The sequence below is a fragment of the Oncorhynchus mykiss genome, chromosome 15 (genome assembly GCF_057628025.1).
Source record: "Oncorhynchus mykiss isolate SJ-2025 chromosome 15, ASM5762802v1, whole genome shotgun sequence".
NCBI lineage: Eukaryota > Metazoa > Chordata > Actinopteri > Salmoniformes > Salmonidae > Oncorhynchus > Oncorhynchus mykiss.
In genome coordinates this window covers 32,474,109-32,546,197 of record NC_143036.1, presented here as the reverse complement: position 1 = coordinate 32,546,197, position 72,089 = coordinate 32,474,109, and the positions used below count along the sequence as shown (strand labels likewise).

The 72,089-nt window shown below is 42.3% G+C and overlaps 3 protein-coding genes across 3 annotated transcripts in view; 2 read left to right on the top strand and 1 right to left on the bottom strand.

The window, feature by feature from the left end:
- eci2 (enoyl-CoA delta isomerase 2) overlaps window positions 1–5,936 on the bottom strand; it is a 15,670-nt gene extending 9,734 nt beyond the window's left edge. Inside the window, exons 1-2 of the mRNA XM_021563083.3 lie at window positions 5,645–5,936; window positions 4,423–4,585 (exon numbers count right to left, since the gene is read on the bottom strand). Coding sequence (XP_021418758.1) covers window positions 4,423–4,585; window positions 5,645–5,688 — 207 coding nt within the window. The 5' untranslated portion in view covers window positions 5,689–5,936. The remainder of the gene's footprint in view (window positions 1–4,422; window positions 4,586–5,644) is intronic.
- Window positions 5,937–14,850: 8,914 nt separating this feature from the next.
- cidea (cell death inducing DFFA like effector a) lies at window positions 14,851–29,052 on the top strand. Its single transcript, XM_021563082.3, has 5 exons — window positions 14,851–15,128; window positions 21,379–21,517; window positions 23,269–23,415; window positions 26,558–26,730; window positions 28,028–29,052. The coding sequence occupies exons 1-5, from the start codon at window positions 15,061–15,063 to the stop codon at window positions 28,128–28,130; spliced, it is 630 nt and encodes a 209-aa protein (XP_021418757.2). The 5' UTR covers window positions 14,851–15,060; the 3' UTR covers window positions 28,131–29,052.
- A 2,846-nt stretch (window positions 29,053–31,898) lies between these two features.
- Window positions 31,899–44,378, top strand: tubb6 (tubulin, beta 6 class V). Its single transcript, XM_021563081.3, has 5 exons — window positions 31,899–32,066; window positions 32,682–32,790; window positions 36,728–36,838; window positions 38,884–39,943; window positions 43,928–44,378. The coding sequence occupies exons 1-5, from the start codon at window positions 32,010–32,012 to the stop codon at window positions 43,950–43,952; spliced, it is 1,362 nt and encodes a 453-aa protein (XP_021418756.1). The 5' UTR covers window positions 31,899–32,009; the 3' UTR covers window positions 43,953–44,378.
- The last annotated feature ends 27,711 nt before the right edge of the window (window positions 44,379–72,089 follow it).

The window sequence follows — 72,089 nt, the reverse complement described above, 5'->3', positions numbered from 1 at the left end:
CAGATGGAAGCAAACAGATTGAAACAGGGGGTGATACCTTGGATAGCTTTCTAATCATTAAAACATACACAGCAAATTATCCAGTGTTAAATCAAAATTGAAAGTGTGGGGCCATATACACACTATAATCCGTGTTAAATTAACACACTGCTTAGTGTCAGACCTTATTCAATAATTTCCCAGAGTGCCTTGCCTTTCAAATTAATTCTAGTTACCACCAATGACTATTTGTTAGTGAGTGACAGAAGCATGGTTATTGCGTTCACAAAATTTTCAGTCCTATGAACTTCAAGTCAAATCAAATGTTATTTGTCACATGCGCCGAATACAACAGGTGGTAGCTTATTTACAAGCCCTTAACCAACAATGCAGTTAAGAAAAAATATGGGTTAAGAAAATATTTACTAAATTTTAACAATAACGAGGCTATGTACATTATACAGGGGGTACCGGTACCGAGTCAATGTGCGTGGGTCCAGGTTAGTCAAGCTAATTGAAGTAACATGTACAGTATCAGTCAATAGTTTAGACACCTACTCATTCCAGGGTTTTGATTTATTTTTACTATTTTCTACATTGTAGAATAATACTGAAGACATCAAAACTATTAAATAACACATGGAATCATGTATTAACCAACAACAACAAAAAAGTTCAAATTATATTTTATATTCTTCAAAATAGCCACCCTTTGCCTTAAATGACAGCTTTGTACACTCTTGGCATTCTCTCAACAAGCTCCTTGAGGTGGAATCACTTGGAAGTCACCTGGAATGCATTTGAATGAACAGGTGTGCCTTGTTAAGTTAATTTGTGGAATTTATTTCCTTCTTAATGAGTTTGAACCAATCACTTGTGACAAGGTAGGGGCGGTAAAAGACCAATTCCATATTATGGCAAGAACAGCTCAAATATGCAAAGAGAAACAGCAGTCCATCATGACTTTAACCTCTACGGGATCAGTGCCGTGCCCGTGCCGTGCCCCCCCCCCCCCCCCGCCCACACGGGACTGTTGACCTAACGTGCGCTAATGTGGTTAGCATGACGTAAGTAACAAGAACATTTCCCAGGAGATAAACATGTCTTATATGGGCAGAAAACTTAAATTCTTGTTAATCTAACTGCACTGTCCAATTTACATTAGCTATTAAAGTGAAACAAATACAATGGAATTGTTTGAGGAGAGTGTACAACAAAACTTCACGCAACTGGTTTGATACATTCACCTCTGAAGGTAAATACTGTACTTCCATTCAGTAATCTTGCTCTGATTTGTCATCCTGAGGGTCTCAGATAAAATGTAGCATAGATTTGTTTGATAAAATCTATTTTTATATTCAAAATGTAGGAACTGGATTATACAGTTTGAACCACTGCTGATGCGTGTCGCCACCTGGGTGTCAGAAGGCTGGAAGGAGATAAGTAGTTAAGTGTCATCCGCATAGCAATGATAGGAGAGACCATGTGATGATATGAAAGAGCTGAGAATCTTGCCGTATAGAAAGAAGAGAGGGCCTAAAACTGAGCCCTGGGGGACACCAGTAGTGAGAGTACGTGGTGAAGACACAGATCCTCTCCACATCACCTGTTAGGAGCGGCCTGCCAGGTAGGATGAAATCCAAGAGTGTGCATAGCATGAGACACCCAGCTCTGAGGGTGGAGAGGAGGATCTGATGGTTCACAGTGTCAAAGGCACCGGAAAGATCTAGGAGGATGAGAACAGAGGAGAGCGAGTCAGCTTTGGCAGTGCTGAGAGCCTCCGTGATAGAGAAGAGCAGTCGCGTTTAAGTGACCGGTCTTGAAGCCTGCCTGGTTAAGGTCAAGATGTTCATTCTGAGAGAGATAACAAGAAAGTTTATCAGAGACAGTATGCTCAAGTGTTTTGGAAAGAAAGAAAAAAGGGATACAGGTCTATAGTTTTTGACGTCAGATGAGTCCAGTGTTGGGTTCTTGAGGGGGGGAGCAACTAGGGCCACTTTGAAGTCAGAGGGAACACAGCCAGTGGTCAGGGATGAAGGAAGTGAGGAATGAGAGAAGGTCTCAAGAGATGGTCTGGAGAAGGGAGGAGAGGATAGGGTCGAGCGGGCAGGTTGTCAGGTGGTCAGACCTCACTAGTTGCAGGATGTCATCTGGAGATAGAGGGAAGAAAGAGGTCAAGGTTTAGGGTAGTTCTGTGTATGTGAGACCAGTGGACTCAATAGGCTGAGTGAATGAGTAGCGAATGTCGTCAACCTTTTTGTCACCAAAGTGATTGACAAAGTCGTCTGCAGAAGGTGGAAGAGTTTAGGGTTAGAGGCAGAAGCTTGAAATTTAGAGTGATAAATAACTAAGTAAGATACTCAAGTGAGAAAGTGGTGTGATGAACCTCCTCTCTTTCCTTCCTCAAATAACTCAGCAGAAAAGTCCTCATTTCAGCAACAGCCTTAGTTTTGCGACAAAACCACCACTGACACAACCGCGGCTGAGATACCAGGGGAGACAGAATAACTAATTGCTAATTGCCTAGCCGAGGTAGAGAGCACATATCCTGTACCAATTGCTGATTGCCTCGGAGAGGTGAAACCACTCCCCCTCCAATACAGCCATTGATTACCAAAACAAGTCACAAATTGCCCTGCCCATTTATCCTGGTTGATGTGTAAACAACAATCTGCATATTATGAACAGTCAGCAGTTCACACACTAAGTAAGCAACTGGGAAGACAGGTAGCACTTAAAGTAGATGGCCCTAGCTAGCAAAAAGAAAGTACTAAACCACAACAGATAAAGACAAAAAATGATACTTATCACTCCTGGAGATATCAGGAGTGCTCTAGCTATAGAATGTAAAACTCTACAATTCACTCGAAAGGCATGGCACGCTAGGAAATATTCAAATAAGGTTTAACACTAAGCAGTGTGTTAATTTAACACTGTATCTATATGGTCCCCCTCTTTCAGTGTTGATTTAACACTGGAGAATTTTCTGTGTACAGTACAATGAAAACTTGTATTTTTGCTGAAACAGCATCAAACATGCAAGCACCCGACCCCACACACACAGACAGCCTAAGAGCCGCACAGAGTCCGTTGAAGTAAGTTGAGTCACCCGAGATGATGCCAGCAACCCTCAAGATTTTTTTTGTTAGCCCCCCTGCTACTCAATACAACTGTGACACAGCAAAATAAAAAAGGAGCACCCCTTCTATCTATCATACTCTTGATCAATGTTCCCTCTAAGCTACGCAGAAGAAATATCAGCCAGTGCAGAGAAGCACAAAATTGAACTTCAAGAGTTTTCCCCTTTGGTTAACATTGTCAACATTTTGCTCTACTGTGGAAACGGTGCTCGAATCAATGCAATATTAACCACTTTCAATGTAACATACAAAAACAAAATGAACTATGCAAGACTTAATATGCAAAACTACCTGTGCAAGAGATTTGCTTGTAGGCATAGCGCATCAGAGTAAGATTCTATTGCATTGACAGGCATGACTCACGCCAGTCGTCGACACAGACCGGTGCGCCATAAGCAATCAGAGCTGCAGTAGGCCTATATGCAAATAGACATTGCCATATATGGATCTGTGCCATTCACTTTGAACTGGACTGTGTTTACAGCATGAGTGGTCACAAGTAGATGTGCTTGTTTTCAGATCAAAGCAAGAGCTACATGTAGCCAGCCACCTGTGCACATTTGTTCATATTCTTTGCTAGTTAGTGAGTAATCCCAGTATCCCAGTTATAGCTAACTTCTAGTTAACAAAGAGGGAGTGGTTGTTTCATATAAGAGCACAAAATGTGTGCATTTCTAGCCATCTGAAGAGCTAGTCAGTTAAAGAGCTTTTTTAAATTTCTTAAAAAGGGCCCGTGTTGTATTTTAAGACGGTCTTGAATAAGTTAAGTAGCCTATAGGCAGAGGGTAGCATTATTTGTTTGATTCTCTGTAATAAGGGTATTGGAATAATAATGCATTTTATTTTGTAAAGTGGTTTCTTGCATCAAATGACAACATTTTCAGTCACCTTGTCTGAAGGACATGTGGATAAACAGGTTAATGTCACTCCCTGCATGTTATTTTCTCATGGAATGTAGGCCTACATTGAACATCACACATTTGCTGCTGCTGAATGATAGAATAGCTTTTTCCATGTTAAAATATTATGGGATGCATTTTATCCACTGTTTTTGATGGTAGGCCTACGTTATCAAATAGCCACAGTAGCCAACTTGACCATTTAAAACTGTAACTTATAGCGGATACAGCCTCAGGGTTCACAGTAAAAGCACACTAGAAGTTGCACCGAATTTTCACAACTAAAGTTTGTGCTCAGCAGACCTGAAATTTGCTCATTACTGAAAAAGATTAGAGGGAACATTGCTCGATGTTCAGAAACATGACAGCCAAGTAGCTAAGACTAAAGCACAATGACCTCTAACCTGTTTGAAGAGAGCATAGATTTTCAGCTTGGCCTCATTGCCAGGATCTTCCTTCAGCGTTCCCATCTGACTCTTGGCATGATTGAATTGCTCCACCGTCGCCCCCATCATAGAACCAGTCATGTGCAGCTTCAGAGTGGGAATGTGCGTGACTTGGACTGCCCTGAAGAGATGATTTCAGGTCAAATTAGTGACATAAGTGGTACGGTTTCAAAAACAATTACTGACTGCCACAAAGACTAAATAATATTATAAGCCAAATTGTTTCAATTAAATAGCCAAGCACAAATGAACTGAACTTGGCTGACGGCATTAAACTAGATCCAAACACCTACAGTGGCCTTTCTAAATAATTTGTGGTATTATATATGAGCAGGATCAGGAACAGGACGAAAGATAATTTACTGGGAGTTACAGTACAGTTTGTGATACAATGTAGTGACAGCATTGGATGGGCCATCAAGAATGAGTTGTAACCTTTCCTCTGGTTTTTATTCATGGTAGCTAGTTAGACCTTAGAGTGGGTCTTTGGATAGACACGGAACCTAGCTCCGTCTGGTTGTGGGGCCAAGGGCAGCTAGCTGTTGAACGGCTAACTGAGTAACTAGCCTTTCAACAACCAGCTATGCCCTTTGCCCCACATCCTAGCAACAGGTCATCGTGTAAGTGTTTTTCGTGGTAGCTGATACGTTGGAATGTTAGGTCATGAACATCCTGTTTTTATATTGTCATTTGCTGCTGTAACTGAAGTCGACTGTGGTATTTTGGACGTAAAAACGGCAGAATTGCAGAATAACTGCAGTTATTCTGCACTCTGACTGCAATCTTATTTTCGTCAGGGATACGGAAGCACCCTAGAACAGCTGAGCGATAGCTAACTTGAGCTAACCTAGCAAGCTAAACTTAATTTCAAGCAAGACAGACAGCCCTAGCTCGTTCAGAACATGACACCCTTTAAATACAGGCAGAGTTTTAACAGACTCTCGTGCCAACCAGCCAAAACTGCATGGTGAAGATACAATAATAACTATTCGCAATGACGATTAGGCTACTGTTATAACGGTAGCTAAACTAACTAGCTCCCGTCATACAGGACAGCTAAACTAAAAATCTTCTTAAATTAGCCGGGCTAATTTACTGTTACTATGTCTATGGTTTGACCTCAAATCCGTGCAACATAGGCTACATTGCAAGTGATGGGATTCTTTATAGCTAATCTTACCTGACAAATCGCCACGGAGAAATTTTGCGTAAAGCCACAGCCATGACAGATTGGTAATTTCAGTCCAAAATACAATAACTTGGATGTTCAAGACAATCCAGCGAAATGAATTAGCTGTTTACAATATTGAACCCTCCCCTTGACCTTCGTTGTCCTTCACCATTGGCTAAGGCATTTGCACCACCCTTTCCATGAAGGGTGCGTTCCAGGCTGTTGTCGTGTTGCTCAGGTGATGACCGTGGGGACTGGGGAGCCTTGCGCAAATCGTTCCCCACGGAGTTATATACAGTACCACTCAAAAGTTTGGACACAACTACTCATTCAAGGGTTTTTCTTTATTTGTACTATTTTATAAATTTTAGAATAATAGTGATGTCATCAAAACAATGAAATAACACATATGGAATCAGTAGTACCCAAAAAACCATTAAACAAATTCTTCAAAGTAGCCACCCTTCGCCTTGATAACAGCGTTGCGCATTCTTGGCATTCTCTCAACCAGCTTCACCTGGAATGCTTTTCCAACAGTCTTGAAGGAGTTCCCACATATACTGAGATCTTGTTGGCTGCTTGTCCTTCCCTCTGCGGTCCAACTCACCCAAACCATCTCAATTGGGTTGAGGTTGTGTGATTGTGGAGGCCAGGTCACCTGATGCAGCACTCCATCACTCTCCTTCTTGGTCAAATAGCCCTTACACAGCCTGGAGGTGTGTGGTTCATTGTCTTGTTGAAAAACAAATGATAGTCCCACTAAGCGCAAACCATATGGGATGTCGTATCGCTGCAGAATGCTGTGGTAAACATTCTGGTTAAGAGTTCCTTGAATTCTAAATAAATCCCTGACAGTGTTAACAGCAATGCAACCCCACATCATCACACATCCTACTCCATGCTTCATGTTGGGAACCACACATGCAGACTTATCAGACCAAAGGACAAATTTCCACCAGCCTAATGTCCATTGCTCATATTTCTTGGCCCAACCAAGTCTCTTCTTATTATTGGTGTCCTTTAGCAGTGGTTTCTTTGCAGCAGTTCGACCATGAAGGCTTGATTCACACAGTCTACCCTGAACAGTTGTTACTTGAACTCTGTGAAGCATTTATTTGGGCAGCAATTTCTATACGGCTAATATAGCCTTTTGCCCATGTCCCACCATACTTCGCATTGGCTCCCCCTCCGGTCCAGCTCAGGCGTTCGGCATCGACGGCCTTCTGGCTGCTGCCGAACCTACTGCTGGCAAACGCCCTTGACTCATCAACTCTGGACGTGTCTCGTCATCATTACACACACCTGGTTCCAATCCCCACTCTATCACTGTGTACATACTCCCTCTGCCATTTGTCTTTGTCGGTAATTGTAAATGTTATTTGTTTTCCTGAGAGGAATATCACCTACTATTGACTGAGTACTTTATATTTGTCACTTTGGGTTCGCCCTGTGCCCTTTTTTTATGAAGATATAAACTCATCAATAATAGAAACGTCCTCTCACTGTCAACTGCGTACATTTTCAGAAAACTTAACATGTTTAAATATTGGCATGAACATACAAGATTTAACAACTGAGACATAAACTGGACAAGTTCCACAGACATGTGACTAACAGAAATGGAAAAATGTGTCCCTGAACAAAGGGGGTGGTCAAAATCAAAAGTAACAGTCAGTATCTGGTATGGCCACTAGCTGCATTAAGTACTGCAGTGCATCTCCTCCTCATGGACTGCACCAGATTTGCCAGTTCTTGCTGTCAAATGTTACCCCACTCTTCCACCAAGGTACCTGCAAGTTCCCAGACATTTCTGGGGGGAATGGCCCTAGCCCTCACCCTCCGATCCAACAGGTCCCAGACGTGCTCAATGGGATTGCGATCCAGGCTCTTCGCTGGCAAATGGCAGAACACTGACATTCCTGTCTAGCAGGAAATCACGCACAGAATGAGCAGTATGGCTGGTGGCATTGTCATGCTGGAGGGTCATGTAGGATGAGCCTACAGGAAGGGTACCACATGAGGGAGGAGGATGTCTTCCCTGTAATGCACAGCATTGAGATTGCCTGCATTGACAACAAGCTCAGTCCCATGATGCTGTGACACACCGCCCCAGACCATGACGAACTCTCCACCTCCAAATCAATCCCGCTCCGGAGTACAGGCCTCAGTGTAACGCTCATTCCTTTGACGATAAACACGAATCCGACCATCACCCCTGGTGAAACAAAACCGTGACTCGTCAGTGAAAAGCACTTTTTGCCAATGCTGTCTGGTCCAGCGACGATGGGTGTGTGCTCATAGGCGACGTTGTTGCTGGTGATGTCTGGTGAGGACCTGCCTTACAACAGGTCTACAAGCCCTCAGTCCAGACTCTCTCAGCCTAATGCGGACAGTCTGAGCACTGATGGAGGGATTGTGGGTTCCTGGTGTAACTTGGGCAGTTGTTGTTGCCATCCTGTACCTGTCCCGCAGGTGTGATGTTCAGATGTACCGATTCTGTGCATGTGTTGTTACACGTGGTCTGCAACTGAGAGGACGATCAGCTGTCCATCCTGTCTCCCTGTAGCGCTGTCTTAGGCGTCTCACAGTACGGACATTGCAATTCATTGCCCTGGCCACATCTGCAGTCCTAATGCCTCATTGCAGCATACCTAAGGCACGTTCACGCAGATGAGCAGGGACCCTGGGCATCTTTCTTTTGGTGTTTTTCGAGTCAGTGGAAAGGCCTCTAAGTTTTCATAACTGTGACCTTAATTGCCTACCGTCTGTAAGCTGTTAGTGTCTTAACGACCATTCCATGTTCATTAATTGCTATGGTTTATTGAATACGTGTTTAAACCCTTTACAATGAAAATCTGTGAAGTTATTTGGATTTTTAGGAATTATATTTGAAAGATAGGGTCCTGAAAAAGGGACAATTCTTTTTTTGCTGGGTTAATTTTGAGCCAACAGCATTTGGGTTTCATCTCACTTTGTTCTATGGTGCTTAAATAAGTTCAGTAGTTCTAAACCTGCGACTGCCTCCTGCCTACTCCTCTCTAAACCAGTGACAGAATGACCGACCCAAGAAAACAGGATGCAGCAGGACATCCCGCCATCTCCGGTGAAGGATCAAAGGTCCACCACCACGACTCGTGCATGGAGTGCCTCGGGACTGCCATGGATAAGGTGCTCCGGGCCTTACACTTACTGCAGGCTACACCACCACCTTCCCAGTTCCCCACAGTCGTTCCAGCCACCCCATCACCATCTACATCACCCGGTCCACTCAGCAACATCCACCTGCCCCTCCCGGAGCAGTTTGACGAACCCTAGCACATTGTAGGGGTTTCTCCTGCAGTGTGACCTCCACCTGGCCTGTCATGCCAGGGTAGCCTCCGAGACGGGCAAGGTGGCCTTGGTGATCTCGGTGCTGACAGGCCGGGCTCTGGAGTGGGCGCACGCCATCTGGGAGAGGAATGGACCAGAAGTGCAGTCCTATGAGCGCTTCACCCAACTCTTCCGTGGCGTCTTCGACCACCCTACAGAGGGCCGAGAGGGAGGTGAGCATCTCCTGCGTCTACGCCAGGGGTCCAGGACAGCGTCGGAGTACTCTCTGTATTTCTGGAAGGTGGCTGCGTCAACTGGCTGGAATGACCAGGCCCTGTTGACGGTTTTCTGCAGCGGGCTACAGGCTGACGTCCAGACCGAGCTGGCCTGTCGCGATGAGAACCTCATGCTGGACCAGCTATTCGCCATGGCCGTCAGCCTGGAAATCTCCTGCCTGCCCGTCATCCCAGGAATTCGGGTCTCTCCCAGGAACCTCCGCGATACTGAGCCCATGGAGGTAGGCACAACGCACCTTCCCCCTGAGGAACTTAAACGCCGCTGTCAACAGGGTCTCTGCTCCTACTGTGGGGAGTCGGACCACCCCACACCTGTCCCAGGAGGAAAACCAAGCGAGGAAGCGAAAGGCAGAGGAGCGCTCCTGCACCTTCCCAGGTAGGCGTGGACGTGCCTTGCTCCTCTCTGTCCACCCAGCCCGTCCTCCTCCCTATCACCTTCCCTGACTATCCTGGCCACCCACTGAGTCCTGACCTAGTGCACTCAGGTGCTGCAGGCAACTTCCTAGACTGGTCAGTGGCCTTATCATTACGCATTCCTCTAGTCCCTTTACAACCCCCTATCCCAGTCCTTCGCCTAGACAACCGTCCCCTAGGAACAGGACTGGTGCGCCAGACCACAATTCTCGTTTCCCTCATTTACTCAAAACAACCATGAATGCATCAATTTCCTCATCTTAGACTCTCCTGCACACCCCGTAGTTGTAGGTTTCCCCTGGCTACAGTTGCATAGCCCCAGCATATTGTGGACAGAGAGGAGATTGTTGGGTTGAACGCAGGAGTATGAAGGGAGGCGTCTCTCGGTGTCAATCTGTGCCACCTCCATGGAAAGTCCGGAACAGGCCACCCACATACCTATCCTGGAGGAGTACCGGGACCTACAGGCGGCCTTTTCAAAGACTCGTGCCATGTGCCTGCCCCCACATCGCCCATGGGACTGCACCATCAACCTACTGTCTGGTTCTACCCTCCCGCGGGGGCACATCTACCCTCTCTTGCATGCAGAGACCGAAGCCATGGAGACCTACATCAAGGAGGCGCTGGCCCAAGGATTCACCTGTCCGTCCACCTCTCTGGCCACCTCCAGCTTCTTTTTTGTGAAGGAGGGAGGTCTTTGCCCCTGTATCGATTACCAGACTCGGAATAAGGCTACTGTTAAATTCAGTTATCCCCTGCCTCTCATACCCACTCTGATCAAACAAATGCACGGTGCTAAGTACTTTACTAAATTGGATTTACGCAGTCCCTACAACCTGGTGCGCATCAGATAGGGGGCTGAATGGAATATCGCCTTCAGCACCGGGCACTACGAATACAGGGTAATGCCCTACGGCCTGACAAATGCACCCTCGGTTTTTCAATCATTCATTAATGAGGTGTTGAGAGACATGTTGGGTCACTATGTAGTGGTGTGCACAGACAACATCTTGGTGTACTCCACTACACACAAGCAACATGTCTCTCATGTCAGGTCCGTTTCGAGAGGCTGATAGGGAATCAACTGTACGCCAAGGCAGAGAAGTACCTTTTCTTTCAGCAGGCTGTCTCCTTCCTGGGCTATTGGATATCCACTGCTGGTGTTGGAGAGCAGGGTCAATGTAGTACGGTCGTGGCCTATTTAATCCAACATCAAGGCGGTGCAGGGCTTCCTTGGTTTTGCCAACTATTTCTGTCATTTCATTAGGGGTTTCAGCACAGTGGTGGCTCCTCTCACCTCCCTCCTGAAGGAAGGTCCTCAACAGCTGCGCTGGACTGGGAAGGCCAACAAAGCATACTGTGCACTCAAGGAACGTTTTACTAACGCACCTGTTCTGGCTCGCCCTGACCCGTCTCTGCCCTTCATCGTGGAGGTGGACGCCTCTGGGGTTGGAGTAGGGGCTGTTCTTCTCTCACGTCCTCCGGCACTACGGGATCCTGGAGGACATTGTGTCTGACCGTGGTCCTCAGTTCACCTCCCGTGTCTGGAAGACCTTTCACTGAACGACTGGGGGTCGCTGTCAGCCTCACCTCCGAGTACCGTCCCCAATCAAATGGGCAGGTGGAAAGGGTAAATCAGGAACTGCGGAGGTACCTTTGTAGTTACTGTCAGAACCGGCCTGGGGAGTGGGCTACATCTCTGCCTTGGGCAGAATACCCACAAAACTTCCTTCATCACTCCTTCACTAACCTCACACCCTTTCATTCATCATGTTCTTCGCAATCAGCTGGCACTGGCACCCTGGCACCGGAGTCAGATCGAGACTCCTGCTGTGGACAGTTGGTTCCGGCACGCCCAGGAGGAATGGAACACCGTGCACACCCATCTCCAGTGCGTTGTCCTCCGACAGAAGGCGCAGGACGATTGTCACCGCAGTGTGGCCCCGGTCTTTCACAGGGTTTGGCTTTGTTTGAAGGACCTGACCCTCCCTCCGCCTGCACTGCCAAAAGCTGAGTCCACGGTTTGTGGGGCCGTTCAAAGTCCTGAGAGTCAATGAGGTGATGTACAGATTATAACTCCCCGTCAATTACCGTATCTCACCCTCATTTCATGTATATCTCACCCTCATTTCATGTATATCTCCTCAGGCCGGTGGCAGCTGGTCCCTTGGCTAGTGCTGGACCCCACAACGCACCTCCCCCTCCCTTGGATGTCAAGGGGGCATCTTTTAGACTCACTGCGTCGTGGGGGGCTTCTCCAGTACCTGGTCGACTGGGAGACGTGCCATCCCGAAGAGCTGTGCTGGGTTCCGGCGCGGGACATCCTGGATCGTTCTCTCATTCGGGACTTCTACAGGCATCGACCCATACCGCATTGCCGGGGCGGTCCCCAAGGTTGGCGGCTCCCCGCTGCTGGAGCATCGCCTCGGGGGGGGTACTGTCCCACCAGCCTTCGCTTTTGTTCCCCCTCCGGTCCAGCTCAGGCGTTCGCCGTTGCCGACCTTCTAGCTACTGGAAAACGCCCTTCACTCACCTACCCCGGAATTGTCTCATTATTACACACAACTGGTTCCAATCCCCACTCTCACTGTGTATGTACGCCCTCTGTCATTTGTCTTTGTCGGTCATTGTAAATGTTACTTGTTTTCCTGGGAGGAATCAAATCAAATCAAATCAAATGTATTTATATAGCCCTTCGTACATCAGCTGATATCTCAAAGTGCTGTACAGAAACCCAGCCTAAAACCCCAAACAGCAAGCAATGCAGGTGTAGAAGCACGGTGGCTAGGAAAAACTCCCTAGAAAGGACAAAACCTAGGAAGAAACCTAGAGAGGAACCAGGCTATGTGGGGTGGCCAGTCCTCTTCTGGCTGTGCCGGGTGGAGATTATAACAGAACATGGCCAAGATGTTGAAATGTTCATAAATGACCAGCATGGTCGAATAATAATAAGGTAGAACAGTTGAAACTGGAGCAGCAGCACGGTCAGGTGGACTGGGGACAGCAAGGAGTCATCATGTCAGGTAGTCCTGGGGCATGGTCCTAGGGCTCAGGTCAGTTGAAACTGGAGCAGCAGTACGGCCAGGTGGACTGGGGACAGCAAGGAGTCATCATGTCAGGTAGTCCTGGGGCATGGTCCTAGGGCTCAGGTCCTCCGAGAGAGAGAAAGAAAGAAAGAGAGAAGGAGAGAATTAGAGAACGCACACTTAGATTCACACAGGACACCGAATAGGACAGGAGAAGTACTCCAGATATAACAAACTGACCCTAGCCCCCCCGACACATAAACTACTGCAGCATAAATCTCTTCTACTATTTCCTGAGTACTTTATATTTTGCACTTTGGGTTCGCCCTGTGCCTTTTTGTTTATGTATATATATTTTGAGCACAACAGCGTTTGGGTTTCATCCCTCGTTGTTCTGTAGTGCTTAAAGAAATAAATTAGTTCTAAACCTGCAACTGCCTACACATCTCTACACCAGTGACACTATGTGAGTCAATAGCAAAATGATAGATAATATAAGCTACATTATTGCATGCTAAGTATTTCTGATCAGTGATAGATGAGCAAATAAATGAACTATACCACCACTTATTTGCCCAGCCAGATAAATTAACCAAATATACAGATGGATAATCAGTTAAACAAAATCACATTGACTTATCAGACAAGCCAGAGGCTTTTGGTTGGAAGTAGGACAGGCAGTAAATTAGTTAATAGACCAATAAGAAAGAGTTCTAAACCTCTCTGCCAATAACAGCTAGTTTTTCCCTTTTGCCTTCCCCACGCAGACCCTGCCAGACAGTCCTAGCAATGTTCCTGCTTGAGAAATGGATATTTGCTAAGACGTTTACCATTTTAATTAAACAATCACAGTAAGGCCAATTGTTACCTAGACATTTTTAAATATTGAGATAAACATCCGTTCTGCCAGCCTGTTAAAGGTCCCCAAAGCACACACATCCCTGGGTCATTCCTCTTTTCAGTTCGCTTCAGCTAACGACTGGAACGAGCTGCAACAAACACTCAAACTGGACAGTTTTATCTCTTCATTCAAAGACTCAATCATGGATACTCTTACTGACAGTTGTGGCTGCTTTTCTTGATGTATTGTTGTCTTTACCTTCTTGACCTTTGTGTTGTTGTCTGTGCCCAATAATGTTTGTACCATGTTTTGTGCTGCTTCCATGTTGTGTTGCTACCATGCTGTGTTGTCCTGTGTTGCTATGTTGTCATCTTAGGTCTATCTTTATGTAGTGTTGTGTTGTCTCTCTTGTTGTGATGTGTGTTTTGTCCTATATTTTTAATCCCAGCTCCCTTCCCCGAAGGAGGCCATTTGCCTTTTGGTAGGCCGTCATTGTAAATAAGAATGTGTTCTTAACTGAGTTGCCTAGTTAAATAAAGGTTAAATAAATAAAAATGACAGTGCCATGTTGAAAGTCACTGAGCTCTACAGTAAAAGCCATTCTACTGCCAGTGTTTGGCTATGGAGATTGCATGGCTGTGTGCTCGATGTAAGACACTTGTCAGCAACTGGTGTGGCTGAAATAGCCGAATCCACTAATTTGAAGAGGTGTCCACATACTTTTGTGTATATAAAGTGTAGTTTCAGCCACTTGCGAATTTAACTAAAATAGGCCTGCAAGCAGATTACAGGCGCTACATGGTCAATCTGCTGTCTGCATTGGCTGTGCAGCATTTACGGTGTTACTGCCTCTGCAGAGCAGTACAGAGCCTTTGTCAAGGAAGTGAGTTTTTGTTTATACAGGACCTCCCGCCCCCACCTAAGGTGAACAAATCATGTCAATGAGGAGCCCTCTGCATTGTTACAACATTTGAGAGTCACACAGCAATGAGGTATGGCGCTAAATGTGGCCCCTGGAGACTTTGAAATTGTGTTACGTTTTCCATATGGCGACTCCGACCACATTTTTCAGATGAACCATACATTGTCTCTTAGCCTTGGTAAGACAACGGGTAATGCATTAAGCGCAAGCTGGGTGCCAGTGGTTTTCTAATTATTTATAGGCATCTCAGGCTATTTATATTTTTTTTTATTGATTCTAGGACAAGGTCTACCTGTATTTTTTTTTTTTTTTGGGGGGGGGGGGGGGATAATTTATTATTACGATGATGGGACAATTTGTGGCACATGGTGTTGCTTTTGTCACTAACAAGCGACCAATCGCGTGAGGGGCATCCTTCTAAAAAGGCATCACTATTATTGTTGATCACCTTACGTAGTAGGCGTAAAGTGAACCCTCGGTTATTCGCTTCCGTTGGCAGGGCCAGTGACCACAGGCGGGCAAGAGCCGGGAATAGCGCGACAACTTCCTTTTCTCATCTAGCCCAATTGATTTTCGATAGTCTTGCAAAAACAAGGATTGCACTTGATTTTTAAACAATGGCTTCACTGTCTATCCATTCAAGTGTGGATTATGCTAAAACCCTTCTCCCGGACTTTTGGGTGAGGTAAGGATAAACTACCCAGGTGTTATTTAATTTTCCAGCATTCTAGGTAGCCTATTTAGAGCTCCACCTACAAGCAGGGGAGAACCGGGACGAAAGTAAAGTTTTTTTTTTGTCTCCTGATTACCCTGATCGATAGAAGTAGCGACTCCATATTTTATGAAAAACGGCTTAGTCTGTGTCCTCTACATTAGCAACTGTAATTTCATTTTCTAGGGTAACTTTAAATATACATTGAACAGACCTATGCGAAGTTACTTTAACTGCCGGCGGGCGAGAATAACACAGCATTGTTACAGAAGTAAAAGCTGTCGAAGTGCATGCTGTTCTATATCAATATCGGTCTTATGTCCGGTTTGTAATGCTCGTTAGTTCATACACTTGTTGACAGTATCAGCCATAATTTCATGTTTCAATTGGTATGATTTTGCTATAGGTTTGACATCAACATTTTTAAGCAATGAAAAATAATCAACGTCAATGTTTAGCAAAAAATATTGCCTTGCAATATTAATGACAAATGGAACACCGCTATATTAACCACTTTCTCATCTCACTTTAATGGGAATGTAGTAGGATTTGTTTTTCACAATTTTCAATGCAGTGACTTAAATTTTTTTGTACTTGCTTTGCTCAAAACTACTTAACTTGGTGTAACATGGTCAGACTGGGCTGTTTTATTTTGGGGGGGTTGCATGGAGTTCATCCTCCTATAGGAATGTGCTGATTTCACTGCGTAATTTTAGCTTCTGTGTTATCTGAAAAAATGTTTTACTTTCGTCCCAGCTCTCCCCCATATCCTGCTGCATTTAAGCCACCAAACATTTGAAATACTGTTCTGAATCATCTAAAGACGCACCTGTGAAGCGTAGCCTACATAATTAGGATTTGCCAATGAGTTATGTCCCCGTGCGAGACAGACCAGCCTTTTTCCAGACAGCATAATTCATTTTTGAATAGACACGACTGAACTGCAACTACCGTTTAAGAACAAAACCGAACTCCACATTGTTTTGAGTAAACTGGTTTGCAACAGAATCGGCTTAATGAATATACATACCCCTGTTGAACGCGCAACAGGGTCATGACTAATTGGCAAATCTTAATTATATAGCCTACGCTTCACAGGTGCGTCTTTAGATCATGCAGAAAGGTGTTTTCAAAGTTGAAAGTTTAGATGTGTTATGAAGAGCAAACATGCCTATCCGATATGTAGAACAAGGAATCATGTCCACCCTAGTCATGGCATTTCCACAGCTGAGTGTGGCCCTGCTCCAAATTAGTAAGACTTTTTTTTTTTTAAATGGCCATTTTAAAACTCTTAAACTCAAACATCTGAACTTGAATAAAATGATGACATATTTTGCTTTCAGCCTATATTACCAAGTAGTGTTAATACTTCTGTGATTTCACTAATGCCTGTGGGTGTGCCCTTTGTCATACATTTCCACAGAGGTCTACCTCCCCTCTCCCCTCATTGGCAGTGTAATGATGTTACAATATGATAGGACTAAAGTTTTTTTTTTAAATTAACGGATATTGTCAATAGTTATGTGATTAGGCATGAAACTCAATTCTTGATCAGCTGACACTGGGAGAACAACCTGTTCAGACTTAACAACTCAAAAGCCTTGTTCACACTGGCAGTGACAAAAAAATCTGTTTCTTTGCATGTTTGAATCTGTTCTTTTTTCCTACTTTCTGAACATCCAAAAAGCACACGGAATTGGATATTACAAGCCACATTTCAAACCACCTTTTGTAGGTGCTTTGAAATCAGATGCAAATCTGGTTGCTGGCCATATGATGTATTTGCCCTCAAGTGGTTTTTAGACTTATTTGGCATATCTTGCTTGCTAGCGACTATGTGGAAGCTCCTTAGGGGAGGACCATCCTCAGGGAATTTCATAAATTTAAATTGTATAATGTTTAAAGTTATGCTTTTTAGATAAAACTATACTAAATATAATCACATCACCAAATAACTGATTAAAACACTATTTTGCAAAGGTCTATAGTAGCTTCAACAGCCCTCAGTTGGGTAGCACCATGGTGTAGCTGGAGGACAGCTAGCTGCTGTCCTCCTCTGGGTACATTGACTTCAATACAAAACCTAGAAGGCTCATGGTTCTCACCACTTTCCATAGACTTGCACAGTAATTATGACAACTTCCAGAGGATGTCCTCTAACCTATCAGAGCTCTTGCAGCATGAACTGACATGTTGTCCCTCCATTCGAAGGATCAGAGAATGAATCTAGTACTGAAAGCATAAGCTACAGCTAGCTACCACTGCAGTGCATAATTTGGTGAGTAGTTGACTCAAAGAGAAATAAAATAGTTAAACAGTTTAACACTATTTATTCTGAAATGAAGGAGAAACAATATATATTTTTTTTTAATTTGTATTTCTGTTTCACTTACTTAGTAAATGCAGCTAGCAAGTTTAGCTTACTGAAACAACATGCTCAAACAGAGATTGCTATGTTAGCTAGTTGGCTATGACTTTCCAAGTTAAATTGGTAATACCAAACTCTTTGTCACTGTGCCTGCCGGTGTAACAGCTACTGACTGCACTAATGTTACTGCACGCGTCATCAGGGGTGTCTTAATTCCACTGATTCTGTTAAAACGTTTCTCAAATGGAAAAAACAGGGACAACACCTGAATTTGGCCAATAGAAACTAATTTGCAACTGTTGAACTAATGATTACGCCCTACATCAGCTAGCTGCAGGCAAGAGTGTGCAAGGCGGTGTTGAATGTCACTGTCTGTCCATGTGTCACTCAAATTTCTCTCGACCTGTGCATCTACTTTGTAAACTTTCATTCATAGGGTCGGTTAAAGAAACCTCATGATGGGTATAGGGGAAAGTTTGAGTGTCTTGTAGCCTAACTATCGCTGTTACATTGAACTGGATGAATGTAATACAAATTAGTCATCCAATATGCTGTAATAGAAATAAGGCCATGCTCATGAGAAATTGTCCTCCCTCATCTTAAACGTCACTGACCGCCACTGGTTGACATTTTGACAAGAACATATGATAGGATAACTAACTTGTTAATTGTTAACAAACAAATTAGTGAATGTGCTAGAAATGGATAAACCTAACTAGCTAGTTGACTGCTGTGGCTAGCCAAAAAGGACTTGTATTGAAAGTTGGATCATTTTATCTTTAAAAAATATATAATAAAAAATGTAAAGGATACATTTTTAAAGTTTTTCTTACACTATAATTTTGAACATTCAAAGCGACTGGGAAATGTCCATGGCAGCCATTGTCACCTTAACTTGCTACATAACTTCTTTGGTGGTGCTCCTGCTTCCTATCACTAATCAGCCTACACCACTGCATACACACCTGTCATTTATGAGAAATAGCATGGACAGCAAATGATTGTTCTCTGAACACGCGCGCACACACACTTTGGTCACTTGTAACTTGCTGTTTGGACAGTCATTATTCTAAAACCGATTTGATAAACTAGGCGTGCAATGTGAACAAGGCTTAAATAAATTAGAAGTTAACTAGTTTTATATGAAGATGATTTTTCTTTTTAAAGTTCAATTTCAGTTCTGCACAACTGTCTGTCAATTTGTTGACCAGCAATGAGGCTATTTAAATCAGGCCTGCAGTGTGAACAAAGCCGGTTGCTCTAGCCAACTTCCAATGTTAGCTTTAGTTTGAAACGCATAACTGAATAATTCAGATGTTATTCTTTGCATATATTTTAAAGTTAAAGTTCCACTTGCTCTATAATCTCACTGAATACTTTTTAGAGGTCGACCGATTAATCGGCATAGCCGATTTTTTTTTTTTTCCAAGTTTTCATAACAATCTGCATTTTTGGACTGCGTGGCAGGCTGACCACCTGTTAAGCAAGTGCAGCAAGGAGCCAATGTAAGTTGCTAGCTAGCATTAAACTTACATTATTGAAAAAAATTATGTTCACACATTTCGCAAAGAGCCAGGCGGCCCAAACTGTTGCATCATTAACATCAATGCCCTTATTAAAATCAATACACAAGTGTTTTTTTTTTTTTTTTAAACCTGCATATTTAGTTAATATTGCCTATTAACATGAATTTCTTTTAACTAGGGAAATTGTGTCACTTCTCTTGCGTTCTGTGCAAGCAGAGTCAGGGTATATGCAACAGTTTGGGCCGCCTGGCTCTTTGCGAAATGTGTGAACATAATTTCTTCCTAACAAAGACTAATTAATTTTGCATAATTATGATATTGAAGGTTGTGCAATATTTAGCAGAGGTGGGACCAAGTCATTGTTCTACATGTCACAAGTAAGTCTCAAGTCTTAGCACCCAAGTCAAGACCGACAAGTCTCAAGTCCTAAACAAGTCATAATGTGCTCTTCACCAAATGTAATACCATTTCATATTTTTAACAAGAGTAATAGTATATTACATATGCAAATCATTAATGCTTTTAAAAATATATTTACTACTTTCCAAATTAATGTTGTATTTCAATGGAAATACATCGGTAGCCATGAAAGACCCCCCCAATAGTAATCAAGGATCGCTATCGGGCAACGTAGGCTTGTACACAATTGTCTATGCATTAACACACGCTCTCTCTGTGTGGTTACAGTAGGCTAATGTATGTCAATGGTTTTAGGAACAGCAGTAACATCAGGCAGGATTTAGGGCTACCAACTGCCTAGCCAGTTGTAGCTCCATCTTGGGTGCAATGATCACGTTCCCGCACTGACTGAGGAGGCTCATTGATTTAACGTTACGTTAGCCTACATGATACACCAGTAAAGTAATAAAATATATAGCTGTCGGCTATATGAGTCACAACTTACCATTCTTTGTGCAGCTTCAGATCTCAAACAAAGTTGGAAATTGTTTTGCTTCTGTCTAATTTTCTTCCCGCAAGTTTCAATCTGTTTGTTGAAACAGCGTTGTCTTTATATCAGAAAATAATAATTTTGGGTATCATCTTTTCAAGTGCTCCATCTGAATTCACCCACCAACGTTCCTCTGCACTGTCACGCACAACTTTTTCTCAGCTGGCACAATTTGATTGGCTGCTGTCTGACTCAAACTGTAATCCATTAAATGAAGAGTTGATGTGCTGTCCCCTTCAATTTTTTTTATTGTATAATTTTTAAATATTTGGGCTTGGAGGGTGTCGAGTAATAAGGCTCAAGTCACGAGTCATTGGTGTGGAAGTCGAGTTGCAAGTCATGTGACTCGAGTCCACACCTGATATTTAGACTTAGGGTTGCCACCCGTTAGTTAAAATACAGCACAGTTCCGTATTTCACTGAAATAATAAATGTTTTTGAAATTATAGTTTACGGATTTGACCATATTAATGACCAAAGGCTCGTATGTGTTTTTATTATAATTAAGTCTATGATTTGATAGAGCAGTCTGACTGAGCAGTGGTAGACAGCAGCAGGCTCATAAGCATTCAGTCAAACAGCACTTTCCTGCGTTTGCCACCAGCTCTTCACTGTGCTTCAAGTATTGCACTGTTTATGACTTCAAGCCTATCAACTCCCGAGATTAGGCTGGCAATACTATAGTGCATATAAGAACATCCAATAGTCAAAGGTGTAGGAAATACAAATGGTAGAGATAGTCCTAGAACTACAACCGAAAACTTCTTAACTGGGAATATTGAAGACTCCTGTTAAAAGGAACCACCAGCTTTCATATGTTCTGAGCAAGGAACTCAAATGTTAGTGTTCTTACCTGGTGCACTTTTTTTTAACTTCTCCAACAGTGTTTTTGCATTATTTTAACCAAATTGAACATGTTTATTTATTTGAGACTAAATTGATTTTATTTATGTATTGTAATAAGTGTTCATTCAGTATTGTTGTATTGTATAATTGTGTGTGTATATTTTATTTATTTATTTATCGGTATTGGCTTTTTGTTTGGTCCTCCTATAATCCGTATCGGCTTTGAAAAATCATAAATCGGTCGACCTCTAATACTTATTCTGCTAAAACCTGATGATCCTAATGCAACATTTGAGATGCTGTCTCCTCGCTGCGGAGATGTGGTAAAACAAGGAGGTAGATGTAGAGTATGTCTCTGTAAGAAGTCCAGCAGGTAGTATCACTCCACACTAAGAAGCGAGGCACAAAACGGTCTAAAAGTCTTAACTGAAGACATTACCTGTCCTGAACACAAATTGTGCTCTACTGAACACGACCTTGAACTAAGCTAGTTTTCCTTTTTTTTTGTTGTCATTTTTGCTTCTATACTGACAGGTCAGTGTCAACTATCCAAACAACAATCTCACGCCGGATCCTTCCCCGACCCCAGCCGCGTCCCTTCAGGCTCTGTACCCAGAGCCGAAGGCAGAGGAAAGGGTTAATGGCCGCCTCCCTGGATGACCTCCTAGACCAGGTAAATGCATACTCCTGGGCTACGTTCAGCAGGACAACGTTGTAGAGCGTTTAGATACAAATATATTTCGCAGAACAAACATACCTCAGCTAAGTGATTTCTTATTTTACTTGTCAATCTTAAGATGAAGGCACCAACTGGAAGTCACCCTGGATAGGAGTGTGTGCTAAAGTGTCTGACTAAAATATGAATGTATTCAGCTCCGGATGTAATTTCGATCTGCAACGTTTGCATACTGTTTGTGCCGCTTAGGTATTCACAATGGTTGTCATTCAACATGTCAGTCTTTAAAGTATTCAGAGAGCCATTTCACGGGGACAAAAAAATCAGTCTCTCCAACACTTACATCAACCCCACCAAATAATTGGTGTAATTAAAAAAAAAAAAAAAGTAATGTCTAATTAGAGGAGGAATGTGAGGTGGAACTTCCTGCTAATGAGATGTCATCAAGGACAGGTTACATTACCTTGTGAAGTTAATATACACAAAATTGCAAGCACTGCTTCTAGACAGGCAACTCTGTAACCAAATGTTAAATAAAATATGACCATTTCAACACATTTAATACACTCCTGGTTTACTGACCCTGTTAAGGTGATGCTGCTTGTTGCAATTGAGTAACCTCACCCGAGAGACTTGGGGTTCGGAGTGCAGTGGAGTGAAATGTTCAGGGAATCATATGCAAGACATTTCTATCGGCAGAATGTTTTGCCCTCCTGAACGCAACCCAGTCTCATGTTGTGCAAATGACCTACAGTATGTGATTCACAAATGGATATACAAACTCAGCAAAAAAAGAAACGTCCTCACTGTCAACTGCTTTTATTTTAAGCAAACTTAACATGTGTAAATACTTTTTTGCCAATCCTGTCTGGTTCAGCGACGGTGGGTTTGTGCCCATGGGCGATGTTGCCGGTGATGTCTGGTCAGGACCTGCCTTACAACAGGCCTACAAGCCCTCTTAGCCTATTGCGTACAGTCTGAGCACTGATGGAGGGATTGTGCGTTCCTGGTGTAACTCTGGCAGCTGTTGTTGCCATCCTGTACCTGTCCCGCAGATGTGATGTTCGGATGTACCGATCCTGTGCATGTGGTGTTACACGTGGTCTGCCACAGCGAGGAAGATCAGCTGTCTGTCCTGTATCCCTGTAGCGCTGTATAAAGCGTCTCACAGTACGGACATTGCAATTTATTGCCCTGGCCACATCTGCGGTCCTTATTTATCCTATCCTAAGGCACGTTCACGCAGATGAGCAGGGACCTTGGGCTTCTTTCTTTTGTATTTTTCAGTGTCAGTAGGAAGGCATTTTTAGTGTGGTAAGTTTTCATAACTGTGACCTTAATTACCTACCATCTGTAAGCTGTTAGTGTTTTAATGACTTCCACAGGTGCATGTTCATTAATTGTTTATGGTTTGTTTCCCATGCTTGGTCAGTGTTTAAACCCTTTACAATGAAGGTCTGTGAGGTTATTTAGATTTTTTTACGCATTCTCTTTTGAAAGACGGGGTGCTGAAAAAGGGACATTACTTAATTTTTAAATTTTTTTTTAGTATGGTTGATCTTCCAAGGATGGTCACCTGGCATGTCATGTCATCTGTAAAAGTGAAGTTCTCCACAAACACAATGTTAAAATTGTTGATTGAACAAAATCATTGTTGCCTACTTTTAGCATAATTTATTTTTTTGAAAATTAAAAATAAAACCATTTGAAGATCTCATAGTGTGTGCTATGACACCGGTCCTACCCAGACAGCAAGTGCCTTCCTGTTGACATGCCAGTTCCTCATCCTGGTGCTAGAGGAAGATGGGACAGTGGTGGACTCTGAGGCCTTCTTCCAGTCACTGCCAGCCAATACTCCAGTCATGGTCCTGCAGAAGGGAGAGACGTGGACTCGGGTACGTATACATACATACATACATACATACAGTCAGAAGGTTACACCTTAGCCAAATGCATTAACTCAGTTTTCACAATTCTTGACATTTAATCCAAGTAAAAATTCCCTGTTTTTAGGTCAGTTAGGACTTTATTTTAAGAATGTGAAATGGCAGAATAATAGAGTGATTTATTTAGGCTTTTCTTTCATCACATTCCTACTGGGTCAGAAGTTTACATATACTCAATTAGTATTTGGTAGCATTGCTTTTTATTTGTTTTAACTTGGGTCAAATGTTTCGGGTAGCTTTCTAAAAGCTTCCCACAATAGATTGGGTACATTTTGGCCCATTCCTCCTGACAGAGCTTTTGCAACTGAGTCAGGTTTGTAGCCCAATCCCATAGCCATTTTCTATGGGATTGATGTCAGGGCTTTCTTGTCCTTAAGCCATTTTGTGACAACTTTGGAAGTATGCTTGGGGTCATTGTCCATTTGGAAGACACATTTGCGACCAAGCTTTAACTTCCTGACTGATGTCTTGAGATGTTGCTTCAATATATCCACATAATTTTCCTCCCTCGTGATGCCATCTATTTTGTGAAGTGCACCAGTCCCTCCTGCAGCAAAGCACCCCCACATGTTGCCACCCCTGTGCTTCACGGTTGGGATGGTGTTCTTTGGCTTGCAAGCCTCCCTTTTTTCCCTTTTGTTTCATCAGACTGGAGAACATTTCTCCAAAGTACAATATTTGTCCCCATGTGCAGTTCCAAAAGATGGTCTGGCTTTTGTATGTCGGTTTTGGAGCAGTGGCTTCTTCCTTGCTGAGTGGCTTTTCAGGTTATGTCTATAGGACTTGTTTTACTGTGGATTTAGATACTTTTGTACCTGTTTCCTCCAGCATCTTCACAAGGTCCTTTGCTGTTGTTCTGGGATTGATCTGCACTTTTCTCATCAAACGCGTCTCGTTCCTGAGCGGTGTGACGGCTGTGTGGTCCCATTGTGTTTATACTTGCATACTATTGTTTGTACAGATGAACATCAGTCAGGCGTTTGGAAATTGCTCCTAAAGGTGAACCAGACACCTGGCCATGGAACAGCTGAGCAGCCAATTGTCCAATTACTTTTGGTCTGTTACACTGTTCACCTGATTTGGATGTAAATACCCTCAAATTAAACCTGAAAGTCATATTCATTATTTCATGTCAACTCCAATATGCTGTTGTAGACGGCTAAAATAACAATGTCCAAATATTTATCGACCTGACTGTACATGCACACAGAATTTAACTTTAGTGCTAGGCATACTGTTGCCTTGGGAAAGCATTTGAAGATCACTATCTGCTGCAAGTTCATATCAAATGAGGGCTGGCCGTGTCGTACTTCTGTTGTAGGACTGACTAACAATTTTTGGATGTCACGTTTCCCAAATGTGGAGACTTGCTGTATTATCACACACCACAAGAGGGCCACACTTTCACATCAAACCAGGGATCTCCAAGTAGCTGCCTGGAACCAGAGTTCCCGGGTTTGATGTGAAAGTGTGGCCCTCTTGTTTTTAGAAATGTTTACAAATGAAAAGCTGAAATGTCTTGATTTAATAATAAGTATTCAACCCTTTTTTGTTATGGCAAGCCTAAATAAGTTCAGGAGTGAATGAATGTGCTTAATAAGTTGCATGGACTCAGTGTGCAATAATGGTGTTTAACATGTACTCCGCACATAATTATCTGTAAGGTCCCTCAGTTGAGCAGTCAATCTCAAGCACAGATTCAACCACAAAGACAAGAAGGTTTTCCAATGGTTCACAAAAGTGCAGCTATTGGTAGATGAAGGGGGGGGGGGGGGAATAATAAAAAAAAAAATAGATATTGAATATCCGTTTGAGCATGGTGCAGTTGTTAATTACACTTTGGATGGTGCATCAATACACCGTCACTACAAAGATACAGGTGTTCTTCCAAACGCAGTTGCTGGATTTCACCATGAGGCCAATGGTGACTTTAAAACAGTTGCAGAATTTAATGGCTGTAATAGGAGAACTGAGGATGGATCAACAACATTGTAGTTAATCCACAATACTAACCTAATTGAGAGTGAAAAGGAAGCCTGTACAGAATAAAATATTCCAAAACATGCATGCTGTTTGCAATAAGGCACTAAAATAATACTGCAAAAAATGTAGCAAAGAAATTAACTTTTTGTCCTGAATACAAATGTGTATTTTCCCCAAACAAAACAATCACTGAGTTCCACATTTTTTTTTTCTAGCATGGTGGTGGCTGCATCATGTTATGGGTATGCTTGTCATCGACAAGACTAGGGAGTTTTTTTTTCAAATAAAAATCAACCGAAATAGACTAAGTACAGTCAAGATCCTAGAGAAACTTGGTTCTGTCTGCTTTCCAACAGACACTGGGAGACCAATTCACAGTTCAGCAAGACTATTACCTAAAACTCAAGGCTAAATATACACTGAACAAAAAATATAAACGCAACATGGAAGTGTTGGTCACATGTTTCATGAGCTGAAATAAAATCCTGGAAATGTAAAGTTCTCTACCCTAAGTTGGCTCCAATGTTTTAGAACTTCAGTATCTTCAACCGGCCTTGCAACCGCAGAACGTGTGTGGACGAGTGGTTTGCTGACGTCAACGTTGTGAACATGTTGTACCCCATGGTGGGGTTATGGAATGGGCGGAGTTACAGTTTTTGACTTAAATCGTCTTAAATCTATGGCAATAATTGAAAATGGCTGTCTAGAAATTAACAACCAACTTGACCGAGCTTGATGAATTTCTAAACAAATAATTGGCAAATATTGTACAGTCCAGGTGTGCAAAGCTCTGAGACTTACCCAGAAAGACTCACAGCTGTAATCGCTGCCTCGGGTGATCTCTTAACTCTGGGGGTTGAATAATTATCTAATTTTTATTTTTGGATCTTTCAGTGTATTTTGTGTAATTGTTGACACAAAATTACACGTTTTTAATCCCACTTTGTAAAATAACCAATTTTGGAAAAAGTCGGTGTGAATACTTTCTGAATTCACTGTCTAAATCACGCCTTGATTAGAGGGAAGAATGAACCAGAAGTGTAACTCTGCCAACTTGCCAGATTTTAATAGTCCTGTCTTAGACTGACCTTTGTCAATTCTTGTACAGGTCCTACCAAGTTCCAGCCAGCCCAAGAGAAATGGAATCGGTAAATTGAGTTTTGACCTGTACAAGTTGAACCCCAAGGACTTCATCGGGTGTCTAACCATCAAAGCAACTCTTTATGAAATCTACACACTGTCGTACGACATTCAATGCACCAGGGCCAAGGGTATCTTGAAGTGAGTACACTACCACACCATCTCTCAAGGGGACATTATTGGGGGCTGTGGGGGGGTGGGGTTTTAAAATGTCAGGTGAAGTAGTACAGTACCAGATTTACAGTACCAGTCAAGTTAGGACATTACTCATTCAAGGATTTTTCTTTAACAAATATATATTTTTTTTTACATTGTATAATAATAGTGAAGACTTCAAAATGATGAAATACCACATATGGAATCATGTAGTTGCCAAAAGTGTTAAACAAATGGCATTCTCTCAACCAGCTTCACCTGGAATGCTTTTCCAACAGTCTTGAAGGAGATCCCACATGCTGAGCACTTGTTAGCTCCTTTTCCTTCACTCTGCGGTCCAACTCATCCCAAACCATCTCTTGGGTGATTACGGAGGCCAGATCATCTGTCATTTCTCTGCTTATTTGAGCTGTTCTTGCCATAATATGGACTTGGTCTTTTACCAAATATATTCTGCACACCACCCCTACCTTGTCACAACACAACTGATTGAATCAAATGCATTAAGAAGGAAAGAAATTAAACTAACTTTCTGGAATTAACACGCACACCTGTTTATTGAAATGCATTCCAGGTGACTACCTCATGAAGCTGGTTGAGAAAATGTCAGTGTGCAAAGCTGTCATCAAGGCAAATAATGGCTACTTTGAAGAATCTGAAATATACATTTTTTTGATTTAACACTTTTAGTTACTACATGATTCCATGTGTTTCATAGTTTTGATGTCATCACTATTGTTCTACAATGTAGAAAATTGCTAAAATAAAATAAAACAAATAAAATATTTTGACTGGTACTGTACATTTTTTTTTATAGGCACTAGTCAAAATGTAAAATATTTTAGCAGAGAAATATTCAGTCGGCAGGTCATTGTGTTTTTGTTAATTCCTTCCCACTGGGCACAGATGTCAGTTAAACATCTAGTTCTGATTTACATTTAATGGCGTTGGCAACTAATGTGAAACCAACAAGAAATTGAACCATGTCATTGGACTAAAGTAAAAAACATTTAAATTCCTTTGCCAGTTTTCCATGTTGATTCAACGTCATCAAATGGGACAATTGTTGGTGTTTAAATTACATAGAAACAATGTTTATTCTACCAGTTTGTGTCCAGTGGGTTGGCTGCAAGGATATCTGAAGATTCCAGTTGTTTTTTTTAACATGAACAAGTTGGGGCTTACAAATGGGTCTTCACTGAACAAGTTCTGAGATAACAACAGAATGTGCATTGACTGTTTTTAGGAAGTTTTCAGCTCTGCCTTTTTGCATTCTCTTTAGAGCTCTTCTGCGTTGTCTGACGTCTGTGGCGAGAGTGGCGGGGCAGCTGCTCCTGTGTGGTTCCTCGTACATACTGCAGTACATTGGGGACGATGACTACTAAGACGTGATCAAAGTTTCAAGGCCCTGTTTGAGCTCTTTAAAATGAACCAGGTGAAAAGTGTCCAGGGCCTCCTGAATGCCATTTTGTCTCACTAAGTAACTGGGAAAATTCCTTCATGAGATGCGTGTAGGCCTTGTTACCGGCTGGTTTCGTTGAGCCATTGCAAATGTATGTAAAAACAATGTTGATACACATCAAATAAAAGCACTGCCCTGCCGGAGGACATAAATACAATATGCACATTTTTACTATGGGCAACACATACCGACTTGCATGCATCTCTAGTTGGGATGTGATTTTTGTTGCTTTTTAAAGTCATTAAAAAAAAAATCTGGTTGGCCTCTGTCGCAAAATATCAATGTTCTTAAACTATCCCGTAATCTGGATGGCCCCATTTGTGTCGTATTTTTTTTTAAAGAGAAATGTATGCCTGAAAAGTCGCTTGAATTGACGTGGTGACTGTTTTGAGTGATTCCATTCCCCATCAGAATAGCAGTCTACTAGCGTGAATCTCGAGTATTTCCTCTCCATGCATCTTCTCAAATTGCATTGGAGGAGATCGCCTCAGATCTTGTCCTCCAATGAGTTTTGAAGTTGTGAGGAATCAGGCAAAGACTTTCTGGCCCAACGCTAGGTAGCCTAGGTTCGAATAGCTGACTCTGAAAAATGTTACTGTGCCCTTGAGCAAGGCCCTAATTGTGCCTGTAAGTCACTCTGGATAAGAGCATCTGCTAAATGACTAAAATGGGGTTTACTCCAGGACCAATTGAAAGCCCAACTGTCTGGGACTGTGCATTGTCTAAGTACAAAAACATTCAATTTGGAAGCACTCAAACTAAAATGTCACTGAATATTTGCCCTGTCTGTCAAATCTATAAATAAAGGTTTTTGTAAAAAGTGTCATCTGACTTGATGCAAGCTATTAGTTTGTCAATGATGTGTATATTTTCTGTGGGTGATGTCAAATACTTGGACATTGGGGCTCCTACGCTCCAGTCAGAGCCTAGCTGCAGTCATTTTGCAGACTGCCATGATTTCCTTTGTCGGCCATAAGCTATTTTAAATCCATTTGAGCTGTGTGCTAGTGATGGGTGGTCACATGGTACAGTACATTATCACTAATTCTGCTGGGTAACCACAGACTTTTACATATCCTTCACCAGAGCAATAGACACATTTCTGTGAACAGGCATTTAGAATCTTTCAGACTACTCGTGGACACTTCCCAATACATGACTGATCAATCCTGTTTGTTCTACATGGTACTATTCTATCTGTATATTGTTGCACCCTCCTGAACCAAGGGCCTTAGTTCCTAAATGGGCAGTGTGAAAGCCACACTTCTGATATCCTCAATTGGGTAATTTGATCCTTTTAGTCTTGACACTTGCAGTAATGTCATCTATTCATGGTCAGCAGTCAGGGGAATTAAGGGTAGTAGGCTACATTCTGGGTTGTGTTCATAAGGGGACACTGTACCAAATGGCATAAAATGGACAGACTACAAATACCTGTCCAAGACTAGCTTGTTGAGTCCTATGAATACAACCCATCTAGTCCCCCTGTTTCAGTCTGGTGTGCGTGACTCCCCACCTGGATTTAGTGTGAAAAATGTGAAAATGTTTTTTATTTAACATTTGGATAAAAGTTTGTTCAGAGCTATAAAAATGTAGATCATTCACTGCATTTGAGGAACAGTGGGAATGTAACTCTGCTTTGAAAGTTGATAAACTTGTAAACTCATTGAGAAAGTGGCCTTTGAATCTTTTGGTATCTAGAGAAGAGCTCTGTCTACACCCATATGGCATTGCTCACACCCTCTTAAGCTTTAGCCCCACCATCTCGTTTCGCTCTCTGTGCGTTCAGAGCGCACACTTGGCGCGATTTGTTTAACTCCGGATAACAAACAGCAGACCAGCTCTGCTGGCAATTTCATTATGCTTTTTTGTTGAAGTTTACTGACACAGGCCATATTCAACGGGTGTTGTTCACTTTAGCTTAAGACCAGTAGCTAGCTAGCTAAACAATGTGTAAGATCACACACAATGTTAGCTAATGAGCTGGCCAGCTAAAGTTAGATAAACATCAATGAACATAATGACATGATTTGGCACACATACCCTGCATGAATCTGCTGGGAGCATACCAACCAGGTTCAATGTTAGCTTGCTAGGCTCTAACTAGCAAAGCAAATGGCTCTGGGATACGAATAATAATGGCATACACTAGCTAGCTAACAGTACACTTTAGCTTGAAATGAAACCACTTTCTGTCAATTAGAATGTGTATTATCTGAAAATGTAGCTAGCTTGACTATCTTACCCGTATAAAATATCATGCATGATGGACACGTCTCCCTGTCACAGATGCCCTTAGTTTGAAGATGTAATCCATAGACGGATGTTTTCAAATCAAAGTTTGTCACGTGCGCCGAATACAACAGGTGAGTGAAATGCTTACTTACAGGCTCAACCCAATGGTGCGGGGGGAAAAAGTGTGTGTGTGTAGGTAAGTAAAGAAATAAAAACGTAAAAATACATTTGAAAAAAAAGAGTAGCAAGGCTATATACACCTGTTAGTCTTATTGAGGTGGGGGGGTGGCACACAATGCAAATAGTCCAGGTAACCATTTTGTTTTCTTCCTCCGTCTCAAAATTTGATTCTCCAGAAAGTGGAGAGCAACACTTATGCAGCTCCACTGCACGATACATCAAAAAAAGCTGCGTTCGACAGGATTTCCAACGCAGCCTTCTATTTGGCAGACCAATCCGAACTCCTCTTTCGACATGTCCAGTCCACTCATTATCTCAGCCAATCATGGCTAGTGGGATGGTAGCTACCTTTTTCTGTGGCTTAACCAACAAGGCTCGTAAATTTAACAATTTTATTCGTATTTACAGATGGCATCCATGAAAGTTCCAGAGTTGTGACTTGCGACATACACCTAGTTTCCTGAAACGGTTCACATGTGCAACATGTGTGATGGGTGATGGGTTTCTTGTCACACCCTGTAAGGTATTGTACCTTTTTGCAGTTTGTACCTTTTTTAAGTGGCAAATATTAACTTAAGTCCCTTACACTTCAACATCCCACTTCTGACAACAACGTGCCAAATTCAGAGGGTAACCCCAACTGGGATTCGAACCTGGGTCCAGCGACTGTCAAGCCAACACCTTAACCATTACACCAAGAGGTCTGTACTTGCTCAGTGTTGGGTTAAGCTCGCTACAAAATTACATAAGTCTATATAAAGATTTCAGAACTGTCAGCAGACATGCTCAAACTTGCAATATAACAGACCACTTAAACTGGTACAACACTTCAACTCACGGGTGGTCAAAAATAACAAAATCACACCCCCAATAATTATACCTTTTTTATATTCAAAATATTGGGTACAAAAATGTACAATTACTAGATTAGCCGCACACGTACCCTAAAATGTACCAAACAGTACCATGTTAGATCATATGTGTACCTCCTGAAGGTATATTATGTGTATTTTGATATTTTTGTACCCAAGTGAACTACACTCATAATGAATGAGTGTAGTGAGCTCAACTTCTAACTTTAAAACTTGAAATGGTGCAAGACCTAAAGCAAATACAGCCTCTGCTACTCTATCACAATTGAATTGATACATTATTTCAACAAACTAAGCCTGATAATATACTTACTTCTCTTGTGAGAACGGAGATGGGATGGAAGATAACGGTTCACTATTTTATTGCACAGCTGGGGTGTCATTCACTTGTCCAGCCCTACTGGGCGTGGAAGTTCGGCAGAGGTGAACAGGAATTTAGCGCGCCTGCTAATCAGTTGAGTTTACCAGGCTGCATACACACTCCAGCCGCCAAGACACCTTTGCACACAGACAGAATGAGAGAAATAGTTCACATACAAGCCGGACAATGTGGGAATCAGATTGGCACCAAGGCAAGTAGAGACCATTGAACTGAATTACTTTTTCATTAAGAATTTCTTTTTTATTTGAATTAACACCTTGCATGTTTTGTGTAGAAAAACAATTTCTTAACTTTATTATGCCATCGCACACGGATTTTGTCCAATATTTTTTGTTACTGCCGCCAATGTTTTTTCAATGGGAATCATCCGTTGCCAGATGAATGACAACGGATGACGAATGATCGGAATGTCTTTTAACTCCGAAAATACCGTGTGTGGCATTAGCCCACATTTTTAGAAGCTGATGTGACAAATTATAGGCTAATTGTAGGCCAGTGTTGTATAGCATATGACCCCATGCTTTGGGTCATATGCTGCGACTTTGCCTTTTGAAAATGTAAATTGCCATCGCTTAATTACAAATCTATTTAGCCTTTAACAAACTTCAGAACGGTCCCTAGCGTTCAGCCAAGGAGTGCTATGAAATTCGCGCTGTGTGAGTCTATCAATTTCAGCAGTTGAGTGTGCTTCAGTCATCAAATAAGACCGAAGGATGCACAATGTCCAATCGTTTTTTCATGATGCCCTGATAACTTTAGGATATTTAACTGTAACCTTTTTTCCCTCACGTTGATAACTCGACAGTTTTGGGAAGTTATCAGCGATGAACACGGCATCGATCCGGCAGGAAACTATGTGGGTGACTCATCGCTTCAAATCGACAGGATTAGTGTGTACTACAACGAAGCGTCCGGTAAGTGTGTCTGTGGTAGAATTAGTCATCATGCTTCATGCATCATGCTTTGGAAGAACTGGGACATTTTCAGCTTCCAGGAATTGTGTACAGATCCTTGAAACATGGGGTCGTGCATTATCATGCAGAAACTTAAGGATGACGCAGAGGAATAGCACGACAATGGGGGGGATTCTAACAATGGAATTATTTTAAGATGGTCATACTATGGATCATTTAGCTATTGAATTAAGGACTCCTTTAGGTACCCAAAAATATATATGAACAAATGATTTGATATAATATTGAATTTAGCCTTTTACTACTATAGCCCAGAGAAATGCATTGAATAACCCATTCATGAATGACAAAAACAAAAATCATAAGAAACAAGCTCTTGAAGTGTCTGTCCTATATCTAGGCGATATAAGAAAGCTCCGGAAATATACTGTGCATTCAAAAGTGTTCAGAACCCTTGACTTTTCCACATTTTCCTACATTACAGTCTTATTCTAAAATGTATTAAATAAATGTTTCCCCTGGGTCAAACGTTTCGGGTAGCCTTCCACAAGCTTCCCACAGTAAGTTGGGTGAATTTTGGCCCATTCCTCCTGACAGGGCTGGTGTAACTGAGTCAGGTTTGTAGGCCTTCTTGCTCGCACACGCTTTTTCTATAGGATTGAGGTCAGGACTTTGATGGCCACTCCAATACCTTGACTTTGTTGACCTTAAGCCATTTTGCCACAACTTTGGAAGTATGCTTGGGGTCGTTGTCCATTTGGAAGACCCATTTGCGACCAAGCTTTAACTGGTGTCTTGAGATGTTGCTTAAATATATCCACATATTTTTCCTTCCTCATGGTGACATCTATTTTGTGAAGTGCACCAGTCCCTCCTGCAGCAAAGCACCCCCACAACATGATGCTGCCACCCCTGCGCTTCACGGTTGGGATAGTGTTCTTCGGCTTCCAAGCCTCCCCCTTATTCCTCCTGGTCATTATGGCCAAATAGTTCTATTTTTTTTAATCGGACCAGAGGACATTTCTCCAAAAAGTACAATATTTGTGCAGTTGCAAATGGTAGTCTGTCTTTTTTATGGTGGTTTTGGAGCAGTGGCTTCTTAATTGCTGAGCGGCCTTTCAGGTTATGTCGATATAGGACTCATTTTAAAGTGGATATAGATACTTTTGTACCTGTTTCCTCCATCTTTACAAGGTCCTTTACTGTTGTTCTGAGATTGATTTGCACTTTTCACACCAAAGTACGTTCATCTCTAGGAGACAGAACGTGTCTCCTTCCTGAGCGGTATGACGGCTGTGTGATCCCATGGTGTTTATACTTGGGTGCTATTGTTTGTACAGATGAACTTGGTACCTTCAGGTGTGTGGAAATTGATCCAGACTTGTGGAGGTCTATTTTTTTCTGAGATCTTGGCTGATTTCTTTTGATTTTCCCATGATGTCAAGCAAAGAAGCACTGGGTTTGAAGGTAGGCCTTGAAATACATCCACAGGTACACCTCCAATTGACTCAATTGAGTCATCGGAAGCTTCTAAAGCCATGACATAATTTTCTGGAATTAGTGTATGTAAACTTCTGACCCACAGGAATTGTGGTACAGTGAGTTATAAGTGAAATAATCTGTCTGTAAACAATTATTGGAAAAATTACTTGTGTCATGCACAAAGTAGATTTCCTAACCGACTTGCCAAAACTATAGTTTGTTAACAAGAAATTTATGGAGTGGTTGAAAATCAAGGTTTTCCTACCTAAGTGTATGTAAACTTCCAACTTCAATTGTGTGTGTGTGTGTGTGTGTGTGTGTGTGTGTATGAACCATAAACAATTAATGAACATGCAGCTGGGGAGCAGTCGTTAAGACACTAACAGCTTACAGACGGTAGGCTATTAAGGTCACAGTTATGAAAACTTAGGACACTAAAGAGGCCTTTCTACTGACTCTGAAAAACACCAAAAGAAAGATGCCCACGGTCCCTGCTCATCTGTGTGAAGGCAGGCATGAAGACTGCAGATACGGCCAGGGCAATAAATTGTAATGTCTGTACTGTGAGACGCCTAAGACAGCGCTACAGGGAGACAGGACGGACAGCTGATCATCCTCGCAGTGGCAGACCACGTGTAACAACACCTGTACAGGATCGGTACATCCGAACATCACACCTGCGGCACAGGTACAGGATGGCAGCAACAACTGCCCGAGTTACACCAGGAACGCACAATCCCTTCATCAGTACCCACACTGTTCACATTAGGCTGAGAGAGGCTGGACTGAGAGCTTGTAGGCCTGTTGTAAGGCATGTCCTCACCAGACATCGCCTATGGGCACAAACCCACCGTCGCTGGACCAGACAGGACTGGCAAAAAGTGCTCTTCACTGACGAGTCGCAGTTTTGTCTCACCAGGGGTGATGATCGGATTCGCATTTATCATCGAAGGAATGAACGTTACACCGAGGCCTGTACTCTGGAGCGGGATCGATTTGGAGGTGGAGGGTCCATCATGGTCTGGGGCTGTGTGTCACAGCATCATCGAACTGAGCTTGTTGTCATTGCAGGCAATCTCAAGCCTGTGCGTTACAGCGAAGACATCCTCCTCCCTCATGTGGTACCCATCCTCCAGGTTCATCCTGACATTACTCTCCAGCATGACAATGCCACCAGCCATACTGCTCGTTCTGTGCGGGATTTCCTGCAAGACGGGAATGTCTGTGTTCTGCATGGCCAGCGACGAGCCCGGATCTCAATCCCATTGAGCACGTCTGGGACCTGTTTGATCGGAGGGTGAGGGCTAGGGACATTCCCCCCCAAAAAAAATGTCCGGGAACTTGCAGGTGACTTGGTGGAAGAGTGGGGTAACATCTCACAGCAAGAACTGGCAAATCTGGTACAGTCCATGAGGAGGAGATGCACTGCAGTACTTAATGCAGCGGGTGACCACACCAGATACTAACTGTTATTTTGATGGACACATTATTCAATTTCTGTTACTCACATGTCAGTGGAACTTGTCCAGTTTATATCTCAGTTGTTGAATCTTATGTTCATACAAATATTTACACATGTTAAGTTTGCTGAAAATTAACGCAGTTGACAGTGAGTTGTTTCTTTTTTTTGCTGGGATATTTATTTAACCAATTTTTTGGGGGGTAGGCACAAAACGACCTTCATTCTTCCATATATTTTTTTGGGACCTTTCAACAACTCACGTGACACTTATGGGGGTCGTAAAGCGAAACTGAGAACACCATCGTGTTTGTGAGAATCTCCCTTTGACATTAGGGGAGATTAGTGTGTAGCCCAAACTTTTCGGACGCTACAAACAGAAGTTGGCACATCGATGGTACCGACGTCAGACGAGTCAACTGACGCCTGTGGGGGTCGTTGAGCAAAACCGTTCGGACGCTACAGACGTTTGTGAAAAGTCCGATTTTTGGGACGTCCGATAGCCTGACAAACACCTCTCTAGCTCTACTACCCTTTCACCGCAGATGCGGAAGTGCGATATAGGCCGATGCGGTGGATTGAGATGCATCCAATGCAAAAATCTATCGCTTTTTTTTATGTTGCTTAGATTGTTATTTACTATGTTAAGTATAGTCTATGAGACCAGGCTGTTTTTATATAGCATGATGTGAATACATTATTTCTGACGCATCTATGTACACCTTTTGTATTCATTCAGCCTTTAAAGTTAGTGTTAGTTAGGACTGAAATATTCAGTGTGAGGGAAAGATGGCAGGCCGCATTGAAAAGGGAAATGTTATCAGGTTGTTGGCAATTCCTTAAGGCCTAAAATAAGGAATGTGATTTAGGTAATAGGTTAAAGGCATACCTGACGAAGTCTTGCTTGTGAAACAGCCTACAGTAGAATACCATGCATTCAGATACATTTGAAATGTATTCCAATCTGTATTTGGTGTTTGGTTGTCTTTTTTCTAGCACACAAGTATGTCCCCAGAGCAATCCTTGTGGACCTGGAACCTGGGACCATGGACAGTGTCCGGTCGGGGTCTTTTGGACAGCTATTCAGACCTGACAACTTTATCTTTGGTAAGTGGACACTGTAACACTTTACTTAAAGTCAACAGCTAAATAATGCATTGTTATTAGGTATTATATGCATCTTAGAGCATTTATAATATCCTATTATATGGCTTATTTTGTCTCTATGTAGCAAACACATATTTTTTCCCTACTGATTCAAAATGGCTGTTTTTAGGTATGTGTACCATTAAGTGTTTTCATTGTTTCTTCGATATCAAAGACGCACAGCATGAGGTTTTGCGGCGGTCACGTGAGGTCTACTGGGCCCAGTTTTTGAAAAACTTTTAATCTGGATCAGAATGTTCCAGATTCTGTATTTGTCTTTTTTGCAATCCAGGATCAGATCGTGCTGGCTGTTTTTGAGCCAGTTTTTCAGAACATAATCGGAAATATCATTCTGATCCAGATACCACAATATCAAGATCACAGAATACGGATTCTCAGTCTTTCGAACAAACCTACACCTTACCATCTACTGGACAGGTTATGGTACTACTTCTACACTGTCATAGGGAAACAGAGAGGAGTAAACTACACAAATAAAGGTACCTGATATAGAAATAAAACATAAATTAGCCTGCATATCACTTACAAGTAAGTACATACATTTATTTGATACTTCTCAATATAACAACTGACCACATACATAAACTGCTGTCAATTTAACCCAATTAACCTTTGGTTTTCAAATGTAATACTGTTTATTTTTAGCCTTTCCTTAGTTTCATTGCAATGTCTTGGTTGAGGTGCTTTTAACCTTTCTAAATACAACCTGAAACCAGCCATCCAGTGGGATCAAGATAATCCTGATTTTCGGCATCAAAACTTATTTGAAAAAGGCAAAAAAACAACATTTAATCCTGATTAAAGGTAAAATTGGATTACAAAATCCAAATCCATACCTGCAGGATCAGAATCAACATTTTCAGTTTTGAAAAACCCAATTAAACCTGACGTTTAATCCTGTCTGATTGTCTAAATCCGATAACTTTTGAAAAACTGGGTCCTGGGGATCAGAATTGATCAAGTTTATAACACAAAGCCCCTGAAAGCTCCCTAGATGAGCCATGGCATCAAAGCAATGGATGTTTTGGTTCTGAACAGTGCTCTCAAAATGGATGGCAGGTTGTTTCTTAGGAGGGTATTTACTTTAGTTGCACGTTTTCACCCATCTCTAATTGGTAACGATAGGGAAATCCTTCAAGGATTTGATAGCAGCATATACAGACTGTTTAAGCTTACTTGAATGGGCAATATGTGAGGTAAACGTGAATATGTGAGGCTGTTAAAATGGGATCCTCTACAGACATAACAACTGATTGTCAATCTACATCAAGGACTTGCGTGCTATCTTGTGTTGTCTAGTACAAACCAAATATATGACATGTGACTCTAAACTACACATGATTGTCATACAAAAACAAAATGGAATTAAGTGATCTACAATTGTGAATTAAATCGTTCAATCAGCACACATCAATCCATATGTTGTCCTAGTCCAGTTGTTTTCATTAGGGCACACAATTGGAAAACGTTTTAAAATGTTCTGCAATTGAGAACAGAAATTAGAGTTTCTCATTGGACAAGTGAAGGAAGTCCCTCACAGACAGTTTTCTTCTGTTCGAAGTCCCAGTACAAACATTCCTACCTGGGTTCAAGTGTGGTGGTGCCAGCGGTATTTTTCAGGAGGTGGATATAGTCATTAGGCACCATTAGGCATCAAATGTAAAAAAGCTGAGTGAAACAGGGAGGGACTACCTAGGTTTGTCCAATAAGAAACACTCATTTAATTTTTTAGAAGTTTTCCATTGCATGACCTAATGAAGACTGGGATGGATCAAGTGGGGCGGTCCCAGCAGAAGTTGTCAGGAGATGCATGATACATGGCCTTAGTCATTTACCTTTTCATTAGCAGCTACGGGGAGACAATGGAAAACTATTTGACAGAACATGAAGCTTGTACAAATGCCAGACTCAACCTACATTCTTGCCTAAGGGATGGGGTGTAGGATTTAACTGAACATTTTCATCCCTTTTTGCTGTCCTTGCAGGGCAGACGGGTGCGGGGAACAACTGGGCCAAGGGCCACTACACTGAGGGAGCAGAGCTGGTAGACTCTGTGCTGGATGTGGTGAGGAAGGAGTGTGAGCACTGTGACTGTCTCCAGGGCTTCCAGCTCACCCACTCCCTGGGTGGGGGCACGGGCTCAGGCATGGGGACCCTGCTCATCAGCAAGATCCGTGAGGAGTACCCCGACCGCATCATGAACACGTTCAGCGTCATGCCCTCACCCAAGGTGTCTGATACGGTGGTCGAACCGTACAACGCCACGCTCTCTGTGCACCAGCTGGTGGAGAACACGGATGAGACATATTGCATTGACAACGAGGCACTCTACGACATCTGCTTTCGTACCCTAAAACTGACCACACCCACTTACGGAGACCTCAACCACCTGGTGTCGGCCACCATGAGCGGTGTGACCACCTCACTGCGTTTCCCTGGCCAGCTCAACGCCGACCTTCGCAAATTGGCCGTCAACATGGTGCCCTTTCCCCGCCTACATTTCTTCATGCCTGGCTTTGCACCACTAACCGCCAGGGGGAGCCAGCAGTATCGCGCCCTGACAGTGCCCGAACTCACTCAGCAAATGTTTGACGCCCGCAACATGATGGCAGCTTGCGACCCGCGCCATGGCCGCTACCTCACCGTGGCCACTGTTTTCCGAGGGCCCATGTCCATGAAGGAGGTGGACGAGCAGATGCTGGCCATCCAGAACAAGAACAGCAGCTACTTCGTGGAGTGGATCCCCAACAACGTCAAGGTGGCCGTGTGTGACATTGCGCCCCGCGGCCTTAAGATGGCCTCCACATTCATCGGCAACAGCACGGCCATCCAGGAGCTGTTCAAGCGCTTCTCGGAGCAGTTCTCGGCCATGTTCCGCCGCAAGGCCTTCTTGCACTGGTTCACCGGGGAGGGCATGGACGAGATGGAGTTCACAGAGGCCGAGAGCAACATGAACGACCTGGTGTCTGAGTACCAGCAGTACCAGGAGGCCACGGCTAATGACGGGGAAGAGACATTCGACGACGAGGAAGAAGAACTCAATGAGTAAGGATAACGTGCCTGTTTGTAAAAAAATATATATATTTTATTTTATTTATTAATATATATATATATATATATATATATTTAACATGTGTTTTGATGTGTACTGTTTTATGCCCAGAGGTCTCGGAAGCAGTGGTGGAAATAAAGCCTGTTTAAAGGCTTTGAATGTGTTGTATGTTAAGTTTTCGTCTAGTGCAGTTTTCCATTGTGTGATATGTTATGTATGGGGTCGTTCCATTTGATTTCGATCACTTTTTGACTGCACCCTTTTTGATTTGAACAAAACATTCTATACGTATTTGACACTGGTGGAAGTGGTCAGAAAGTAACTTTTTGGACTGGAATTCCAAAACATTTAGGGGATGGAGGTGGTCGATAGTTTTGCATACCTCACCCTACCGAGAGACATCCATTCCTTCATTTCTGGAAAAGATTAAAGGTTGAGTCTCGTATCGTTTAAAAGCTTACGAGAAAGGTTTGCTAACAACTTAATAATTTATTTTAACTTCAATTATTTTACATCATCAGAATGTTTTCATGTTGGGTGTAATGTTTTGGCTGACAAATGTACTAAAATGGGAATAACATTTCAACTTTAAAATGGTAGCACAAAGATTATTGGAGGTCACCACATCAGAAAATGTTGTTTTAATCTACAGTGTCAATCTTCTATAGGAAACCTATTGAAATCATAGAAATACAGTTACTAGAATATACATTCCCATTTAAGTTGACATTCAATGGTGGGTTGACCGGCGGTCACCTTTGTCTATCTATCTAATCTATCTTTTGAAGTTAATATTTCGATTCAATTTAAATTCTATACCAGCTAAATTGCAGTGGTCTGAAGGGATACAGTGGGGCAAAAAAGTATTTGGTCAGCCACCAATTGTGCAAGTTCCCCCACTTAAAAATATGAGAGAGGCCTGTAATTTTCATCATAGGAATTTTTTTTTCTCCAGAAAATCACATTTTTAATGAATTTATTTGCAAATTATGGTGGAAAATAAGTATTTGATCACCTACAAACAAGCAAGATTTCTGGCTCTCACAGACCTGTAACTTCTTCTTTAAGAGGCTCCTCTGTCCTCCACTCGTTACCTGTATTTATGGCATCTGTTTGAACTTGTTATCAGTATAAAAGACACCTGTCCACAACCTCAAACAGTCACACTCCAAACTCCACTATGGCCAAGACCAAAGAGCTGTCAAAGGACACCAGAAACAAAATTGTAGACCTGCACCAGGCTGGGAAGACTGAATCTGCAATAGGTAAGCAGCTTGGTTTGAAGAAATCAACGGTGGGAGCAATTATTAGGAAATGGAAGACATACAAGACCACTGCTAATCTCCCTCGATCTGGGGCTCCACGCAAGATCTCACCCCGTGGGGTAAAAATTATCACAAGAACGGTGAGCAAAAATCCCAGAACCACACGGGGGGACCTAGTGAATGACCTGCAGAGAGCTGGGACCAAAGTAACAAAGCCTACCATCAGCAAGGGCATTGAAGATGGCTGGGTTGGCTGGGTCTTTCAGCTTGACAATGATCCCAAACACACCGCCCAGGCAACAAAGGAGTGGCTTCGTAAGAAGCATTTCAAGGTCCTGGAGTGGCCTAGCCAGTCTCCAGATCTCAACCCCATAGAAAATCTTTGAAGGGAATTGAAAGTCCGTGTTGCCCAGCAACAGCCCCAAAACATCACTGCTCTAGAGGAGCTCTGCATGGAGGAATGGGCCAAAATACCAGCAACAGTGTGTGAAAACCTTGTGAAGACTTACAGAAAACGTTTGACCTCTGTCATTGCCAACAAAGGGTATATAACAAAGTATTGAGAAACCTTTGTTATTGACCAAATACTTATTTTCCACCATAATTTGCAAATAAATTCATTAAAATTCCTACAATGTGATTTTCTGGATTTTTTTTCTCATTTTGTCTGTCATAGTTGAAGTGTACATATGATGAAAATTACAGGCCTCTCATCTTTTTAAGTGTGAGAACTTGCACAACTGGTGGCTGACTAAATACTTTTTTGCCCCACTGTATGTCCATTCTATGAATGCTATTTCTATGATTGAAATTACCCCCTCGGTCTACAAGAGTATGCTGTCTTTTACACGTTTAGATAATTGACATTAAAGATGATAAATAAATAATAATATAACTCTGTTTGTAAGCTTTTAAATTATATCAAACTTAACCGTTTAATTGTTCCAGTGATGAAGACATGGATGTCTCATGGTAAATAAAATAAATCTTATTTACAATGACGGCCTACCCCGCCCAAACCCAGAAGATGCTGGGCCAATTGTGGCTGCCCTATGGGACTCCAAATCACGTCCGGATGTGATACAGCCTGGATTCGAACAAGGGACTGTAGTGACGCGTCTTGCACTGAGACGCAGTGCCTTAGACCGCTGCGACACTCGGGAGTTGATTTGATTTGAGGGTGGGGTATGCAAAACAGGTCAACTTTGAGCACATATATCTCCTAATTGTTTTTGCATTCAGGTCCTGAAAGCCACTTTCTGAACACTTCTACCATGGGCAAATATGTATAGAAAGTTTAGTTCAAAAAGTGATTGAAAATCAAATGGAACAACTGTATAATCAAATCTGTATGTACATTTCTCAATTCATGTTGGTCAGTTGTGGGCATGATATGTTTGATGGTTGATGTGTGTTGATTAGTACATTGGGAAGCTGATTTGCTAAGCTTCTGCTCTAGTCTAGTGCAATGCAAATGGAAGTCAAAACATGAAAATGTCATGAACTTTTCCTTATTCATCTCTTAATCTTTATTTTTACCTTCAACTTTTTGTGTTTTATACCCTTTAGAATACCTTTTAGAATATAACTTGTTCCATTGGAAGTGTCAAGCCTTAAGGGACTTCCTGGATGAATAAAGAACACTGGTGTAAATGCTTAGTAGATATAGCTCCAGACACTCTACGGTATGACTGTGATAATGGACAATACAGAGAAGTACACTTCCAATAGCTTGCTAATCGTTCTCCCTCTATTGTGGTTAGAACTTGATTTCCTAGCAGTTTTATTTAGGGAACAAATAAAGGGAACCAGTCATTGTAAACCCCAAGTGCTTTGTTCATATCCGCCTCAGTCATGTCCCACAGCAGACAGGCTTCAACGTTCCTATGGTGGGGGGAAATCCCCCCTCCTACCCCTAGTTACTCACAACAGCTGCTGAGCAAGGCTTTCTCCATTTAGAACTGTGGAGCTAACAATAGGGGACCTCCAGTCTGCACCAAACTATTTAGAGCTATTCATGGCCTCAATGAGTCTTCTGCCATACACGTACCAGCTAACTGAGTCAGCTTAGTGCTACATTTTGGAAGCATTAAAGTGAGAAACCGATACCATGTGTGAAAAGGTTTATACCTTTAAAGACAACTTTACTAAATGTCACAATAAAAGCACCGTGCATGCTGTGTGCTTTAGGGAAAAGAAGCAAACAGGAAGTGAATCTTTCCCCGTGATATGAACAAGATGAAGCATGATCACCATCTGATTTTAAAAGCTCTCTCAGTATATCAGTCCAATAGTGGGTACTTGGCCCTAACACCATTCACAGGTCTGTAAGGTGGAAGCTCCCCCACACTGCTTACACCTACTGTATACAGATCCTTCAGATCTGTTAACATCTTAGTGTTAGGGCCATGGGGAATGGGTAGGAAGTGAATTGGTATTGGCTGTACGTTGACCTGATGTGGTGGTTGGAAGGGCTTGGCGTGGTATGCCCAGCTGGTGTCACAAACGATCTTGGCCGGCCAGTTAGCTGGGAAGTCAGCTGCAGAAGTGCTTCATGCCACTCAAATTACATTTGCACTGACTCTGATAACAACTCCAGTGTGTGTGTGTACGTGTGTGTGTCTGAATTACTTTATGTATTACATTAGCATGAGCAGGCTGTTTATTACACTTTGATCTTGATACATGTTAACTGTATCCTGTATCCAACAGGGAATGGAACCTTGAAGCCCAATAGCTTGAAGCCCCCATCTTTGAAGACAATGTTATCTCACTGAGCTAAAGCTAAGGCGTTAGCACTGGAAACAGAAATATCCCGCAATGAAGCTGACAGTGTTTTTACTTTAGTAGTGATTGTTTCAGTATTATCAGACACTGTAAGTTTTATCCCTGTAAGGATTCACTGACTCAGAAATTATGAAATGAATCGTTGACAGCAGAACAAATATGTGAGCAAAAGAAAGCCAATTGAACTCTCTATAGAAAGCTGTCCTTGCATTAGAGCCAGAACCAGATACAGTAATGCTAGATTGCAGTATGTCACAACCAACAACCAACCAAGTAGTTTGCTTTAGTAAGTAAGATGTTGCAATTGTCTTCGAGCATTTCGGGTCTGAATAGTATGTGAATCAAAACTCAATAAATGTTTCCTTGAAATTGTCAATTTGTTGTGAGTTTGAAGATTGAAAATAACTACAGTTGGTGAAATGTCTTAAAGAGACAGTACTTGCAGCTGTTAAAGACCCAGTGTAACCCTCCCATGTGTCTCTGTAGCCTCACTCTAGCAGAAACCCACTGCCTATTAAGGGAGGACTGTGCTGGCTCTCAGACTGGGTTATGAAAATATTGCCAAATAAGGGGAAGAGTGACTTAGTATATGTATTTAATGGAGATGAATGGAAGGTGCACATTGGTACTGCATGGGGAGATAGAGTATGTGCATGAATGGCACCCTCTGGTGGGTAGATAGTGAACAAATAACTAAAGTAGGATAATGATGCTGTTGCTTTTCTGGATGCTTGAGCCAACAAGAGGTATGCTTTTTGCCCTTTAACAAAGGTTATGGCATACACCCACAATTAGATCCTATACAGCCTATGGCAGCCTTAGCCTATAGGCTATTAAAGTTTGGTATTCTTGTATAAGACATGTTCTTATAACCAATAAAGGGATGGCGTTTCTTCCCTCAAGATGAGGTATGCTGCTGTTATAAAATACTAGTCATTTTAACCAAGTGACAAAGTAGTTATTTCAAGAGCACCTCTTTCCCTCCTAAAATGCTTTTGTTCGTAGTGCAGCATTGCTCCTTGTCAGTCTAGCCTGGTCTCATAGACGAGATGTAACATAGTAAAAATAAATATGATTACTCTATTTAGAAGGATTTTATTGCTTTTAGTATGGTTACATAAGACAGATGGTTACATAGGTTACTTAGTTTGAGTCACATTACGGACAACTTTAGCATTTTAGCTAATTGGCAACTTTTCAACTACTTACTACTTTTTAGCTACTTTGCAAATACTTAGCATGTTAGCTAACCCTTCCCCTAACCCTTTTAGCTAACCCGTAACATATCATAAGTTTAGCAAATTCGTAACATATTGTACACTAAGCAAATTCATAACATATAATATGAATTGTAATTTGTAACACACTATATATACAAAAGTATGTGGACATCCCTTCAAATTAGGGGATTCGCCTATTTCAGCCACACCTGTTGCTGATAGGTGTATAAAATCGAGCACACAACCATGCGATCTCCATAGACAAACATTGGCAGTAGAATTGCCTTACTGAAGAGCTCAGTAACTTTCAACATGGCACCATCATGGGATACCACCTTTCCAACAAGTCAGTTTGTCAAATTTATGCCCTGCTAGAGCTGCCTCGGTCAACTGTAAATTCTGTTATTGTGAAGTGGAAACGTCTAGGAGCAACAACGGCTCAGCCACGAAGTGGTAGACCACACAAGCTCACAAAACGGGACCGCCGTGTACTGAAGCACGTAGTGCATAAAAAGTGTCTGTCTTCGGTTGTAACACTCACTACTGAGTTCCAAACTGCCTCTGGAAGCAATGTCAGCACAATAACGGTTCGTCGAGAGCTTCATGAGCCTAAGATCACCATGCGCAATGCCAAGCGTTGGCTCTAGTGGTGTGAAGATTGCCGCCATTGGATTCTGGAGCAGTGGAAACGCAATCTCTGGAGTGATGAATCACGCTTCACCGTCTGGCAGTCCGACAGACGAATCTGGGTTTGGCGGATGCCAGGAGAACACTACTTGCCCCCAGTTTGGTGGAGGAGGAATAATGGCTGGGGCTGTTTTCCATGGTTCGAGCTAGGCCCCTTAGTTCCAATGATGGGAAATCTTAATGCTACAGCATACAATGACATTCTTTTTGTTCATTTTTGTTCATTTTTTTTCATTAATTTTTTTGTTTTTAGAGGTGTGACTGCATCTAGGGTATTAAGCAAGGTTACATTTAGATCCTTGGTTAGGTGGATAACTGGGTAGATGGAGGGAGTCTGGAAGGGAATTTATAGCGCAGCTTTTTATAATCCTTGGTTGGGGTCTGAGCAGACAGGTTATGTTTCTTATTGGTATGTATTAATTTGTGGATGTCCATCACCCATTTCATATGATGCACTACATGACCAAAAATATGTGGACACCTGCCCATCAAACATCTTATTCCAAAATCATGGGCATTAATATGGAGTTGTTCCCCCCTTTTGCTGCTATAACAGCCTCCACTCTTCTGGGAAGGCTTTCCACTAGATGTTGGAACTTCTGCGGGGACTTGCTTTCATTCAGCCACAGGAGCATAAGTGAGGTCGGGCACTGATGTTGGGCAATTAGGCCTGGCTCACAGTCGACGTTCCAATTCAACCAACCTGCTTTTCTAACCTAATTGAGGAGAATTAAAAACAATCCAAAATGTGCTATTGATACATTCACAAAAATAACTAAAAAGCAGCATTCTTCTTCACTTCAGCAGTGATGAATTCATTAACTTCTTAAATGAAAAGATCATGACCATTAGAAAGCAAATTACGGACTCCTCTTTGAATCTACATATTTCTCCAAAACTCCTGAGTTTTGTCCTGGGTTGGCACAGAACTGCCAGGACCTAGTACCCTATTCTAAGGAGGCAACTGAAAGAGCTATTTCCTGTGCTTGGCCCTCTTATGTTGAACATAATAAATGGCTCCCTGTCCTCCGGATACGTACCAAACTCACTAAAAGGGGCAGTCATAAAGCCTCTCCTGAAAAAGCCAAACCGTGACCCGGAAAAAGAAAAAAAAAACTATTGGCCTATATCGAATCTCCCATTCCAGAAAAAAAACATTGAAAAGCTGTTGTGCAGCAACTCACTGGCTTCCCGAAGACAAATAATGTATACAAAATGCTCCAGTCTGGTTTTAGATCCCATCATAGTACTGAGACTGCATTCGTGAATGTGGTATGGGACCTTTTAATGGCATCAGACCAGACTGTCCTCGTGCTCCCAAACCTTAGTGCCGCTTTGACACCATCGATCAACACATTCTTTTGGAGAGATTGGAAAGCCTAATTGGTCTACACGGACAGGTTCTTGCCTGGTTTAGATCTTATCTGTCTGAAAGATATCAGTTCGTCTCTGTGGATGGTTTGTCCACTGACACATCAGTTGTATGTTTTGGTGTTCCTCAAGGTTCCGTTTTAGGACCACTGTTGTTGTCACTATATATTTTACCTCTTGGCGATGTCATTCGGAAACACAATCTAAACTTTCACTGCTATGCGGACGACACACAGCTGTACATTTAGATGAAACATGGTGAAGCCCTAAAATTGCCTAACCTGGAAGCCTGTGTTTCAGACATAAGGAAATGGCAGCCATTTGTTTTATTTTAAACTCAGACTAAACAGAGATAATAGTTCTAGGTCCCAAGAAACAAAGACATCTGCTGTTTGATCTGACAACTAATCTTGATGGCTGTACAGTCATCTTAAATAAAACAGTGAAGGATGCCTGCGTTAATCTTTTCTGACGAGCATCTTCATAACATTGCAAAAATCTGAAATGTTTTGTCCAAAAATGATGCAGCAAAGCTAATCCATGCTTGTCTGAACCACTAAATAAACTTCAGTTAGTGCTAAACACGCTCTCATGGCGCTCATGAGGACCACCACAGGAAATGAAGACCCAGAGATACCTCTGCTGCAGAGGAAAAGGTCATTAATTTATTTATTTATAATTTTGTATTAATATTTAAAACATACAATATACTTGCAGTGAAGCCGCTCAACAACTACATCACATTAGTCATCTAACAGACTCCCACCCAGAGCAACACACTGAAGCAACCAGGGTCAACACTCTGCTCAAGGGCACGTCTACAGATCTCACATAAGGTCAAAAACGGGGACCTGAACCAGCCATCCCATCAGCCACTGGCCCAAGCCCCCAACCGACAGGCCATCATCAGCCCTCCAAGATCCCCCACACAGTTCCCCAAGAGCTGCCCCTCAACCATCCGAGATCAATGGACAAAAATAAAACTGTCCTTTGGTTTGATGAGTCCAAATTTGAGATTTTTTGTTCCAACTGCCGGGTCTTTGTGAGACGCACAGTAGGTGAACGGATGATCTCTGCATGTCTGGTTCCCACCGTGAAGCATGGAGGAGGTGGTGTGATGATGTGGGGGTGCTTTGCTGGTGACACTGACTGTGATTTATATAGAATTCAAGGCACACTTGACCAGCTTTGCTACTACAGCATTCTGCAGCGATACGCCATCCCATCTGGTTTGCGCTTAGTGGGACTATCATTTGTTTTTCAACAGGACAATGAACCAACACACCTCCAGGCTGTGTAAGGGCTATTTGACCAAGAAGGAGAGTGATGGAGTGCTGCATCAAGTGACCTGGCCTCCACAATCACCCAACCTCAAACCAATTGAAATGGTTTGGAAGGAGTTGGACCGCAGCGTGAAATACAAGCAGCCAACAAGTGCTCAGCATATGTGGGAAATCCTCCAATACTGTTGGAAAAGCATTCCAGCTGAAGCTGGTTGAGAGAATGCCAAGAGTTTGCAAATCTGTCATCAAGGAAAAGGGTGGCTACTTTGAAGAATCTAAAATATATTTTTATTTGTTAAAAATAAATTGGTTACTACATGATACCATATGTGTTATGTCATAGTTTTGATGTCTTCACTATTATTCTACAATGTAGAAAATAGTCAAATAAAGAAAAACCCTTGAATGAGTAGGTGTCCAAATTTTTGACTGGTACTGTATGTACGTTTGAACATCTTGAAGAACGATCTGGCCTTAATGTCCATGCACATTTATAATCTCCACCCAGCACAGCCAGAAGAGGACTGGCTACCCCTCAGAGCCTGGTTCCTCTCTAGGTTTCTTCCTAGGTTCCTAACTTTCTAGGGAGTTTTTCCTAGCTATCGTGCTTCTACACATGCATTGCTTGCTGTTTTAGGCTGTGTTTCTGTATAAGCACTTTGTGACATCTGATGATGTAAAAAGGGCTTTATAAATACATTTGATTTCAGCTGCTTTTATACTAAATAGAGTGTCTCAGATTGAGAATAGGTTGGTCAGCAAAGCACTGAAGAGCTACTACAGCGCTCTGTAGCGCACATCCATTCCACCGAGGCAGCAGGGACACTTTTTGGGGGTATGAACCCAACGTGAACCGGCAGGAACTGGCTCATTGGTTGATGCAATCCAATGCCCGAGAAGTGGAACATGAGCATGGAGATGAACGCAATGAAAGATTTGAGTTCCAGACCAACTAGGTAAAATGCCTATGCAGTTGGCCCTCCCTGGCATGCTTTCAGCCTCACCTGGGACAACTTTAGAGATCTCTGTTTTTCTACAGTCAAAAGACTCCATTACAGCAGTTGTTTAGCAGTCAACCTATTTCCTGTAGTCTCAAAATTATTAAAGTTAAAGATTTCTACTTCAAATGGAGCACACTTTGTTAATAATATGTATTAAATCATATGAAATAATGTTATTAAAATAAGTTGAATCACCCGTATAAGTATACCGGGATGCACAGGTATCAACTTTGAAATATTCTTTGTTTTTGGGTAATGGCTAGGCTAATGTTGCTTCTAGCACCTAGCATGGCACTTGGTAGTAGCCTGCAATTCACACCTCCCATGTAGATAGCGATAATTAGCATAACTGTCAGTGCTCCTCTTTCCCGCCCAAAATTACTTTGTTCATTGAGCAGCTTTGCTGATCAAGCCAGTAGGTGGAAACCAACTTCAGCGCTGCAATTCATTGCCATTTTGCCGACGTAGGCGATGACTCTACTTCCGTTGGTGGCAAAAATGTTCTTAACCGCTGGGACACTTTTGGGGAAGCTATGAACCCAGTGTGAACCGGCAGAGTTCTATCATGGAAGTTCTAAAGAATCAGGAGAGACTTGGATAATTGTTCAAGCAATCGTACTTTAATATTGATTAATTAGTACAATAATGGAGCTGGTCAACGAACAAGCCATAGGTGATTCGTTGAGAGCCCCACAATACAGGAAATGCAGACAGATGGCCGCCTTGCTTCGCGTTCCTAGGAAACTATGCAGTTTTTTTTACGTGTTATTTCTTACATTGGTACCCCAGGTCATCTTAGGTTTCATTACATACAGTCGAGAAGAACTACTGAACATAAGAGCAGCGTCAACTCACCATCAGTACGACCAAGAATATGACTTTCGCGAAGCGGATCCTGTGTTCTGCCTTTCACCCAGGACAACGGAATGGATCCCAGCCGGCGACCAAAATAAACGACTTCGTAAAAGGGGGAAACAAAGCGGTCTTCTGGTCAGACTCCGGAGACGGGCACATCGTGCACCACTCCCTAGCATTCTTCTCGCCAATGTCCAGTCTCTTGACAACAAGGTTGATGAAATCCGAGCAAGGATAGCATTCCAGAGGGACATCAGAGACTGTAACGTTCTTTGCTTCACAGAAATATGGCTCACTGGAGATACGCTATCGGAGTCGGTGCAGCCAGCTGGTTTCTCCACGCATCGCGCCGACAGAAACAAACATCTTTCTGGTAAGAAGAGGGGCGGGGGGGTATGCTTCATGGTTAACGTGACGTGGTGTGGCCACAACAACATACAGGAACTCAAGTCCTTCTGTTCACCTGATTTAGAATTCCTCACAATCAAATGTCGACCGCATTATCTACGAAGGGAATTCTCTTCGATTATAATCACAGCCGTATATATTCCCCCCCAAGCAGACACATCGATGGCTCTGAACAAACTTTATTTGACTCTTTGCAAACTGGAATCCATATATCTGGAGGCTGCATTCATTGTAGCTGGGGATTTTAACAAGGCTAATCTGAAAACAAGACTCCCTAAATTGTATCAGCATATCGATTGCGCAACCAGGGCTGGAAAAACCTTGGATCATTGCTATTCTAACTTCCGCGACGCATATAAGGCCCTGCCCCGCTCTCCTTTCGGAAAAGCTGACCACGACTCCATTTTGTTGATCCCTGCCTACAGACAGAAACTAAAACAAGAAGCTCCCGCGCTGAGGTCTGTTCAACGCTGGTCCGACCAATCTGATTCCACACTCCAAGACTGCTTCCATCACGTGGACTGGGATATGTTTCGTATTGCGTCAGACAACAACATTGACGAATACGCTGATTCGGTGAGCGAGTTCATTAGAACGTGCGTTGAAGATGTCGTTCCCATAGCAACGATTAAAACATTCCCAAACCAGAAACCGTGGATTGATGGCAGCATTCGCGTGAAACTGAAAGCGCGAACCATTGCTTTTAATCAGGGCAAGGTGACCGGAAACATGACCGTATACAAACAGTGTAACTATTCCCTCCGCAAGGCAATCAAACAAGCTAAGCGTCAGTATAGAGACAAAGTAGAATCTCAATTCAACGGCTCAGACACAAGAGGTATGTGGCAGGGTCTACAGTCAATCACGGATTACAAAAAGAAAACCAGCCCCGTCACGGACCAGGATGTCTTGCTCCCAGGCAGACTAAATAACTTTTTTGCCCGCTTTGAGGACAATACTGACACGGCCCGCAACTAAAACTTGCGGGCTCTCCTTCACTGCAGCCGACGTGAGGAAAACATTTAAACGTGTCAACCCTCGCAAGGCTGCAGGCCCAGACGGCATCCCCAGCCGCACTCTCAGAGCATGCGCAGACCAGCTGGCTGGTGTGTTTACGGACATATTCAATCAGTCCCTATCCCAGTCTATTGTTCCCACATGCTTCAAGAGGGCCACCATTGTTCCTGTTCCCAAGAAAGCTAAGGTAACTGAGCTAAACGACTACCGCCCCGTAGCACTCACTTCCGTCATCATGAAGTGCTTTGAGAGACTAGTCAAGGACCATATCACCTCCACCCTACCTGACACCCTCAACCCACTCCAATTTGCTTACCGCCCAAATAGGTCCACAGACGATGCAATCTCAACCACACTGCACACTGCCCTAACCCATCTGGACAAGAGGAATACCTATGTGAGAATGCTGTTCATCGACTACAGCTCGGCATTTAACACCATAGTGCCCTCCAAGCTCGTCATCAAGCTCGAGACCCTGGGTCTCGACCCCGCCCTGTGCAACTGGGTACTGGACTTCCTGACGGGCCGCCCCCAGGTGGTGAGGGTAGGTAACAACATCTCCACCCCGCTGATCCTCAACACTGGGGCCCCACAAGGGTGCGTTCTGAGCCCTCTCCTGTACTCCCTGTTCACCCACAACTGTGTGGCCACGCACGCCTCCAACTCAATCATCAAGTTTGCGGACGACACAACAGTGGTAGGCTTGATTACCAACAACGACGAGACGGCCTACAGGGAGGAGGTGAGGGCCCTCGGAGTGTGGTGTCAGGAAAATAACCTCACACTCAACGTCAACAAAACTAAGTAGATGATTATGGACTTCCGGAAACAGCAGAGGGAACACCCCCCTATCCACATCGATGGAACAGTAGTGGAGAGGGTAGTAAGTTTTAAGTTCCTCTGCGTACACATCACAGACTGAATTGGTCCACCCACACAGACAGCATCGTGAAGAAAAAAAAAAAAACTAGGAGGCTGAAGAAATTCGGTTTGTCACCAAAAGCACTCACAAACTTCTACAGATGCACAATCGAGAGCATCCTGTCGGGCTGTATCACCGCCTGGTACGGCAACTGCTCCGCCCACAACCGTAAGGCTCTCCAGAGGGTAGTGAGGTCTGCACAACGCATCACCGGGGGCAAATTACCTGCCCTCCAGGACACCTACACCACCCGATGTCACAGGAAGGCCATAAAGATCATCAAGGACAACAACCACCCGAGCCACTGCCTGTTCACCCCGCTATCATCCAGAAGGCGAGGTCAGTACAGGTGCATCAAAGCTGGGACCGAGAGACTGAAAAACAGCTTCTATCTCAAGGCCATCAGACTGTTAAACAGCCACCACAAACATTGAGTGGCTGCTGCCAACACACTGACTCAACTCCAGCCACTTTAATAATGGGAATTGATGGGAAATGATGTAAAATATATCACTAGCCACTTTAAACAATGCTACCTAATATAATGTTTACATACCCTACATTATTCATCTCATATGTATATGTATATAGTGTACTCTATATCATCTACTGCATCTTTATGTAATACATGTATCACTAGCCACTTTAACTATGCCACTTTGTTTACATACTCATCTCATATGTATATACTGCACTCAATACCATCTACTGTATCTTGCCTATGCCGCTCTGTACCATCACTCATTCATATATCTTTATGTACATATTCTTTATCCCCTTACACTTGTGTCTTTAAGGTAGTAGTTTTGGAATTGTTAGCTAGATTACTTGTTGGTTATTACTGCATTGTCGGAACTAGAAGCACAAGCATTTCGCTACGCTCGCATTAACATCTGCTAACCATGTGTATGTGACAAATAAAATGTGATTTGATGATTTGATTTGATATTGGACCTGATATTGGCTGGTTCCACCTTTCCCTGGCAGATCAGGGAAACAGAAGCTACCTTGTTTTCTTCTTGTGGCTATGTGTCATAGCGCACAAACAAGTGATAATGTTTGTTCCGTTACTCCTCTCTGTTCAAGCCAGCCTCTATTCTCTTCATATCTCCACACAGCGGTGCCCTTGGAAGACAGTAAAAAAACATGATGGACTGAAAAACTGTGGTCACTCTCAAGAGGCTCTTTGCCTTGACCGTGTGACTAAGTTGAACAAAGGCAGAGTGGAAAAATACCAGCTCCTTCTTACAAGACCATCAAACAGACAGTGGAAATGTACAGGTTTAAGGTTCATACAGTGCATGTGCATAACAAAGTTTAGCATTAAGAACTATTAAAGTAATTCTTTATTACATTGTCTCTGCTATACAAACTTAAAGAGGTTATACAGGATTTTTTTCCTCACAGTTCAGCCATTGGTGGTTTTGCATCACCTCACCTTAGCTGAGACCAACGGTAGATTGCATCAACCAATGGACAAATTCCTGTCGGTTCAAGCTGGTTTCATAGCCGTAAAAAAGTATCCCAGCAGTCCCAAAAAAGTATGCCGCCGACAGAAGTGGAGTCACTTCCTACGTCAGTGAAATGGCAGCAGCGCGGTATATTATTTAGTATTTTTTTAGGGGTAGATCAGCTTTAATATTACAGATAGACCGTGGCTAACGTGTTGGGCCAGTAAAATTATATCTATCTTTTTTTTATACATTTTCCTTCATTATTATTTTCCCCTAACTCTACCACCCCTCCCCTAATTGGAGTAGACTAACGGACAACAATACTTAGTCTTACACTTCCAGCTTATGCATACTACATAAATTTGACGGGCAGTATATTTTACATTAGTTAACTTTAGTTTGTTTTTAGTCCAAGCCTTCAGTTATCTCTACACATCCATCTTTTGCACATCTACCATTCCAGTGTTTAATTGCCATATTGTAATTACTTCGCCACCATGGTCTATTTATTGCCTTAACTCTCTTATTTGACCTAATTTGCACTAACTGTATATAGACTTTGTTTTCTTTTTTCTACCTTATTATTGACTGTATGTTTTGTTTATTCCATGAGTAACTCTGTGTTGTTGTACGTGTCGAACTGCTATGCTTTATATTGGCCAGGTCGCTGTTGCAAATGAGAACTTGTACTCAACTAGCCTACCTGGTTAAATAAAGGTGAAATAAAAAATTACAACAAAAAAAATAAAATACCATTAACCCCTCCCATCTATCCCTGAAGACCATCCAGTTTTGATTTCTAGATGCCATACATTTTTCCACTGTGCTGTGATGTTTCACAAAAGTTAGGAACCTTTCCCATTGTTTCTACAGATTGTGAATTAAAGATGAACACATTTGCTAAGAGTATTATTATATTATTGATCGATTGACTATGGCTTTTCAAATCACCCACAAGTGCTATTTGCAGAGTTAGCTCTATGTAAATGTTGCAATTTTTCAGCCATTCCTGAACCTGTGACCAAAAACAAGCTACATATGGGCAGTACCAAAACAAGTAATCTAATTATTCTGTCTCTTCGCACGCAGCAAAATATGCAGAGCTGGGATGGGAGGCATTCGGAAGGTATTCCGACATTCACTTTTCCACATTTTGTTACGTTACAGCCTTGTTCTAAATTGTGTTAATCCAAAATGTGGAAAAAGTGAAGGGGTCGGAATACTTTCTGAAATCACTGTATATATAACATTCTATTGGTTGTAAGAATTTTGATCAAGTATTTTAATTGAAAAACTTTACGTTTTGAATCCGATATCATTTTGTGTATCAGTTTGTAAACCATGTGCCATGGAATAAGTACATTGAAAATCTCCTCCCAACTATTTTGCAACCTGTATGGTGCAGCTGTCAAGTTTGTGGTCCTTAAATGAAACTGGTGTGCTTTTTTATTTATCACAATTTTCTTTTGCCAATTTTGGTCTTAGTTGCTCTACACTGCCTGGGCCATGCAGCAATGCTGCCCGGTTAACAAACAAATGTTAGACAGGAAAGAAGGGCAGAGCACTGAGTGTTTTGCTTGTTATCGCCATCTACATGATGGGGTGTGAATTGCAGTCAATTACCACATCTCATGCGCTCAGGTAAAAGCAATAAGCCATAGCCATTAGCCCAAACAAAGAAAACCATGTTTCAAATTTGATACACCCAGGTATACTTATGTGAGTGAGTCAACTTCTATGAATTGTATATAATTTAATACCTTTTATTAACAAAGTGTGCTCCATTTGAAGTAGAAATAAACATGATTAAATTAACACAATTTGTATTAATTTGACACTAAAGGAAATAGGTTGACTGTTATGTTAATAACTGTAGTCATAGCAGTCTATTGTAGTCTTTTGAAAAAAAAAAAAAAAAAACAGCAATCTCTAAAGTTGTCCCAGGTGCGGCATGCATTCAAGGGAGGGGCAATTACTCCTGTGCCTTCCACCACCTGAACAAGGCCACAGTCACGACTTCCCAGGTCGAAGCACTGAAGTTCCAATAACTCTGACAGCATGTGAACTCCCCCCATTAGTAACTTAGTAGGACTGAGAGCAAAACATTGAATGAAATATGTTTGTCCTATTGTTTTTGTTTAAATTTTTGCAACTCCAAGCAATGAGTAACAATGAGTCACAGGATCTGATGTGGTGTGTATTCATGGATGCCAAGGGAAGCCAGGCGTGCCAAAAACAATTTACAAATAAATTAACACAAATGATAAAAAATGTATCTTTCTTCCCTCTGTGTTTTCATAATTGTCCTTCAGTTCGCAATTGGCTGTATCTATCTCACCGGAGAAAGCGCCCCTCTGTCTCAGAATGTGTACCACATGTATCTGATGCTGTCTGGACAAAAAGAGTACGACATGTTGCCGCCAAAGCGTTTGATTGATTGATGCCAGCGAGCATTTGGCCTCAGTTGATAAACCAATTCTAAAGTAATTAGCCAATCAGCATTGAGTTGAGCTCAACTCTGGGTGGTCCTGGCGCAGCAAAACACCCCCCAGGGGAGGCCAGTCTGGATTTGGCTTCACACCAAAAGCAAAATGTCATTGTCAGAAAAAAAATCTGTTTCTGGTCTGCTTGTTGTCCTAAAGTAGCCAGCTAGCTAAATCGGCCCTTTACTAAGCCATGGATGGAGATGGGAACTTGGAATTGCTATTTTTACTTAAATCTCCATACAGGCCAATGACTACAATGGCAATTCTGATCTAACTATAAATTCATACATTGTACCACTGGCCTGAGTAGATTTAAGTTCAGTATGTATCCTAGATGTAGTAGGCTCACGTTAACTAGCTAGCTAGTTTAGCTATGGATATTCAATTTAGCTATGGATATTCAAGTTGATATTCAACATGTCATGAGTCCTTCAGTTTTAATACAATGGAGAAAACGTGTTTATACAGTGCCTTGCGAAAGTATTCGGCCCCCTTGAACTTTGCGACCTTTTGCCACATTTCAGGCTTCAAACATAAAGATATAAAACTGTATTTTTTTGTGAAGAATCAACAACAAGTGGGACACAATCATGAAGTGGAACGACATTTATTGGATATTTCAAACTTTTTTAACAAATCAAAAACTGAAAAATTGGGCGTGCAAAATTATTCAGTCCCCTTAAGTTAATACTTTGTAGCGCCACCTTTTGCTGCGATTACAGCTGTAAGTCGCTTGGGGTATGTCTCTATCAGTTTTGCACATCGAGAGACTGAAATTTTTCCCCATTCTTCCTTGCAGAACAGCTCGAGCTCAGTGAGGTTGGATGGAGAGCATTTGTGAACAGCAGTTTTCAGTTCTTTCCACAGATTCTCGATTGGATTCAGGTCTGGACTTTGACTTGGCCATTCTAACACCTGGATATGTTTATTTTTGAACCATTCCATTGTAGATTTTGCTTTATGTTTTGGATCATTGTCTTGTTGGAAGACAAATCTCCGTCCCAGTCTCAGGTCTTTTGCAGACTCCATCAGGTTTTCTTCCAGAATGTTCCTGTATTTGGCTCCATCCATCTTCCCATCAATTTTAACCATCTTCCCTGTCCCTGCTGAAGAAAAGCAGGCCCAAACCATGATGCTGCCACCACCATGTTTGACAGTGGGGATGGTGTGTTCAGCTGTGTTGCTTTTACGCCAAACATAACGTTTTGCATTGTTGCCAAAAAGTTCAATTTTGGTTTCATCTGACCAGAGCACCTTCTTCCACATGTTTGGTGTGTCTCCCAGGTGGCTTGTGGCAAACTTTAAATGACACTTTTTATGGATATCTTTAAGAAATTGCTTTCTTCTTGCCACTCTTCCATAAAGGCCAGATTTGTGCAATATACGACTGATTGTTGTCCTATGGACAGAGTCTCCCACCTCATCTGTAGATCTCTGCAGTTCATCCAGAGTGATCATGGGCCTCTTGGCTGCATCTCTGATCAGTCTTCTCCTTGTATGAGCTGAAAGTTTAGAGGGACGGCCAGGTCTTGGTAGATTTGCAGTGGTCTGATACTCCTTCCATTTCAATATTATCGCTTGCACAGTGCTCCTTGGGATGTTTAAAGCTTGGGAAATCTTTTTGTATCCAAATCAGGCTTTAAAGTTCTTCACAACAGTATCTTGGACCTGCCTGGTGTGTTCCTTGTTCTTCATGATGCTCTCTGCGCTTTTAACGGACCTCTGAGACTATCACAGTGTAGTTGCATTTATACAGAGACTTGATTACACACAGGTGGATTGTATTTATCATCATTAGTCATTTAGGTCAACATTGGATCATTCAGAGATCCTCACTGAACTTCTGGAGAGAGTTTGCTGCACTGAAAGTAAAGGGGCTGAATAATTTTGCACGCCCAATTTTTCAGTTTTTGATTTGTTAAAAAAGTTTGAAATATTCAATAAATGTCGTTCCACTTCATGATTGTGTCCCACTTGTTGTTGATTCTTCACAAAAAAATACAGTTTTCTATCTTTATGTTTGAAGCCTGAAATGTGGCAAAAGGTCGCAAGGTTCAAGGGGGCCGAATACTTTCGCAAGGCACTGTATGTCCTTTTGCGCGCTTGGCAACATTTTGTATTTGTTACAAAGCTTAACAATTCCCAACTCTTCTTCAGATTCATATGCAGATCGCTTAACAATTCCCAACTCCTCTTCAGAATCACATGCAGATCACCAGCTGGTCTGCTGACTTGCAGAAGGGTCTGATTTATGTCTCCTTAACCTGCTCAGGGCCATTCAGAGTTGTAAAGGGAGAAAAGAAGAGCAGTTTATTGGTCTTGTGATGGGTTGAATGGGGGCGCTGTCAATTACAGAACTGTAAATCTTGGCCTGGAGTGTGGTACTCTGTCCACTCGTGGGCTAACATTACAACATTCCCCTCTTGTGGTTTCAGCTTGGAAGGTTTCCCCTAGCTGTAAACCACAATGTAGGGCTGTCCACGAGTTGTAATTTTGATGCTGAGTCTCCTGACCACGTCGTCCAGTCAGCCATCTTGGTTGACCTAGGCAGTAACTTAGCTACAAAGTTAATGGCACATGACACTCAACCAATACACCATTCCTTTCCTATGAGTGGACGCTGTGGCACTTCATTTGTGGTTGTATGGAAGACTGTTCATGGCAGTTTAGGCAAAAATAGGTAAATAAACACATTCATTCTGGTTACCACACATTAACTATCTAAGTCGACATTTTGGAAAAATTACTCAATTAGGACACTTGTCTAAGATGTCTTACTTAGGGTGTTCCTACTTCAGTGGTGTGTTGCTTAAGGCACTAGTATATGTGGACTTAGGGGCATCAGCTTAGGGAGCCTGCAGACCTCTGGGGAGGCAGTGGCTGTACTGCTTATAGGACTCTCGCGATCACTTGTCAGCTAACCAAAGGCTGGTATTGACTCGAACCTGGCACTAGTGATTCTAGTATAGATCCTTGTTGCATCCTCCATTGTGTGTGCGCCTAAGCATGTAGTAAGAACAGACGCCAAGGGCAACCAAGGATCATGATAGCGGTCAAAATACTGTCAGGCATTGTCTACGAGTGGGTGACGGACCAGTCTTTGGACTTATCATCAGCAGGGTTGATTACCAGGCCATCATTAAGTAGACTATGATCAACGACCATCGGTCCCTCATGACAAATTTGGTCTTGAATGGTACAATTCAGCCAATTCAAGAGTGCGATTTGAAAATGAATCAGGGATTTTTATCTCAGTGTCCAGTCTGTCCCTGTGGAGATGGTACATAGCTAGGTCGCCTATGTGGACAATTGCTCCCTCTTGCACACTAACAAAGACAGTCTGGTTAGGAATGCTAATTTCAGTGATTGAGGTCATGAAAGTCATAAGTCAAGGCAGTGGATGTGAATGGTGTGTTAACAAGCCACTTGTCTTCTACTAACTCCACCTGAGTGGTGGACACATCATCCCTGGTTGTCAGCCTTGCATGGCAGCACTCATCGCTGGCTAGGGGTTTAAACATGTTTGGTGTTGTTCCTAACAAATGGTTCGCTAGGGCAAAAGTAATGAACATCTTTAGTTCTAGTACACTAATAGATTGTTTGTCAGATAAAAGTCTGGCCTTTCCTCCTGGAAAGTTACAATCAGGGATGTGTTGATTTTCACGTGTGTTGTCTTGCCAGAACCATATGTTGAGTACGATTTTTAACCTGTAGATATTCTCTACATCAATGACAAAGAGTGTGAGCAGCAATCCCACATTCTTACCAGCTGTACATGGGCATAATCATGATTTATGACCTCTACCAATTTTCCTATTGAATGCATAGTTCTATTAATGAGAGTAACATGCATGTTACCCAGAATAGTGCCTTGGAGTGTCTTTCCTACATGTTGTAACTTAAGTGACTGGGCTTTAATCTGCTGTTGGATCAGGGGCATCTCATCTGTTAGTTCTCTAACATAATTTTTGACAGTGGCCAGACAGACGGCGTTGACGGCAGTGGTACCTAAAGAGAGTAGTGACCCTAAAGCTCTTGCTACTGAGAGTAAGGCTCCAATGAATCGCTTCTGCCGTCTGGGCTCTGGTAATTCTTGGAGAATTTTTGGAGTTGGGCCAACATGTGAGCAGTGTCTAGCTGGGCGTGCTTAACTGCCTGGGGAATGTGTTCACGGTATACGTTCACAGAGTCCACTCTCTAGAGATTAGTGGACAACTGTGTACTCTACAGTTGGTCGTTAATAGTCCTGGATCGTTGTGCAGGATGATAACCGTTGGTGGTCTTCCCGTTAGTACGTCTGGTTGGTTAGATTCGACAATGGCACAGAGTGCCAGGATCAACCAGAGCAATCCCATCCTAATCTGGATTGACCTCCCGGGATAAGATACACCATTGCATTGTAAGGGTTCTTTGTGAAGGTTTGGAAGGTTGGAACTGGCAACAGATTAAGCATCCCTGTACGTGCTGTGTCACATCATGTTCCATGTGTGGCCAGTGGCCCACTTGTTGCAAGACTTCAGACGTAGCCTTGACCCCCTATGGCCTTCCGCAAGGCTCATCGTGGGCATGGGCTATCATCACCCCCCTTTGTGTCTTTGGGACCACACATCTGTGAGTGATGTTGGTGGACCGAGACACAAGCCAATAGGTTATGCCCAACTTTGGGGTGGAACAAGTGTGTGAGCAGGGCCCCATGTTCATGGGAATCATAGTTTTATTGAGGCCACCATCTAGGAGCGATACTCATCAACTGGTAATGGGTCCAGAGCACACAAGAAAGCCTCCTTTTTGTTCGGGGGCTGGGTGGAGTGCCATGATTTCTCGTCCGCAATAAGGGATGCTGGAGTGACTGAGTGGCCAAGAGGGAAATCCTCTGTGTCTGGCTCGGTGTCATGGGGTGGTTGAGTAGCTGAAATCGGCTCTTCACTGTGGAGTACAGTGTTGCACCAAGTGTCTTGGGAAGGTGGTAAGGCCAGGGGAGCAGCTGTGTTCACTTGTCCACACTTGGTTCTTGCTCCAGTCTATCAAAAGGACCAAGCAATCTATTAAGTCTGACCCAATTAGCAGTGGCTCGGTTTCAAGGCTGGGAACGTACACAGGGTGAACAAGGGCCACTTTCTGGAAAGTTAGTTTTAGGAGAATTGTGAGAGGTGAAGTTGTTTGGTGTCACCTCGTTCCAATTTTAACTCACGTTTACCCGGGTTGACGATCCTTTTAAGGTCACCCAATAATGTCTGAGAATTAGGGAAATGGCAGAACCAGAATTGATCAGAGCTTCACAGGGCAGACAGTCCTCAGGGACTGTCGTAAAGGTAAGGCCTCTTAGAGTTGTTTTTACTTGTCATCTCCCCAACAAAGTGGAGAGGGGGTGTTTCATAGGGTTACGGCTCGTCATTAGTTTTTGTTTTGATGGTTAAAACAGACGTGCTTATTTCAGGGTCTGGAAGTCACATGGTTGGATTTTGAGTGGAAGCGGGAGCAGACCTATTAATGTTATACTGATTTTACACGCCTAGTGATAGCGATTTGTTTTCCCTGTTTAGCTTTTCATGTCTTTTCATCTCTTTGAGCAATTCTTCCGCAGAGGCCGTGCTCAGCATTGCATTCCCATTCCATATTTTGTTACCTTTTTGGTCTGACCCTTTGTCTGACTGATTAGCAACATGTGTTTTATTAGCTTGGCTGTCATGCAACCTATTTTGAGCGTACCGGTTGTTATTTTTATGCCTACCATGATAGGTGGGGGAGTTGGAATTATTGCGTTGTGGTTGGTAGTCAGGTTGATAATTTTGGGGGGTGGCCGCATTCCCTGTCTGTCGTGTAGGTGGCTATGGCAATGGATACAGAGGAGGAGAAGGTAGGTCCTCCGGAAGTTTAGTTTTCCTCCATTTTTGCTCAGCTGCCCGCTTCCCTGTTTTGTAAGCTTGCAATGAGTCACTCATCCACGGGCTGGAGTAGAGAGCCGAGCCTGCGGGAGGAAAGGAAACAGTGAGAGTTATGGGAGGAAAGGAGACAGTGAGAGTTATGGGATGCGGAAAGGGAGGAGAGTAGGGTCGAAGTGGCAGAATCAGGGGACAAGAGGGGAAATGATTTAGCAGAAGGGAGAGATTATAGGATAGAAGAGGAGAGAGTAGTAGGAGAGAGAGTGAACATTGCGACGGCGCATGGCAATCTGGGTAGGGCTGAGTGGTTAGGGTTGGAGGAAACGAAGACAGAAAAGGAAACAAAGCAATGATCAGAGTTGTATGAATACATTCAATAAAATGTGCAAGTTAAAAAAATGTTTAAGTCAATTGACGAGTATGAATATTCTGCTGTGAATCAAAAATACACATGCAGATTGTCACGACTTCCGCCAAAGTCGGCTCCCCTCCTTGTTCGGGCGGTGTTCGGCGGTCGACGTCACCGGCCTTCTAGCCATCACCGTTCCATTTGTTTTGTCTTGTTCCCTGCACACCTGTTTACATTCCCTAATCAACTGCATATATATATTCCCCATGTCTTTGTGTGGGATTGTTTTGTTACGTGTTTTGTATTGACGCGCCTAGCTGTTTTTTCCCTGGGTACTATGTTTCAACCCGGAGTATGTTTAATTGTTAAACATTTTTGCTTATTTGTGACTTTGTCGAGCTTTGCACTTTTGCCTTTGGCTGGAGGTTTGTTGGACACTGTTGCATCCGGCTGTTGTTTGCTTCTGCCGAATAAAGTGTGCACCTGATCACAACTCTCTGCTCTCCTTCAACTGACTTCACCAGTAGCGCATACGCTGACACAGATTTAGAATCTGCACATGCTCCGAGTTCTGTCACGTTACCAAGAGATTTGTTAGCTTGGAAAAAAGTTTTGTACGTTTGTAGAAAGAGATTTGCAAGTAACATTTTATTTGCGCTCTGGGGCAGGACCTTTTACTCCTGACCAATCAGTTCCCTCTGCCAAAACCACAGCCGCCTAACCATTGGCTGGATTGTTTCATCAATCAAATCTAAGGATGTAGCTACCCACAGGATGAGGTAAATAAAAACAAGATTCAGTGCGGCTTGGCGGGGTCGAGTTTTGGAGGACGCACGGCTCTCGACCTTCGCCTCTCCCAAGTCTGTACGGGAGTTGCAGCGATGGGACAAGACCGTAACTACCAATTGGGTATCACGAAACTGGGGAGAGAATGTGAATATATATATATTTCATACTCATAAATGGAATAGTTCTGAAATTATACCTGCAGATGTTACTGAATGTATTCAAATGTCAAGAAAACAAGTTTGAGACCTTATTTTCCACCATTATTTGCAAATAAATTCAATAAAAATCCTACAGTGTGATTTTCTGGATTTTTTTTCTAATTTTGTCTCTCATATTTGAAGTGTACCTATGATGAAAATTACAGGCCTCTCTCATCCTTTTAAGTGGGAGAACTTGCACAATTGGTGGCTGACTAAATACTTTTTTGCCCCACTGTATCTGATATTGGTGGAAAACTGACATTCTTGTTAATCTAACTGCACTGTCCAATTTACAGTAGCTATTACAATGAAAGAATACCATGCCATTGTTTGAGGAGAGTGCACAGTTTTTAACATAAAAAGTTATTAATAAACAAATTAGGCACATTTGGGCAGTCTTGATACAACATTTTGTACAGAAATGCAATGGTTCATTGGATCACACCTAAACTTTGCACATACACTGTTTCCATCTAGTGGCCAATATCTAAATTGTACCTGGGCTGGAATAATACATTATTTTACTTACTTACTTACTGACTTTATTGTCCCCATGGGGAAATTTTGTTGCAGTGTCATGTACATGTTTAAAGTGGCGTTTAAATGCAAAACAAAATTGACAATACATTTTTCATAACAGTTACATACCAATAAAACTTTTTTTTTTTTTTGAAGACTAGCCTGCTGGCCTTACGGAGTCGATAGGAACATTAGCCCGAGCCATTTAGGAGGGATCACACCTGGCACAAATTATTGTCTAGTTCTGTTTTTCCTGCTGGGGGGTGCCCTATACCTGCGCCCAGAGGGGAGGAGTTCAAAGTCCGGGTACAGGGGGTGACTTGGGTCTAAAATGATTTTGTGAGCCTTGCGGAGGGCCCTGACCTTAAAGATCTCATCCAGGCCTGTCTGTTTGACTCCAAGTACCTTGCTTGCTGTGGTGATAATCCTTCTCAGCATATTTCTCTGGCTGACAGTGGCATTGCCAAACCAACAAACAATACAAAAAGTTAAAATACTCTCAATGAAAGACTTGTAAAATATAGTCAGTATAGTACATTAAAAGATCCCAGCTTTTTGAGAAAGTACAGTCTCTGTTGGCTCTTTTTGTAGATCAGGTCTGTACATTTACTCCACTGAAGCTTATTGTCCAAGAGGACACCCAGGTATTTGTATTCCTCTACAATCTCTATATTTTGACCTCTGATAGATGTTTCAGAGGTAAGTGTTGGACACTTCCTGAAGTCTATGCACATTTCTTTGGTCTTGTTGGTATTGAGGACCAAGTGTGATTCCTCACACCACTCTGCAAAGTCATCTAGGACCGGGCCATGATGTTCTTCGTCATCATGCAACAGGCTGATCAAGGCAGTGTCATCAGCGAACTTAAGGAGGTGTCTGTCACGATGGGAACTAGTACAACTATTAGTGTACAAGATGTACAGGAGTGGGGACAAAACACATCCCTGAGGAGAGCCTATGTTGGTATTGCGTATGTCTGACACGTGAGGACCTATTTTGACTCACTGTAAGTGTTGGCTCAGGAAGTCCAACAGCCACAAAACCAGCCCCCCATCTAAGGAGAAGTCCCGAATGAGTCTCTGTGCCAGAATGTAGGGCTGGATTGTGTTGAAGGCAGAAGAAAAGTCAACAAACAGAACCCTAACATGGGATTTGGCACCCTCTAGATGTCTATAGACCATGTTAAGGAGGGTAAAAATGGCATCATCAACTCCTCTGCTAGGCTGACAGGCAAACTGAAATTGGTCGAGAAGCTTCTGGGTGACGCTGAGAATATGACTTTTCACAAGTTTCTCAAGGCATTTCATTACTAAGGATGTCAAGGCGACAGGGCGGTAGTGATTCAGCACAGAGGGATAAGATGCTATAGGAATTGGTATAATTATTGAGTTTTTCCACAATACTGGCATGTGTTGCTGGTGTTGCTATTTTTCCTAGTGTGACATTTCACATACTGGTGGTATGTGCGCAGGACTTTGTGCAAGGTACAGTTGTTAAAATCCCCTAAAATAAATGTGGGTGCGTCGGGGGAGATGGATTCCAGTTTCTGTGTTTGATTATAAATAATCTCTGATGCCTTTGTTATATTAGCTTTCGGGTTGAATGTACACAACGGTAATAAACAATTGGGGGAACTCACGGGGCAGATAGCAAGGTCGCAGTGACACAGAAAGCAGTTCAATGTCGGGGGAACAGAGTCTCTCTCTTACCAGGATTGATTTACACCACTGGTCCCTGACAAGCAAGCAGAAAAATTAAAAACATAAAAGAACGCCACACCAAACACCACGCCACACCAAACGTCACACACACTGCAGGTATGCAACGGTACCAAGAAAATGCATATCCTTGCTTCAAGGCAATGTCATACAAGGCAAACATTATTTTTTTAAGTGTCCGATCCTTAAGAGGTTTTAAGTCTTTCACACTTCATGATACAAGCTTGCAAAATTAAATGACACGCTTGCGAATAATACTTGCAACCACGAATCTCAATGTGTGACCACGAAATTCTCAATACAAACGTAGTTCTGTCATCGCTATAATCCCATACACTAATTGCCTAGCAGAGGTGAAAAGCACACCTCCAGGTATTAATTGCTGATAGCCTAGGAGAGGAGAAACCACTCCCCCTCCAATACAGCCACTGATGACCAAAAAAAGTCACAAATTGCCCTGCCCTTTAATCCTGGTTGATGTGTGAAAAATCATCTGCAATTTATGAGTAGTCAGCCGTTCACACACCAAGTAGGCTACTGGGAAGACAGGCAGCACTTAAAGTAGATGGCCCTAGCTAGCAAAAAGAAATTACTAAACCACAACAGATAAAGACAAAAATTGTACTTATCACTCCTGAGGATATCAGGAGTCCTCTAGCTATAGAATGAAGCACACATCTATAGAATGACGCATACCATCACTGGACAGAGTCATATATAACATGTAATAGCATAACACAACAGATTAGATCAACTGGATTGACACTCTCACTCACGGTTTCACACAAAAAAGCTGGAAACAAACCACATCCCCAAATTTTCCTCTGGTAAAATAAAGGTTAAATGCATTTTTTTTCTCTAAATATTGTGCTGACGCCACTACATTTTTAATGATCACTAAAAGTTGAAAGAACCCTTTCTTGAATTGCAAAGAACCATTGACGGGCTCAAAGGGTTCTTTGGGTCAGTATGGTTCCACATGGAACCATCACCTTTCACAAAGAACCCTTGAGGAACCGTCATTTTTTGGGGGGTGTGTACACCACATCAAGAACTTATGCTTGAAAGATACTTGAATGTTTAATGTTTATCTACATTTTAAAGCTTCACAAAATAGACAGGGTTTAGTCAGACGCACGTGTTAGCGAATGTTACCATGCAATTTTTTGGAAAGAGCAAGATATCAAGACCCTAAATGAAGATGTACTGTATGAATGAATACATGTTACATGTACCTACGATCAGTAGATGGCGCCGTTATACAGCTGTGAGAAGAATGTGCTATTAGAATTCTGGAAAAGCCTGTGTATACTTATAGCCTTGGGAAAGTTATAATCAAGTGATCAACTTATTCACCAAGATGGCAAGTGGGTACAAGTTCCCAACAAAGAGACTGAATGGTGTGAAAATACAAATACATATTTGGTGTGTCACTATGATCAAGCATATTCCATACGAACAATGAATTGCCCCGTCAATACATGGATTCCTTTGCATAACTCAAGATAATGTGAAATCCCTCCCATTGTTACACTTGAGTGTAATTAGATATGTATTGTCGTTTTGACTCTTTCTTTCTTTGATTTGATGAGATTTGTACGTTTCAAGGTTAGATGTAATAGGGTATAACCCCATTTAAAGTACAGTGGGGCAAAAAAAGTATTTAGTCAGCCACCAATTATGCAAGTTCTCCCACTTAAAACGGTGAGAGAGGCCTGTAAATACTCATCATAGGTACACTTCAACTATGACAGACAACATGAGGGGAAAAAATCCAGAAAATCACATTGTAGGATATTTAATGAATTTATTTGCAAATTATGTAATTTGGGAATGGTGTCTGCCCATTAAAATCAACCGGGCATATCTGATGAGTGTCTAGCACTAATGAGTTTGGAGAATAAGAGTGTTATTTCACGTGCCAACACTGAGGAGCTTCCCAAAGTACACGAGACTGTCGAATTGGCAATCAAAATGACACAATTTCTCACTAAATGTATAAACATACACAGATCTTGGCACGACTGCTGGTGCCTTTTCTGTGAAGTCATTTGAAATTCTGGGCACTTGTGTAACAGGGTTGGTTAGGTTTCGACTTTCCACTGCAGATATGTATTCTATGTTTATGTATTCCGATTGGTTGGTTCGGAATACATAAACATTGAATATAAATCTGCAGTGTAAAGTCGAGGCTACCCTTGCAGATAGGGGGAGATTGCGAACGTCAATTCTCCCCAGGATGATGAGTCTATGCACGTGTGAGGTCACTTTCTAAACGACTGTATTCTATTTTCATTTTAATGTTTACGAGTTCACTATGTACATTTCCTGATGTGTGTGTGTGTATTTGGGTGTATGTGTGTGTGTACACAGTGCCTGTTAGATATTGGGGGCTTCCTGTGCTTTTGTATGTATAATTGCTGTATGTGTGATAGTTAGCTAGCATGCTTGCGCTGTAACGATCACATTAGCCCCTGCTAATACACATAGTCCAGCGGGTAGGATAAATAATTGTTCCATTTTATGATACAAATTTCAAACATGGTTCACTAATACTAAATGCCTTAATCAACATTTTAAAGATTGGAGGCAATCTGGGAAGAGTGTAAATCAACCAGGTTAAACATCCAGATTTTCTGTTAGCAGAAAATAGGGTAAAATCATTCCAAACAATATAAAAATTACTTTAATTTAATCTACCCACCAAATAAACTCTACAGATAATATAGACAATCATTTGGATCATAAAGTACTCTTAAGACCTTAATAGGGGTCATATTGAGGTCATTTTGACCATAGTCCAGTGCATAAAAAATGGTGGACTTTGTGGTAGAGCCGCCAAATTTCAAGTATTTTTGTAAATAGTGCCATCACAGATTTTGTCCATTACCTCCCTGGTGGCCATTTCCAATATGGCCAGCAACCAGCTGCATTGGGAGATATTGGACTAGATTCATTTGTCGATATGTAAATAAATAATTTGTACATATAACCCAATGATGGTTTCAAATATTTGAGGGTGTCTGGAAAACACTATTTAAAAAAAAACTTTTTTACAAACTTTGTGTTAAAGGCTAAAATGTCTTATCATAAAAGTATTTGTTAAAATGGGTTATCTGTCTCTCTGCTGGACATAATAAGTTCCTGTGTGATTTTACCTAAAGTGATGAGCACAGGGCAGGTTTCCTGTCATTTTTCATAAAATGTACACAAAACAGAATACCATATCACATATCATTGCAGTCAATAGACTTCAGGAAACACACATTTTACTTTTTAGAGTGTGTACATGTAAACTATTGGAACTAATCGTGTTCACCACTCTTCTACTAAACGTTTAAATGATACGTATATATGGCATTATTGCGTTCTCCAGAGCCCAAATATTTTAAGCCATCGTTGGGGTGTATGCAACAATTATTTATGGAGACATGGCCAATATGGCCCTGTGCAGCTGGGCCATCGCATGGCCATCATATTTATAATGTTGATCATTGAAAGAATGTAGCCGGCTACATTTCCTAATGTTTTCCTTGAAGTTAATCTTGCATTTTACCGGGGGAAAAAGTAGGCTGGCTACAACGAGAAAAGTACAGGAGAAAAGTAGCTACACATCAGTCAGAGCGCTGTCTACTGATAGAATTCCCGTTAGTGGATCCAAGTGGAAAAGTGCAACTGAAGCAGAACATTTGTCTGATGCCGAGCAGAAATTCTAATACGAAGTTTACAAAACAAAGCAAGATATTTCTATTTGTTTTAACTTTTTTTTCCTGCGTGAAAAATGCAGAATTCTGCGACCCCTAAGTTTAACTTGCTAGTTATCTAAGTAGCTGAATTAATTTGGTGACGGGGCATCATATTGTGTAAGCTTTTTGCCATGTTTGAGAAGTCAAAGCCCTTTGGATTAGTTATTTGTACAGCTTCCACTCTTGATTTACATGAATTCTTTCTTAGCCGGTCTTCTCCTTCCCTCTCTTGTCCTGAGCAGAGCAGACAGCCCTGTTGCCCTAGCGACTCCAGACTCCACACAGACACAGAATGTACACATTCTGCTCCAGACCCAGTACTGTTCTTCCTTCAGACAGGCATGCATCAAAATGTTGTTCATTTTCACAAAATGTTGTTAATTTACATAATACCTCTTGTTCACATTCGCTTGTAAATGTCCAAACTCACTAAAAATGATATTCGGTAGCTCCTACCTATATATGTATAACGTTATAAGCTGGATTACCTGTCTGTAATTTGTTTATTTATATTATTTAGCTAGCAGCCTCCATGGAAATTCCATATTACTTGCACTACTTTTGTTAGCATTCTGTTAACAGATGCCCAATTGTATTTTTTTGTGTTTTTTGGAGCCCCCTTGTGTACTGTGTATGTACTAGAGTATATCCCAGGAAGAGATAAGGACGGTATGACGATACGAAAATCTGGATACCGCCCAACCCTAAACATTACAAAGTCATTTTGATATTGTTTGGAAGGATTTTATCCTATTTTCTTCAAACAGGAAATCTGAATGGCAGCCTTTTTATAAAAAAAGCCCACCCTGGTTATCTGACAAACTTCCCAGACTGCCTCCATCTTTACAACATTCCTTAAGGTACACTACATGACCAAAAGTATGTGGGAACCTGCTCGTTGAGCATCTCATTCCAAAATCATGGGCATTAATATGGAGTTGGTCCCCCCTTTGCTGCTATAATAGCCTCCACTCTTCTGGGAAGGCTTTCCACTAGACGTTGGAACATTGCTGAAGGGACTTGCTTCCATTCAGCCACAAGAGCATTAGTAAGGTCGGGCACTGATGTTGGGTGATTAGGCCTGGCTCGCAGTTGGCGTTCTAATTAATCCCAAAGGTTTTCAATGGGGTTGAGGTCAGGGCTCTGTGTAGGCCAGTCAAGTTCTTCCACACCGATCTCAAAAAACAATTTCTGTATTGACCTCGCTTTGTGCTGAAACAGGAAAGGGCCTTCCCCAAACTTTTTCCACAAAGTTGGAAGCACAGAATAGTCTAGAATGTCATTGTATGCTGTAGCCTGAAGATTTCCCTTCACTGAAACTTAGGGGCCTAGCCAGAATCATGAAAAACCACCCCAGACCATTATTCCTCCTCCACCAAACTTTACAGTTGGCACTATGCATTGGGGCAGGTAGCGTTGTCCTGGCATCCACCAAACCCAGATTCGTCCGTCGGACTGAAAGTTGGTAAAGTGTGACTCATCACTGCAGAGAATGTGTTTCCACTGCATTTCACGAAGCTCCTGAAGAACAGTTATTATGCTGAAGTTGCTTCCAGAGGCAGTTTGAAACTCAGTAGTGAGTGTTGCATCCGAGGACAGATGATTTTCGCAGATGACCCATTGTTGCTCCTAGACATCCCTTCACACAACGGCATGCACAGTTGACCAGGGCAGCTCTAGCGGACAAATTGACTTTTTGGAAAGGTGGCATCCTATGATGGTGCCACGTTGAAAGTCACTGAGCTCTTCAGTAAGGCCATTCTATTGCCAATGTTTGTCTATGGAAATTGCATGGCTGCGTGCTCGATTTTATACACCTATCAGCAACAGGTGTCACTTATTTGAAGGGGTGTCTGCATACTTTGTCATGTATATATTGTATCTATATAGTATTAGTGTACCAAGTTTGACACTTGTATCACAAAGTGGAACGAGCTCTGGTATGTTTGGTTCTTAGCCACTGGACTAAAAGTTGTTTCCATGCTACAGATGACTCTACAGCCATCGGCAGACTTCTTTCTGTACTGCATACTTGTTACTCTTGCCCCCGAAGAACGCGTTAAAGATTCCCTGAGATAAAGTGAGAGTAAAAGATTCCCTGAGATAAAGTGAGAGTAAAGAGAGAATGAACCGGGAGAGGGAGAGAGAATGGAGCAAGTGCGAAATGTAATTTCCAAAAT

What these genes read in the sequence shown, in the direction of transcription:
- tubb6 (XM_021563081.3), top strand. Translation starts at nt 32,010, where the DNA reads ATGAGAGAAATAGTTCACATACAAGCCGGACAATGTGGGAATCAGATT. An exon ending in GGAATCAGATTGGCACCAAG is followed by an intron (nt 32,067 to 32,681) that starts GCAAGTAGAGAC and finishes ATAACTCGACAG; the next exon opens with TTTTGGGAAGTTATCAGCGA. An exon ending in GTACTACAACGAAGCGTCCG is followed by an intron (nt 32,791 to 36,727) that starts GTAAGTGTGTCT and finishes TCTTTTTTCTAG; the next exon opens with CACACAAGTATGTCCCCAGA.
- cidea (XM_021563082.3), top strand. Translation starts at nt 15,061, where the DNA reads ATGGCTTCACTGTCTATCCATTCAAGTGTGGATTATGCTAAAACCCTT. An exon ending in TGGATGACCTCCTAGACCAG is followed by an intron (nt 21,518 to 23,268) that starts GTAAATGCATAC and finishes GGTCCTACCCAG; the next exon opens with ACAGCAAGTGCCTTCCTGTT. An exon ending in AGGGCCAAGGGTATCTTGAA is followed by an intron (nt 26,731 to 28,027) that starts GTGAGTACACTA and finishes CATTCTCTTTAG; the next exon opens with AGCTCTTCTGCGTTGTCTGA.